Here is a 60948-nt window from a genome sequence, read left to right on the forward strand (position 1 = left end):
GGTCCGCCTCGCGTTTAACGGCGTGTAATCCGTCCAAACTGCTAGGGGAGCCCGGACTGACTGGTTCGGCTTCGGCTCTCGAGCCGGGTTTTTTCTGTCGACTGGGTTGGATGGCTCGCCTTCCCTCTTTTTTTTCTCATTCTCGCTTTCGGTTCGTTGGTTGATTTCTTCCTCTGTCCTCATGAACTTGTCCGCGAGCTTGAGGAATTCGGCCACGGTTGCGGGCTGGTTAGCTACCATGTGCCACTTAAACTCTTTGTGCGTTACTCCTCTCTCGGTCGCCTCAAGCTGCACCGCGGTATCTATAAGCATGCTTCATTGAATCGCTTGATGTAGCCCCGGATGGATTCTCCTTCCCTCTGGACTACTTTTAAGATGCTTTCCTCTGTTCTGGGGCACCGTTTGCTGGTGACAAAGTGTGCGGTGAAGACCTGCACGAACTGGGCCCAGCATTTTATCGACCCGGGGGCCAAGTTCCTGTACCAAGTGCGGTCTACCCCCTTGAAGGTGGTGGTGAAGGCCACGCACATGCACGATTCACTGGCCCTGGCGAGGTGCATTTGGGACTGGAAAGCGTCAACGTTGTCGTTGGGGTCGAAGGACCCATCATACTTGTCCAAAGGTGGGAGCTTGAAATCCCTGGGCAAGGGGACCGCTAGGAGTTCTGACGCGAGGGGGAAAAAACTGAGAGAATCGGGGCAGCTCCTACCTCGTTCGAGCTCGTCTATTCCTTGCCTCTGAGCTCTGACAGGACACAGGTGGCAGTTCGGCGACTTCACCGGCGCTTTCGTTGTTGAGTGGACCTAGTACTGGCACTGCTGGCCTCTGGGTTGCCGAGCTCGATGGGCCCGGAATGCTGGTAGTCTGCTGCCAGGGCACCGAATCGGTTTTCCGTGAGCGGGAACTCGGGCTTGGAGCGCCGAGGTGCCGATCTTGCGGGCGAGGTTCCTGACCCGCCTGCGAGCTGCGAGGCGGGGATGATTTTTCTCTCTCTTCATCCTGGGGACGAGGCCTGGCTGTTAGGGGGGTTTTGGGGTCGGGAGGCCTTTCCCTGGTGGGGGCGTCCATCCTGTGGGGAGGCCTTAACCAGCCTCAGAGCAGGGTGCCGAGGTGGAAGTGGTGGTTGGTTCAGCGGCAGTTGGGGGAACTGGTGTTGATAGTGATACTGAGAGATGTTGTGTAGTACTTGGTGCTGATGAAGCTGGTGTTGCTGGAACTGTTGCATTTGGTCTTGCATTGCCTGCATGCACTGCATCAGGTCGTCCAACCGGTTTTGGCTGGCTGCCAGGGGGACAACAGTTGGTTCAGTGAAGGTTGTCTCAATAGGGGGAGGAAAGGGGATGCTCATGGCGGGAAGGTTTACAGGCGCCACTGCTTGTGGCACATTCAAGCTGGGGATCCCATCCACCGAGAGGGGGATGGTGAACTGTCCAACGCACACCACGGGGACTTGAAGTTGTTCCCCGGTGGTGTTTGTCTCTGTGCCACGTCCGGCGTTGCTGGAAGAAGCCATGAGTGTTGGGTTTTTTTGAAGGAAAGAGGTTATGAGAGTTTGGAGGGAGGCTTTTTGAAGCGGCCACAGACGGCGCCAATTGATGGTGCGCAATCCGGCCGGTCTTAGTTGTCAACAACCTTGCCTCTGAACTGAGCAGCAGGGAACCTGAAATGGAGAAATGAGGAAGCTCCGGGGGGAACCCGGTGTAAAGGCTCCGAAGCTCAAGTTAGAATCCTTCAAAGGCGAGATAAAACCAGATAGCGCAAAGTTTAAATACCATGTTCTTGGGGGGTAGAGAGCCTTTTATAACCACCTCGCGCACTCACTCCTAGGCTTCTACCAGGTCGGGTATGATTACTTCCGTGCTTCTGCCAGTTTGGGTGTCATCACCTCTGCTGGGGCAGAACCGCCTTTGCTCTTTTTGTCGGAGCCGTCTCTGTAACTGGAGATGGTGGTGGCAGGTGGCCGTTGAAGTGTGGCTGTCAAGCGTCAGATCCCAAGTCAGTCAGGTGCGCTGCCCCTGGATACGGACTCCTTCGGTGTCAGGTATGGTGTTCTGGAGGCGAAGTGCTGGAGCGGTGTGCGAGGCGAAGTCGTGAGTTCGGATAGGGGAGTGTCCCGAACTGCCTTGAGGCGGGCCAGTTCGGGTCACTGCTTTGTGTGGCTCGGGGTTAAAGGAAGAGTTCGGGCTCTTCATAGGGAGTTCGAGCTCTTAGTAGGGAGGTCGGGCTCCTCGTAGGGAGTTCGGGCTCCTCGAAGGGAGTTTGGTCTCCTCGAGGGGAGTTCGGACTGCTGGTTTCATCCCTTTGGTGTTTGCACCCTGGGTACGTTGCTTTAAGTGCTGAGCTACTTGTTTTTTGCCACGTGGCGTGATTGCGAGGTCGGGCCAAATCTTCCTTCATCAATGTTCATTACAGATATGGCTTTTAATCTATGTTCCATTCCCATTTATTCATCTCTGAGATTTCCCTCCCATCTCAGCGACGGAGACTACGAGTTGTCTCTAGAAATGTGGGAAATCACATAGGGTGCATGGAGCCAACTGTTTCAGCTGCATAACCCCACCACCTTTCTGTGAAGGATCATATCCACTCATCATATGAGCTTTCTCTTTTGGCCTCTGTCAGACAAGGTTCAGAGCCGTTTTCAGGTAAACCTTTATGTCTAGTGAGTTCTTACCCATCATATTCGTGAACACCAAGGTACCGTGAGAGAGTTCCCATTTTCTGATGAAGCCCCTCCCACATCGGTCTATGATGCCCCTATCATCTTATGAAACACTCAGACAAGCCCAACAGCAAATGGATAGCCCATTTTCTGGTGCGTTTCCACATTACTGAAGGGCCCATCCTCATGCTAATGATGGAAGGCCTTTAGAGAGTTCATCATATGAATCTCTCTATCACATGCACTCATATTAGCTGGAGGGAACAGTAAATTACGCCCTAGTTTGATCTAGGTCAAACCCAAGTGGCTCCCACTGACTTTCATAAAGCCAGATTTCGGTGGGCCCAAATCGGCTAGGGTTCCGCACATATCCTCTCCAGGAGGTGTGGGGCCCACCACTGAGGGAGGTCATCCAATGACCAAAAGGGACACCATGGCAATGATGTGCATTCAGCAATGGTGTGCGCAAGAGCCATTGTCGAAACTGCATGGACCAAATTCTTATGGTCCATGCTCGATGCACATCACACATCCATACATCACATGCAAGGATAAATTGATCCAATCAATTAAATATCTGTAAAGCCCATTTGAAGCCCATTTTAATCCATAATATTAACCATTAATATTATCTAGGTATATGGGTTGAATTAAGGTTGATCAGTTCGGCCCATATAGCTTTATCTGCGAAGTGCGCTTTTAGTAGTTTTAACAACTTAAAACTGGGCCTTTACAGGTTGGACCGAATTAAACATTTAATTAATTATCAATCCTTAGGCCCATTAGTGGGAAAAATAGGACTGGCATTCAGCCTTGATCGAACCCTAGATTCGGTCCAACCAGTTTGGACCAATCTGGTTCGAATGGGTCTAGGGTTTGATCTTTAATTAAAGATTTAATTCAAGAATTAATCTGAAATTAATTACTGATAAAAGATCAAGCAAGAATCAGTCAGATTGGGCTATTCAGACATTCCATCCTGCAAAATAGAGGTTAGATCCCAGTTTGTAGTTTCTCAAACTACAAATCGCTGATAGCGATTTTCCCATCTATGAAATCTCCTTCCTGCGCCGCCAGCTTTGATCCAAAATAAAATAAATAGAAATCCTAATTTTCTATTAATATTACATCAGATCGAATCCTATACATTCAGTCCATAATGAATGAATAGAAACCGCAAATCGCAGGTTCACTGCGCCAATCAAGATTTCAATCTCTAGTTGTACGAATAGCCCATAAATCAAGATCCAGCACATGGACGCCCAAAAGTTGCGGATTAGGGTGGGCGAATTTCAAAAATTTCTCTCCCTTCAACTGGGCATCGTATTCCCTATTTTAGAAAAATCATATTTTTCAAATATCAATCTTGAACCATACGAATCAGATTTGAAACGAAACAGTGGGAGAGGGATATACCTGATACAGAAAAATAGTATATCTCAATGGAGGTGTTCACGCCCAAAGAAGATCACCAAAAACTGCTCCCACTGAAGATGACATAATGGATGGAGGAGCAAAATTAGCAGGGTCCGTCCCACGAACCAAATTCTTCAGCAAGAATCCAATGGAGGCAGTGAGCACAACTTCCTATTAGCCTTTCAGTAAAGACTGATATCAAGATCCAATCTTTACTACTCCTACAATGTTGGAGAACGAACTAGCAGTATGGCGGCGGCAGGAAGGGATCATGGGGAGAAGGCGCAGTCACACTGTGTATTCTTCTCTCTGTAATTCAAGATCTAGTACCTCTGGAACTTCTGGGGTGATCTTGATGGTTCGTCCCCTCCTGCTTTTATAGGCTCAAAGAGATCAGCTCCTAATCCTATTAGGAGTTTCCTAACTCAGATCATAATCTGAATTTGGACTATCTTTAAGTGATAAGGATAAAACCCTTATCTTATCTACAGATTAGATCAGCATTCTCCTGATCTTATCAGGAGGTTTCCATATCTGAATTCAGATCTGGTCTCTCTGAGTGGATAGAGTAGGACTCTATCCTATCAGGTGATTTAATCCCAGACCCGCCCCTAATTAAAACAGGCTAGTTCGAAATGGGCTTTAGGCCCAATAAGTCTATGTGCTCAAATTGATTCAAAACTGCTGCCCAGTTGGGCTTCTTTGTATGGCGTGGATCCCAAGCATTGATCTACACATCAGCCACATGGGTTTGGCCCAGACTTTGTTACAAGGCCTGGCCGAATACACTGTTGCGGATAGTGCACCCCCTGAAACCCATCACATGGGCTTCTATTGGGCCCAACACTTACATTAAGTGGTCCCTGGGCCTACCCACCTTATAAAAACCCAGGGACTGTGGGCAGATGCAAGATTAGCCCATCAGGCATTTCCCTCAAAGGCCTTACACTTAACCTCTTAGCCCATAATGATCAAACACTGCCCGACAAGAGAGGACCTCTCCCTCGGCTGCAAGGAACAGTGTTGCACTCTCTGCTTATGTGGATCCCAGGAATTAAAACCTCTTGCAAACATTTTAGAAACCGTAACATATATACTTTTATATATCTCATATAAAATATATTTTGCAAAACAAATCTCAACGATTGAAATCGGCTGCCAGCAGTCTTGGTTTCCATCAGAGAGAGTGCATCCCCGATCATTACCTTTGTCCGACAAAGGGGCTGATCCTGTCACTATGATCACCCACTCAGATGAATTCTCAGACTGTCCCAACATACCCAGGTTTTGACCCCCGCTAAGGATCTCAATGATTGGTACATCAAAGACAGCCCAATCCGACACCTAGTGAGTATCATAATTGAGTCTAGGGGTCAGGTGTAACTTTCCAATTTTGGCCATTAATCTCTAAGGTCTAGGTTAATACTGGAAATCTGGTCCGGTTCAAAGATTCAATTAATCCTACACTGCATGTGCCTTGGGTATCACCCTGGCGGCTGAGACAGGCCACCCCAACCGACTTGGTGGCACATCAGTGTCAGCCTTATTAGGATAGGTCTGCCTAGACCGACCCACTGGCTGTGAACATTCTAAACTAACACGTGTCTCATTAAGTGTCCAGTTTAAGGGTATAACACAGAAACAAACCACAAGAACATGAATCAAATATGCACTTTATTCATTTACAATAAACGTCAAAAGTACATCATTCTGATTGAAGCTAAGGGCATACAAAGACTGTCTAACACATTTAACCATTCATCACACTAAGATTTTAATTTGGGCTATCTCATTGGCCAAGATATTTATTTCTTAAATGCCCTTAATCATACCATTTAAGGACCAATCAAACCCTACCAAATGATCCAGGAAAACAGTACCTCTAGAAACCCCATTGTTAAAACCTGATTTTTTGCTCAATTTGTCATTGAATCCCTAATTTACCCCGAACACCCGACAGGACCATTCCGATCCTTTCAAAGGACCTAAAAATCCCCGAACACCATTATTTCACCGAGGAGCTCCTAAAATATCTACCCCTGAAATTTCGACCCAAGATTCCCCTCTATTTATTCTTTTATCAAAGCAATATTCCCTTTCTAGCACCCACAAACCACTACCCCTCTATCATTGGCCACTACATGCAAAACCATTGTATATACTTAAATCCATCTCCACCCTTCATTTTCTTAACCCAAAATACCCACCATTAGATTAAAATTTTGTTTATGCCTCATAAACATGAATTGGCTAAAATACCCCTCAAGCTTACCAAAATTACCAAAATTACCAAAATACCTAAAATAAATAAATAAATACCATAAATAATTACGGTATTTTTAACGATATTTTTGTTATTAATTATGGTATTTATTTAATTATTTAATTTATTTAAATAATAAAAATATTTGAAAATACTATTAATTAATTAACGGTATTTTTATATAATTAATTATTAATTCATTAATTAACAATATTTTTATTAATTATGGTATTTATTTAATTATTTAACAATATTATATGTATTTTTTATTAATTATGGTATTTAATTAAATAAATACCATAATTAATTAACAAATACTGTTAAATAATGTACTACTAATACTATTAATTAAATTAATTAATTAAATTATAAAAATATCATAAAATAATGTTAATTAATACTGATAATTAATTAAATAAATTAAATACTTCATTATGAGAGAGGGAGAAGGGAGTGGTGAGGTAGTTTCGTGAGGGAGCAAGAAAGGTTAAAATGAAGAGTGTTTGACAATTCTCAGTTGGGGTAAGGGAGAGAGATTAGGCCATGATGTGGCATGTTTCTATTCAGTGTGTAATATATATACATATATATATATACATAATGTTAATTGATATTAATAATTAATTAAACAAATTAAATACTTCATTATGAGAGAGGGAGAAGGGAGTGATGAGGTAGCTTCGTGAGGGAGCAAGAAAGGCTAAAATGAAGAGTGTTTGACAATTCTCAGTTGGGGTAAGGGAGAGAGCTCAGGCCATGATGTGGCATGTTTCTATTCAGTGTGTAACATATATATATATATATATATATATATATATATATATATATATATATATATATAATGGATAAGATCTGATTGAATTCGATTATAAATGAATCAAATTTGGATCTACCATATCCAATTTGATTTGATTTATTTGTAGGTCTATTGGGGGCCATTTGATGATGGTTAGTGATGAAGGGTGATTTGGCACGACCTAGTAAGTAGAGGTCACATGGACGCGATCTGCTCGAGGGATGACAACTCTGTGAAAAGAGCCCAGTCCGCAACAATTAGAGCTCGGGTATTCGGTCACCTCGGCCCAAAACCACCTCAGCATAAAGGCACCTCGACACCCAATTTAGTTTAGAGCCAAAGAACCGAAGTACCAGTTCGGAGCTAAAGAACCGAAGCACCACGTAATCGACTCCAGAAGCCCCCCCAACGGACTTCAAATTTCCCGGGATCATGACATCTAATAACAAGACTCATCCTCACTCCGCCCGAACCGGAGGAAAGTGATAAACTTTATCAACTAACGCATTGCTCTCCTTAAAAAATGGAACAAATCTTATCTATGCAGCCTGGAGATCCCGGAGCTTTTCCGTAAGATTCACGACTACTCCACTATATAAGGACATCGAACCTCAAGGCAAAGGTACGCGCGATTATTTGCACACTAGCACTCTAGCACTCAAGTATTCAGCTCGCATCCATAATATAGTACTGACTTAAGCATCGAAACAACCTTGTCGGGTTAGCCACCCGGGTTCTCTGATCTCTTATCATGCAGCTTGGCCCAGCTTGCCACGCGACTAGGGTCTAGATCATCTTCCAACTAGGAGTATCCAAATCGCACACCATCAATTGGCACCGTCTGTGGGAACCGATCAAAAGGTCATCCCAATTTCAGTTGTAGTTCTAGCTTTCGATCTATCTCAATGGATTCTTCCAGCAACACCGGGGAAAGCATCGAGATGAATGTCACCGGGGGGAAAGATCAGTAGTCAACCTTCCTCCAAGGCCCCACGGTGTGCATCGGCTAGTTTACCATTCCCCTTACGGCTCCAGGGGTTTTGTCAATGCCCGTACAACAGGGCACTATGCAAGTGAGCATCCCGCTTCCCCCAGTGGGCGTGACTTTCTCTGAGCCATCCGTGGTCCCCCCTGGAATCGAGCACTCCCAATTCTGTGACCTTGTTCAGTGCGTCCGGATGATGCAGATCCAAATGTAGCAGGTTCAACAACTTCATCAATAATCAACAGTACTACCTATACCAGCAGTATTAGCAATATCAGCAGCAGTCCCCTCTATTGCAATTGAACCAACTGTTAGACAGTTTTGTATGCCCTTAGCTTCAATCAGAATGATGTGCTTTATGAGTTTATTGTAAATGAATAAAGATACATATTTGATTCATGTTCCCTTGGTATGTTTCTGTGTAATACCCTTAAACTGGACACTTAATGAGACTCGTGTTAGTTTAGAATGTTCACAGCCGGTGAGTCGGTCTGGGGAGACCTATCCTGACAAGGCTGACACTGTGGTGCCACCAAGTCGGTTGGGGTGGCCTATCTCAGCTACCAGGGTGAGACCCTAGGCACATACAGTGTAGGATTAATTGAATCTTTGAACTGGACCAGATTTCCAGTATTGCCCTGGACCTTGGAGATTGATGGGCAAAACTGGAAAGTTACACCCGACCCCTAGATTCGATTATGATACTGCACTAGGTGTCGGATTGGGCTATCTTTGATGTACCAATCAGTGAGATCCTTAGCGGGGGTCAAAACCTGGGTATGTTGGGACAGTCCGAGAATTCATCTGAGTGGGTGATCATAGTGACAGGATCAGCCCCTTTGTCGGACAAAGGTAATGATCGGGGATGCACTCTCACTGATGGAAACCAAGACTGTCGGCAACCGATTTTAACCGTTGAGATTTGTTTTGCAAAATATATTTTATATAAGATATAAAAGTATATATATGGTTTCTAAAATGTTTGCAAGAAGGTTTTAATTCCCAGGATCCATATGAGTGGAGAGTGCAACACTGTTCCTTGCAGCCGAGGGAGAGGTCCTCTCTTGTCGGGCAGTGTATGATCATTATGGGCTGAGAGGTTAAGTGTAAGACCATTGAGGATAATGCCTGATGGGCTAATCTTGCATCTACCCACAGTCCCTGGGTGTTACAAGGTGGCTTGGCCCAGGGACCACTTAGTGTAAGTGTTGGGCCCATAGAGCTCATTTGATGGGTTTCAGGGGGTACACTATCTTCAACAGTGCATTCGGCCAGGCCTTGTAACAAAGGCTGGGCTGAACCCATGTGGCTGATGTGTAGATCAATGCTTGGGTCCCACGCCATACAAGGAAGCCCAACTGGGCAGCAATTTGGAAGTTTTTTTGAGTACATAACCTTAATGGGCCTTAAGCCCATTTCGAACTGGGCTGATTTGATCAGTCATTTAAAGGGGGCGAATTCTGAAGTGGGTCAGCTAAAAGGATTGAGCTTAGACCCTATCCACTCAGAGAGTCCAAGATCTAAATAAGATTTAGATCTGGAAACCTCCGAATTAGATTAGGAAACAGCTAATCTGATCTGCAGATAAGATAAGGATTATCCCTTATCACTAAGGGACTTCTAACCCAAATATGATTTGGATTAGCAACTCCTAATCTGATTAGGAGCTGATCCCTTTAAGATTATAAAAGGGGAAGGGGGCGGCAGCCTTGAAAAAAACACAATAACATCAATAGCATTCTTCTCTTTAAGAAAGAGAGATTAAGAAATTTCCTGCATACTGCGAATTCTCTTCTGCCGCCACCCTCCTGCCATTGCCATTCCTTCAGTTCGATCTCCAGTTCTTGGGAGCAATCAAGATTGGATCTTGATTTCAATCTTTTGGGAAAAGATTGATTGGAGCTGTACTCACAAGTCGTCTAGTTGATTCTTGCGAAGGGTCAAGTTCTTTTGAAGAACATTGCTGATTCTGCTCCATCTTTCACTGCGCCATCTTCAGTGGGAGCAGATTTTGGATCCTTCCTTGGGTGTGAACACCTCCATTGGGAGATAGTATTTCTCCGTATCAGGTATAATCCTCTCCCACTCCTTTTGGTTCAGATCTGGTTCAGTTTATGGTTCAAGATTGATCCTTGAAAATATGATTTTCTAAATAGGGAATACGATTCCCAGTTGAAGGGAGAGATAAATTTTTGAAATTCGCCCCTTATTCCGCAATCTTTGGGCGTCCATAGGATGGATCTCTCATCCCTTCACCAACAGCCAATTCGGCCCCGACACCCAGAGTTGCGCCAGGGCTAGAACCAGAACCAGTTTGGAACTAGCCAGAATGTCCGTCGATCCTCCCATAGGGGTGAGGGAGCCTCGCAGGTGTCGGTCCCTCCCAGGGGTCAGACTTCACCTCGTGGGAGGAGAGACGGTCAACACACCCCTCTAGTCTCACAAGGAAACTTTAGAAATAGGTCTGAGGATAATCAACTCAACAGGGCCAACCCACCGCGACACTCCCAATAGGAAAACAACAGATCGCGGGGAGATAATAACCAACCTAGAGCTCGAGGTGCGAACTCGAGGCAAGACCCCTCAGTGCCTCGTGATAGCCGGTGCGAACTCCACAACTAGGAGAACTTGGCAAGAAGGAACCATGATCCACCTCGCGACAATGTCCATAATGATGCTGAGATACCAGATCAGACCAAGGTCAGCAGCACCAAGGTTGAGCCGGTGAAGAAGCAGCAACAGTGACACCGCAAGACACATTGCTCCTTGGCCAGAAACAGTCTGCCAGCAAAGCCAAGCCAACAAGCAAAGCAAGCTAAAGAAAGGGAAGAAGTGAGATCAGTGGCAACAAAGACTGCGCCTCCCTTGCTTTTCCGGTCATCTCCTCTATCTCCCGAGCTCCTAGCAACCCCGATGCCGAAAGATTTCAAGGTACCCCCATTAGATAAGTATGACGGGTCGTTTGACTCCAATGATCACGTGGATTCTTTTCAGTCTCAGATGCACCTAGCCAGGGCTGACGAATCCTGCATGTGTGTGGCCTTCTCCACCATGTTTAGAGGGGTAGTTCGAACTTGGTACCGGAACCTCGCACTAGGCTCCATCAAAAGTTGGGTGCAGTTTTCCGACCTGTTCACTACGCATTTCATTACCAGCAAGAAATGCCCAAAGTCACAAGAAAGCCTTCTGAATGTGGTGCAAAGGGAATGAGAATCAATTAGAAGCTACATCAAGCACTTCAACGATACTTGCCTGCACATACTGGATCTTGATCCCGCGGTGCGTCTCATTGCAGCAAAGAAAGGGATCACTCACAAAGAGTTCAAGTGGCATACAGTAGCCAACAAACCAAAAGATATCACCGAGTTCCTTAAGTTCGCAAACCAGTTCATCGATACCGAGGAGGAGATTAACCAGAAGACTGACAATCTACTGGCTGAAAAGAGGGAGAGAGAGAATGAAGGGACGAGCAACGGTGGGCAGAAAAGAACGAACTATACACCATTGAATGCTAAAAGAGGAGAGATCTTAATGGCTGTTAAGGACTCATCGTTTGTCAAATGGCCTCCCAGGCTAAGGGGAGACCCGGCAACAAGAAACCCGAATGTCTACTATCACTTCCACCGAAATCATGGACACAACACAAAAAATTGCAGGAATTTCTGCGATGAGATCGAAGAACTCATCCATTGAGGGTACCTGAAGAATTACATCCTGTGAGAAGAGAGGGGGTAGGCAGACCGATAGGGGGATCGTCAGGGGGACCAAAGGAGAAATGCCCCCGAGACTAGCAGGCAGAATGAGCAACCACCTCGGCAGCTCTTAGAGGAGAGGCCAATTCACATAGTGATCAATATGATCACAGGCGGGTCCATCATTGCGGGATGTACATCAGTAGTTGGGAGGACCTCAGTCCGCGAATTGGAGAATGAAAGCGGAAACCTTCTGAAGTGACCTTGGCTTAAAGAACCGATCTACTTCATAGAGGATGACGCACGCAGGATCCAGTACCCGCATGATGATGCTTTAGTAGTGAAGCTAAGGATCAACGACTTCGATGTGAAACACATCTTAGTAGACTTAGGCAGTTTAGCAAACATGCTCTTTAAGGAGACCTTCGAAAAATTACATTTACAACAGAGCGACCTGAAACCGGCAGATACACCCTTGATAGGGTTCAATGGCGAGGAGGTTAGGCCGCTTGGTCGAGTCACAGTACCCGTGGAGGCAAGCATGTGGCTGAACATCTTACGATTTGAGCATACATTCTTGGTGGTCATGACTCCGTTCCCCTATAATGCGATAGTAGGTCGGCCTATCACGCACGTTTTGCGTGCGATAGTGTCCACTTACTACCTAGTGATGAAGTTCCCAACTGACTACAGAGTGAGGGTCGTGCGAGGTGACCAACTCGAATCCCACAAGTGTTACATGACCGCTTTGAAAGGAAAGACAAAGCTAGCAAAGGACGTCAAACTTGAGCAACCAGCGGAGTATATCGACGAGCAAGCTACTCCGAAAGAAGAAGCAGTCCAGATACCAGTCTCTGCCGCCGAACCGACCAGAACTCTTTGGATTGGTGCCTCGATCAGCGAACCACTTCGAACCCAGCTAGTAAGTTTTTTACTTGAAATTTAGATATTTTTGCTTGATCCGTAGCAGAGATGCCCGAGATTGACCCCAAAGTTATAACTCACAAGCTTAATGCCAACCCTTTAGTCAGGCCAATAAGACAAAAGAAACGCAACCTCGCCCCGGAACGTTGGAGGATAGTCGATGAAGAGGTCGGGAAGCTCCTCACGCCAGACTTCATCAGGGATGTCTATTACCCAAGCTGGGTGGCCAACCTAGTTCTGGTGAAGAAGGCCAATGGCAAGTGGCGCGTGTGCATTGACTACACCGACCTGAACAGAGCATGCCCGAAAGACTGCTTTCCATTGCCCAAGATTGATCGCCTAGTAGACGCGACCTTAGGGCACGAGTTGTTGAGTTTTCTAGACACCTATTCCAGTTACAACCATATTAGGATGGATCCTGCTAACGAAGACAAGACCGCTTTCATAACTGAGCTCGGGCTATATTGTTACAAGGTCATGCCCTTTGGATTGAAAAATGGTAGGGCAACATTCTAGTGCCTTGTAAATAAAGTTTTTGAGCCGTTGATCGGCAATAAAGTAGAATGTTATGTTGATGACATGGTCGTGAAGACCCAATTTTTGAGTTCTTTGTTGAATGATTTAAATGATGTTTTTCAAATTTTAAGAAGATATAATATGAAATTAAATTCGAATAAATGTGTCTTTGGAGTCACTTCAGGTAAATTCCTCGGCTATATAGTCAATTGATGTGGCATCGAGGCCAACCCAGAAAAAATAAAGGCAATCCTAGCTATCTGGCTAGAGGCTGACTAGCCAGATAGCTGCCCTAAGCCGCTTAATGTCTAAATCAGCAAACCAATGCCTACCCTTCTTTAAAGCTATAAAAAAAGAAAAAACTTTGAATGGACCGAAGAGTTCCAGCTCACCTTTAACGAGCTGAAAATGTACTTAAGTACCGCACTAGTTTTAACTCGACCTGAAGAAGGGGACGTGTTAAAACTATATCTCTCCGCAAGCGACGGAGTAGTTAGTTCGGTACTGATCAAAGAAGTAGATCGGGTCCAACAACTCATCTACTATGTTAGTAAAGTTTTGTAGGATGCAGAGACTAGGTATCTAAAGATTGAGATACTAGCATACACGCTGGTCCTAGCAGACCAGAAACTATGCCCATACTTCCAAGCCCACACTATCGTTGTTCTCACCAACAGACCCATACTTCCGGGCCCACACAATCTGGAAGATTAACGAAGTGGTCCATCGAGCTGAGCGAATACAATATTTGGTTCGATCCACGACCAGCAATCAAAGCCCAAGTCTTGGCAGACTTCGTAGCAGAGTGCACGTTCGACGTAGCAACCCCTGAATTGACCGAGCTCGCTCACCCGATGGAGGCGTCAACCAGTGCGGCACCGGACCCAGTCAGAGTGGTACCGAGCTGGGATGAGGAGCCCTAGATCCTCCACGTTGACGGCTCATCCAACCAGCGGGGAAGCGGTGCAGGACTAATACTGTACAGCCCAAGCAAGGTGAAGCTGAAGTATGCTCTCCATTTTGGATTTGAGGCGTCGAACAATGAGGCAGAGTATGAAGGTTGATCGTCGGGCAAAAGTTAGCAAGGGAAATGAAAGCAAAGCACCTCATCGTATGCAACGATTCACAACTAGTGGTCAACCAAGTCACTGGCAATTACGAAGTCCGCAATCCAACTATGGCAGCTTACCTGGCCAAAGTTAGAGAGGTCCTGCATAGCTTCATCTCCTTCTTTATCAGGCAAATTCCAAGGTCTGGGAATGCTGAGGCCGATGCCTTATCACGTCAAGCGAGTACGAGCAACAACACTATGCGAAATGTGTACACAGAGGACTTACCTCGGCCCAGCATTCTCGGGGGGGGGGGGGGGGGGGCAGAAGAGGTCGCTCTCGTATTGCAAGCAGAACCGAGATGGATCGGCCTGCTCACTTGTTATCTGCTCCACGGGACCCTACCTACAAAACACAATGCACCTCGGAGGGTAGAGCGCTAGTCAGCCAAGTTCGTTCTCATAGACAAACAACTGTACAGGAGATCCTTCACACTTCCCTACCTACACTGCCTACGACCCTCAGAAGTTGAGCTCGTACTTCGTGACACCCATTATGGCTTGTGTAGTGGACACTTGAGGGGCAAAGCACTCACACAGAAAGTGTTAAGGCAAGGCTATTATTGGCCCACAATGAAGGCGGATGCACTTGAGCTCATCAAGAAGTACGGCAAATGTCATAGGCATGCCAATGTCCACCACGAACCTGCTATTGATCTAAAATACCTTACCAACCCGTGGCCCTTCGCACAGTGGGGAATCGACATCCTTGGTCCTTTCCCACCAGCAACAAGGCAGAGGAGGTTCTTGGTTGTAGTAGTAGATTATTTTACAAAGTGGGTGGAAGCCGAACCCCTGGTAACCAACACAGCTCGTAACATATAGAATTTTTACTAGAGAAGCATAGTATGCCGCTTTGGACTACCCCGGGTGCTGATATCCAACAAAGGCAAGCAGTTTGAAGATATTAAGTTTCAAAACTAGTGTACCGAAGTGGGGATTCAACAAAACTTCACTTCGGTGGCACACCCCCAAGCGAACGGACAAGCAGAAGTAACTAACTGGGCGATACTTCGCGGATTGAAAGCTCGCCTAGCTCGCATAAAGGGATTGTGGGTGGACAAGCTGCCTAGTGTCCTTTGGGCCTACCGAACTACTATCAAGACCATGACGGGGGAGACTCCCTTCAACCTCACATATGGTATAGAGGCGGTGATCCCGATAGAGGTCGAGGTACCCACATTGCGAATTGAGGCCTACGATGAGGAAACAAATGACGACGAGCTCCTTACCAACCTAGACTTGGTAGAGGAGGTGAGAGACTTAGCTTACATTCGGACTACAGTCTACCAGTAGAAAGTAGCTCGATACTATAACATCCGGGTCAAGAAGCGGCAGTTCCGTGCCAGCGACCTAGTTCTTCGGAAAGTTATGGTTCCTGAGCCCGGTGTAGGCAAGCTCGGACCAAACTGGGAAGGTCCGTACCGTGTAAGGTGGGTGTTTAGGGAAGGCACATATGTGTTTGAGACTTTGGAAGGGAAGCAAGTACCTCGAGCATGGAACATCGATAACCTGAGACGGCACAACTTATGAGCCCATGACTCCAAGGTAGAATTCCTCTAAGTCTATGGGACCAACGAACTAGGCAAAAAGATGACGGGCTAGAGAGAGGACTATGAGTCACTCCCAGAAGCCTAAGGGTCACGATGTCGAGCTGATAGAAGGTCTCAGCAGTACAATAAGTCCTACTCGCGTCCTCGGTATAGGTGCAACAACTAGTCCCAGTCGCCTCTTTGGCATAGGCAAATAAGTCCTAGTCGCCTCCTCGACATAGGCACAACAACTCCCAATCGCCTCTTTGCCTTGGGCAAGTAAGTAGCCCGTGCATAGTCAGGTCGGGTATATACCCTACAATGTTTACCCACCTCAGCATACAACAATACAAGGTTATTCCTACTTGGAGTCCAGCTCGTTAGCTCGGCACTTCGGGATAACTGACACTCAGAAAAATTTTACTTAGAAAGATTTTTTGCATACATAAGACTTTTTTATGCTTCATTAACAAAAAGTTCCGAGTACATGGCAAAAAGAAAAACAAAACAACGTATGGAAAGGAAAGCAATTGCCACTATAACCGAGCTCGGAGGCCCGGGACATACACTATATATGGGAAGGGGGGGGGGGGGGTTCAAACATCAGACGGTCTTGCTTTAAGGGGTTCAGCTCGTTGGTCTCCATGTGGTCTTCCTCCATGTTGTCTCAACCTGCCTCCTCTGACGGTCTTGCTTTAAGGAGTTCGTCATCACTTTCTCCCTCAGAGGAGTTAGGTTCCTAGTCAGCCTCCTTCGCCATTTCTGGAGTAATAGAAGACATGGAGATTGATCTGAGGTCAAGCTCGGGAAACTTCTGCTGCACCAACCACTTGTAGAGCTTGAAACCCGATCGGTACGAGCCAGAACCATACTCGACCCGGAGGTCATGAAACTCGGGGGACTCCTTGAACTCTTTGATGACACGATCTCTCTCCTGAATCCTCGCCTCGTGAAACTCGGGGAACTTCTCCTCCGTTAGCAGCAAAATCAGCTCCTTCGAGCTCCGAGCTAAGTCTAGCTCGATAAATCTTCCAAGCGTTCTCTTCGGCCTCCCGAGCTCGCTTCAAGTGGATCTCAGATTGATAGACTAGCGAGTGGATAGCAGAGTTCACCTAAAAAGGAAAGCAAGCGTAAGTATCATTGACAAAAGGATAAGAAAATAGATGAAGAGGCATGTTACTTACCACCATACAATAGCTGGCTGCTCTTCCTTCGAATTGACTTGTTGGCATGTCAGCCCACTCTACAACCTCCATAGGAAACATTGTGTCTTTGCTTTTAAGGAGCCCAAGCCTCGAAGTCATTATGCTTTCATTTGCTGAGGGGGGCTGAGGCTCGAGCACTAAAGTACCTTCGGGCTCGCGGGGTGGGGTCTCCTCATCCTAATCTTCTTCCAGGTCAACAACCAGAGGATGGGGATGAACATCCTCCCCTGGGAGCTTGGCAGAGGTTGGCTCTAGCGCTGCGACTTCGGGTTCGGCAGGAATGGAAGAGGTAGCCTCCTCTTGGTGAGACCTTTTCGAGGCCTTTCTCTTCTTCCCCTTCTCAACACTCTTCAAGAGGTTAGCGGCATCGACACCCGTCATAGCTCCTACAAAAGAAAAGAAAAAGAGAATTTTTTCCATTCAGCTACGAACTAGAGTAAGTGCAAAAAGAAAAAAGAGAGAAGTAATGTGTGTGCCGAGGTAGAGGTTTACTAGGAGGACTCAGCCCAGCTCGCACAAGCTTCTCCTTGGCCAGGAAATCTTCCATCTCAAGGCCAAGGTCCCTCCAAGAATGGATGACCGCCCTGGTCTCTGCATCCAGACTGACCCCAGGGTCCTTAATGGCCACTCGCCAATGAGTCAGGAATGGCCATCCTTCGGGGTTCCGAACAAAAAAGTACCTTCTCTTCCAAGCCGATACCTTGTTCGGGTTACCGAATAGAACCTTGAACCCAGGGTGAGGTGAGATATAGCAACTCTGTCGGGTGTCACCGAACAGGCAAGAAGAATTTATCTTAATGAAACAAATCGAGCTAAAGGTATCTAGAGAGAGGTCGGTTATACTCGTGGAAGAGTGAGATCGTACGAACAATAGTTTGGATGGAGTTCAGGTGTAGCTAATCGATGGTGACGTTAAAAAGCTTAACAATTTCTACGATGAAGGGGTGGAGCGGGAAGCGCAGCCCAGCTATGAGGTGCTCCTCAAAAACCGCAAGTTCATAATGGTCATGAACCCAAGGGTACCGACCCAAAGGAATGCTGAAGATGAGAGTATCGGGGAGATGGTAACGAGCTATTAAGGACAACAATCTGTTCGAGGTCACCGTGGAAGGGCCAAAGTTGTCCGGATCCCGACCTCGAGTAGAAGACAAGACCCCCTCTCCGGAGGTCGGCCGTTCTGCTTGAGGTTCGGGTCCCTCAAACCGGGCTGGCCCGACGTCAGGTAAAGGCACTTCTCCTAAAAGGTTCAAAGAGGAGCTCTCTATTGAAGAGGTAGCCTCACCAATGGGAGCTGAGGACTGCACCTCGGCACCCCCGAGCTCACTAGAATCACTAAGTAACCTATCTATGGTAGCATTAGACATATTGGACAAAAAAAGGAAAAGAAAATGAAAAAGGGGACAACCAGTGCAAGAAGACAAACTCACCAAAGAAGGCGATAATGACCTCGGACACAAGGGGAGAAAATGGCGAGCTGAAGGACTCTGACGCGATCTCAAGAAAGCTCAGTTACACGATTTATGGTGAGGATAGTGGGCCCTTCGGGCCCTATTTATAATCCACCACATCCGGCAATCGATGGTTAAGATCTGTGCGATCTGATGGCTCCCACGAAAACCAGCTACACGCTACCCGAGGACGAAATCGGTTGAGCGCGCCCTTTGACGTCCGCAGAATTTATAAATAGTGTGATACCCGTGCATAGCTGAGACGCGATCTGGGTCATTTCCTGGTTGAGCCGAATGATTGAACAGGTCTGACCAATGGTCCGCCCTCCATGTCACCTAGACTTCGTGCCAAATCCACCTAGACTCGTTATGAACTCCCCACGCCGGGTCAGGACCCCTGGCACGAGGAGTAGGGGGCAATTGATGAATGGTGATTTGGCATGACCTAGTAAGTAGAGGTCGCGTGGATGCGATCTGCTCGAGCAATGACAACTCAGCGAAAAGAGCCCAGTCCGCAATAGTTAGAGCTCGGGTTTCGTTCACCTCGGCCCAAAACCACCTCAGCATAAAGGCACCTCGACACCCAATTTAGTTTAGAGCCAAAGAACCAAAGTACCAGTTCTGGGCTAAAGAACCGAAGTACCAGTTCGGGGCTAAAGAACCGAAGCGCCACGTTATCGACTCTAGAAGCCCCCCCCCCCCCAACGGAATTCAAATTTCCCGGGATCATGACATCTAATAACAAGGCTCATCCTCACTCTGCCCGAATCGGAGGAAAGCGATAAAATAACTTTAAAAGATAACATAGAACCATTTTAATTTTTAAGTTTTTCACTTCATTATTTCAATGAGTCAAGCTATTGAATCGTTTGATCCATGACCGAATCACTTAATCTCAATTTGGGAAGAGTATAAATACAAATATGTTTGGTGCAAAACCTTTGAATTAAGTAGGTCTTTGGCATCGGTGCTAGGAACATCACTCTGTTTTCTCATAAAAACGGTGTTGGGCATGTGGAGTTGTAAATTTTTTTGGAACCGGTGCTGTCACATAGGTGTTTTCTAAGAAAACAACACAGGTTTTGTTTTGTACCAAAGCTGGCAGCAGCGTTTTCAACATTGATCTATATTATCTAATGTCCACGATGATACCACATCATTGCACCACTGGCATCAATGCACCATTTTCACAAGAAACATTGAACTTGGCATTACTCCAGACCACACTTTCCCGATTTCCAAGACATGATCTGGAGCAATGTTTTTCTGGAAAAACGGTACCAAACAAGAGGGCATTGTTTGAAACACCACTTTCTCTAATGTGGTGCCATTTTCTCATAAAACGGCATTGATGCCAAACATCACCTAAGAGTGCAAATACAAATATGTATCCCCAATAAGTAAAGTGCATATACAAGGCTTAGAAACACCTTATATATACAAGGTTTTTCACCAAACATATTTTGTATTTACACTCTTCCCAAAGCAATTCTTTGCTGAAGGTAGCTGAATTGAATAACTTATTGTTTTGTTTTTAGTGCATAAATAATTAAATAACTAAATATTATATTTGAGAATATAATTACCAACCCAATTTCAGCTTCAGCCATTAAGGAATTCACAGTTTGCTCGATAACTTATTTATTAAAAGAGAAAGTAATAAGCCATTCAGTTCAGGCATTTTAGCTGTTATCAAATGACTCCTACGTTTGACAACATTGATAATGGCTGAAGTGATTAAGGTTGTGCTTTGGGCATGTTTTTTGAGCAAAACATGCTTTTGAAAAAGCTACTTTTTGAAATGGGCCTTTTCAAAAGCGTTATTTTAGTGTTTGACTGGGTACCTTTTTTTGGGGGTTGTTCAAAATAGCTTCTTGCAAACTTAAAAAGCTATAAAAAGTGTATCTTAGGTGGCATTTAATAATACTTTTCGGACCTCTAAAATCTAAAAGTGCTGCTTTTCAAACGTTAGAGGTGTTTGGAAGTGTATTTAATTTGAGTGTGGAAATTATTTTCAGATCTGAAATAATAAGACATGGGTTAGGCGCTAAACGCATTCAGATGTATTTCATACCTACCCAAAAGTCCAAAATACCCTTGAAAATGTTGCTAGTGTTCCTCCTCACTGTTCATCTTCCCCACTTGACGCAAAGGTAAACTAGCGGCGACTAGTGACTCCTCCAACAAACAAGCGGCGACAAGTTCTGGTCTTCTCTCTTTCATTTCTTCTTCTTCTTCTTCTTCTTCTTCTTCTTCTTCTTCTCTTCTTCTCTCCGTTGCAACTCTTCCAACGAACTAGTGGCGGCGAGTTCCGGCCCTCTCTCTCCCCCCTTCTTCTTCTTCTTCTTCTTCTTCTTCTTCTTCTTTCACCGCTGCAACTCCTCCAGCGAACTAGCGGTGGCGAATTTCGGCCTTATCTCTCTCTCTCCTTTCTTCTTCTTCTTCTTCTTCTTCTTGGTAAAATAGTAAAATTAGTGAGTATCATATGTTGAAAGTTTGATCCAATACAAACAATAGGGATGTTTACAAACAATGTCAAACCGACCAACCTGGCCTAACCCAACCCGATTTGGTAGGTTTTTCTTCACCACCAGTCGGTTTCGGGTTGTGAAGAGGGGTAAAACGAACTGAATCAAGTTACTTAGTTAGTAGTTACTGGGTAATCCCTAACTAGGTTATCTCTATCATAGTTTCTTCTTTCTAGTTACTTAGTTACTTATTTTTAACATTAACTTTCTAGTTTCTTCTTTCTAGTCTTTAAGATTATTTTCCTTTTTTGAGTAGTAAATTTTACGCCAAATAGGAAAGTTTGAATATGGCTATGAGGGGGAAAGATACAATTTTAGTCAATTTCAAAAACCATTTTGGGGTTAGCAAGCATTGCAAGAAAAATCGTTACACCTTTAGACTTGCCAAACTTGGAAGATTTCTCATTTGATATTATGATAGGAGTCTTGGAGAAATGGAGAGTGGACACGTTGGAGACTTGGCTAGTTGGCTTCTTGTAGTTTTGGAAAGAGTAAAATTGAGGTTCTCTACTCTCTAAGGTATCCTTTACGTCAAATAGGCAAATAGGATTATAGGAGTCCTAGTCCTTCCTAGACTAGAGGTGTAGGGTGGTGCATTGGTAGGTTTAAGCTTTATTGTGTGTGGTGCATTGGTAGGTTAAGTTCTATAGGTTGTGGCTGAATCATTCAACCAAATTGGGAGAGATTTTTTAGTAGCCAAACCGGCTCAAACCGACCAGGTCAGTTCTGCTTAATAACATGTCAGTTTCGGTTTACTCTTTAAGTAACCCAACCAGGTCAGGTCGTTACTATCAAACCGACCCAACCCGACCCGTGAGCAGCCCTAACAAACAACTTTATTCAGAGCCCCTAAAAAGTCAAAAAAACAACTGTCTCTTTTCAGATTTCAAATTTTAGATTTATCAAATGCCACCTTAGTATTGTTGTATTTTATTGGATAAAAATTAATAGTAAAATTTCAATTCAGAAAAATTCTCATTGAAATTTTAACTATATTGGACTCAGGTTAGAGTTAGGGTTTGGACCCATTGAAATTTTAACAAAATTTCTAACCCTACCCAACCCAACCCAACCCAAGTTACATTTCTAATCAAATGGCCCCAAAACTGCTTATGTGACCTTGTTTGAAAAGCCAAAAACACTCTTATCTTTTCATAGGATATTTATGGAAAAATGTGATTTTCCCAAATCAATTCCCATTCTACACATTAAATCCAAGCATCTCAGGGGTTGGGTTAGGTAGAATGAGATGATGTTTAAAATTTAACTTGGGCTAGGCTTGGGTTGGCCCTCTAAAACTTTGGTGCTGGACCCTGATAGGGCCTAAACCTATACATTCTACACAAGTTTGATGACACCATCTGATATCCAAAGAAACATATTATAGCAATCAAATGGTTAGAAATGGCTCTTCATCAAGTGGCCACAATGCGTGTATAAAGAAACCACAAACAATGAAATAATGTTAACAATTTTTCCTTTCAAGGCATAGTATGTTTAGTATCGTGGCATTTATTTTACTAAACGTTTTGTATTTTTTTATCTTGAAAAATGATAAAGTAGGTGATAAATGTTTATTTAGTGTTATTTGACAATTAGGCGCCATTAGATCCCACATAAGCTCAACATTAAATAAATGATTGGGTGTTAGAGAAAACATTAAAAATGATATTTCTTCCAATAGTGAATTCTCACATAAACCAAGAAAACGTTTATTTAATAAATGATTTTACTAAATAATAGTGTCTCCCCCCAACGCCCTACATGGCGATGACCATTTTCAAATAAAGGGGCATAAAACCAAACAACATGCAAGTTATAGCTATCTCTTTTTGAATTGTCATAAATTACATGTGACAGCTCATCAGTGACTAAGAAAAAGTAAAACCAGCTAATAACTTGAGCTTTTTGGGGTTTCCACCAAATTAGATGTCATTCATGTGGGTCCATTAAAAGATGCTTTCCACACAACCCCACCTACATATAATTGGGATTTGGTGAGAAATTTGGAGAGCCCAAATCGGTTGTCGATTAGTTGTTTGGAGTGCTTTCATGTCTATCAGGGGTGTAAACGGATTGAATTCGAATTGGATCAGATAATATCCAAATTTGAATCTGATTAAAAAATTCGATATCTGACGAATATTGAAAATTAATATTCAAAATTGAATTCGATTAAATATTTGAAATATTCGATTCGATTTGAATTCGACTAATTAATTATTTTAGGTAATTAATAAATATATAAAATAAATATTTTATTTATATAAATATATAAATTATTTATATAATTTAATTATTATGTATATAAATTATATAAAACATTTAAAAAAAATTATATATTACATATAAGAATTAAATAATTGGTTGAATTCGAATATTTATCGAATTAGATCAGGTCATGTCCAAATTTGACCGGTTAGATATTCAAATTATCTGAATTAGATTCGATTATGTCGAATCTTGAATTCAAAATCAGATTTTCGAATACCGTTGACACCCCTAATGTCTACTACAGCCTTTTTGAATGGTTTATTTGAAACACCTCAAAGCAGTTTAACAAACTTGGTTTAGAGTCCATTTGTGAGGGTTTCAACTTTGATTGAGTTGCATTTGGTGATCATGCAAAGAATTAACCTATTAAAATTAATTTCACTAGAAAGTCAATTTCTTAGTTGAAATAATGCATGCTTGAGCTCTTTGGGGTTTTCACCAAACTAGTTTATAGGTTCTCAGGGAGAATTGTTCTTGGGCAGGCTATATGAACATTTTACCACTATAGGAAAAATCGGCTTTAGCGACGAACATTGCAAAAAGATACCAAAAACCGTTGCTAAAGGATATAGCAACGGTTTAGCCATGGTTTTTTGTCAGTGGCGGATATTGGCGTGGCTAAAGCCTATAGCCACGGATATTATACACCGTGGCTACAAATATATGTATAACAACTGTTTTAACTGTTGCTAATAAAAAAATTTATTGCAACAGATTTATTTTGTACTGTTGTTACAAATTGCTATAGCAATTGTTTTAACCATGATTATAGAATATGGGCTATTGATGAATAAGTAGAAATAACAATGGTTTTAAGTAAAACCAACACTAAAAGTATTAATCATGTTTTTTTTTTGTATTGCCACAGTTTTTTACATTAATTGTTGCTATAAAATTATTATAGCAACGGTTAGTGTTAAAAACTGATATTGTAGAACGGTCATCACAAAATATAATCGCTTCTAAAACTGCTGTTGTATGGCACCTTTAACTAAAACCGTTGATAAAAGTTTATTTCTCATTTGATTTTTTTATGAATGCTATTACAAAAAATAATAATAATAATAATTTCACATGTTCCTGTATGATAAAACCTATACAAACTTATACAAAATATTCATAGTAATCTTTGTTCAATACACACTTCTAGTAATTTTTTTTTCATCACCAAAAGAGAAAAGAGAATTAACGAAATTATCCTCATTGTATCTGAATAGTTGATTATATGCACGTGCATCATACTCAAGACCTTCGCTTTGGATCATAAACTTCGATCTATCGTGTTCAACAAAAATGAATACATAAGGATTGATGTCAATAATTAGATATATAAATTAAATAATGTAAGATTCTTATATGCATTATACATTACCATTGATTTAACCATGCGATATGAGATTCAAGTGCATCTCCAAAAGTTACCATATTACCACATTTTCTCAACAAAACTAAATCATTAATCATTACTGATTTTAAGGATATTTCACACCATCCATGACCAAGTGCTTCATCACACACCACCTTTTTAGGATCTTCACGAACAAATATACCTCTTGCCACATCTTTCTTATCATATCCTAGGTAAAGGAGATTCATAGGTTTGAATGCCTGCACATTAAATCATTTTAGGATTATAATCATATTTTTCAAAAGAAATAATATTTATTATATTATACTAAGAATACCTCATCCAAATTTTCATTTGCACATCGAATGGATTGATTGTTACCCATACGTAAAGGAATGCATCCAACTCGTATTTCCTAACGGTTAAAAGTATAGATATTAAATATTGTTTACTTATAATAAATTAGTATTCTACCTCATGTGGGGTTATCACTACATTATAGCTACTCGTAGAGGAATGCATTTGGTGTAGAGAATTTAAAGGAACATTTTCAACATTTTGGACCTAAATTACAATAAAGTATCATTATCATATATAATCAATCCAGTTGTTATATATATAATTATTTAGTTATTGTAAGAAACAATACTTGTCTACCTAGCACAAGATTCCTTAATTCAAAAACAATTTGTAACCATATCCTTCATTTTGCCCTCTAAGTTACTGATTTTATCTTTTAATTATCAATTTTCAATCTCCATTTCAATATTTGAGACAGGTCTCCTTGGTTCAGGTCCCCATAAATCTGTTGGAGTTAAACCTAATCCCATCAAGCGCACTCGATCACGCCTTTCTAGCTTACCGATGATTTGAGCAAAAATATCATCTTGGGCGATAACACTTCTCTCTGAGGATTCTTCATTATTTTGTTGAGAGGATGCAAGCTCATCGATCTTTGACTACAATATATTAATTAAACAATATAATTTATAAAATTATATGCAAGCTCATCGATCTTTGCGAATCTGTGCTAAACTTTTTGTTCATACACAGTGGTTTACTTTCTTCAAAGCACAATTATTTTTGTTTACTTTGTTAAATGTCTAATAAAGAAAAGTAAAAAAAGCAATATATTAGTATGTTTAAATAAGAAATCATTTTTAATGAATTTAATTTGCATACCTAAAAATTTTTCAGATTGCCACATTTGAAACAAATTTACCCACTATTCTTTAACAACACGATCCATTGGAGGAGTAAGTTGTTCTGCTATTGGAACCCCAGGCTTATAAAAATCTCGATATAGAATACATTTCCATTACTTCCATATTGCATTTAGGTCCTTTAAACACCATTATTTACGATCATCTGAAACATCAAACCTATCCTGCATTGCATATGTAAGAATGAGATTTTATATATCATAATTCATCACACATATTTGGTTATTTGAAAAATGTTAAAATCCAAAATACAAATAGTGAATAAATTGAAAAGAATACCTTGATAAAACCCCAAGCACGATCTTTAGTTGTATTCAATACTTTCTTCCAACTATCCACATCGATAGGTACAATATTTCCATTACGTGCTATTGTGCCAATAAACTGAGACAACTTTCCATCTTCTGGTTGACCATACTTATTAAAAGATACATAAATACACTCATTATCATTCATTTTATACACATCTTTACGAAAAGTGGGGCCTCTTGTTTTCTTGTGTTGTGAGGACTCTATTTGTGGGGGTAATTGGTCTTCAATTTCCTCCTGAGAACGATGAGAGGGCATAGGGTCTACTTGGGGTTGAGAAGCTTGAGGGTGTTGCAAATGAGATTGCTGTGGTTGTTGTGTTTCAGTCTCTTGTTCTTCAACTTCCCTATCTAATTGAGAATTTGGGACTTGCTGCACTCGATTTGTTTGAGATCGTTTTCTTTTTGGTGCCCTAAAAATCCAAGGGAATCAAAATAAGATGGTGCAACAAAGAAAGCCCATCTATGGTGTGGCCCTCAATATTCAGTCTTTCTTGAGGTAAGCTGGAACTGTGATATTATTTGCCAATACTCGGTCTTTCTTGAGGTGTGTCCCTAAATGCTAGACTGATAAGATCAAGTAAGGAATAAATAATTTACAGGACTATATGACAAAAAACGAATGAATTCTGGGAAGATGACAAAAAGGAAGGAATAATTTACAGGACTATATGAGATTTCAAAGAATACAGATAAGAGTTGCAGTATGACTAAAGATATGCTGCAATTGAAAGGAAAGCATAAATGCATACAAGCAAAAGCTTAAATGGAATAGAATATGCAATCTAAACATTCTTAACTTACAGTCTATGTGAAAAGCAAGGTGATATCTGCAGCAGTATCTACTGGATTGAATAACTAGAGAGATAAAAGAAAGTGTAAAGGAAACAGGTATGCTGGACTAGTTGAGGTGTTGGCTCTGCTATGGCTAACTAATTAAGCATAAATGCATACAAGCAAAAGCTTAAATTGAATAGAATATGCAATCTAAACAATCTTAAGTTACAGTCTACGTGAAAAGCAAGGTGATATCTACAGCAGTATCTACTGGATTGAATAACTAAAGAGATAAAAGAAAGTGTAAAGCAAACAGGTATGCAAGACTAGTTGAGGTGTTGGCTCTGCTATGGCTAACTAATTATGTAAACCAAACCAATTCAGGTAAGGTATTTTACCAGAGTTCCCTTAAGAATATGGATATGCCCCCAAAATATCTATTATGAAATTGACCAAAGTACACTCACTTATAAAGATTGACATTGAATATATAGCAAAGAGACTTAAAGGTTTCAAACCATGCTGAAACAAGGTTATCCAGTTTAGCTCAATATTATCATTTCCCAGCCTCTGCCAAGAGGAGCTCCAGGAAGTTAACAAGTTACTTAACAGGGAAATGGAGGTTAGAGTAGGCATCAGGAAGTTTGGCCCGTCCTATTTTAGCAATGATAATCTGGACTCTGATGATGCCATGCATGTTCAGAATGCATCTTCATTCAAACCAAAAATTTATGCAGGAAACAGCACCAATAGTCACGGTTCCAGTCCACATCTTTCTTCCAATGATCTTATATCATCTTTATACAGTCAGGTTGAACATCCTTCAACTGTTGATACTACTAAAGAACCATTGGAAAATGGATTTAATTCAGCCCAAATGGGCATGAATTCACAATTAGTGAATGGGCGAGGTGATGGTATGATTTCACAATTATTGAATGTACAAGATGATGGCATGAATTCACATTTAGTGAATGAACAAGATGATTTCAACAAGAATTCCTGCAAGTTTAAAGATGCCTTCTCATAAACTAGAGTTGGAGATCAAAGTTGCAGATTTAGGATCATAGACACAGATGAAAAATTACCATGGTAAGTTATTATATACATATGAATTCATATATACATACATAATCCAGGTTGTCTACTGACCTTCCCTAAATGACTTAAAAACCTTTAACATAGTAAGTTAGTTTGCAGCTCAAAAGGATTCTCCAAATTCCTTTCCCAGTCCTTTATCTAAGGGAACAAACCAGCTCAAAAGAAATAGCCACATTTTCAAAATAAGCCTTCTTGTGTAGGCATCATATGGGTTATATAATTAAAAAATGGATAGATATTATCAACTGGACATCCCATTAGAAGGTTGGACAGTATGAATCAGCTGCAGGACCCTTCTTCAGGGCAGAAATAGGTGTAGGGAGGAAAACAACATAACTGCTTAAAAGATGGGCATCAATATAACTTTATCCATATGAATGAAAATTTAAACTATTTGGTCAGTTGGATTAAGTGGTTTATATCATTGAGCATCTCTAAACAAGTCACCTTGATTTTGTACAGCACGAAGAGGCGGCTCTATGCATTTCCAAATTCCAATAATTAATATGACCCAGAAATAAATTGATAAAAGTAATACTCACAATTTAACAATGGATATGTTATTAAAGATGTTAGACAGTTTTGTATGCCCTTAGCTTCAATCAGAATGATGTACATTATGAGTTTATTGTAAATGAATAAAAGTACATATTTGATTCATGTTCCCTTGGTATGTTTCTGTGTAATACCCTTAAACTGGACACTTAATGAGACTCGTGTTAGTTTAGAATGTTCACAGGCAGTGGGTCGGTCTAGGGTGAGACCCAAGGCACATGCAGTGTAGGATTAATTGAATCTTTGAACCAGACCAGATTTTCAGTATTGCCCTGGACCTTGGAGATTAATGGGCAAAACTGGAAAGTTACACCCGACCCCTAGACTCGATTATGATACTGCACTAGGTGTCGGATTGGGTTGTCTTTGATGTACCAATCAGTGAGATCCTTAGCGGGGGTCAAAACCTGGGTATGTTGGGACAGTCTGAGAATTCATTTGAGTGGGTGATCATAGTGACAGGTATAATCTTCTCCTATTACTTCTCCGTATCAGGTATAATCTTCTCCTATTACTTTTGGTTCAGATCTGGTTCAGTTCATGGTTCAAGATTGATCCCTGAAAATATGATTTTCTAAATAGGGAACGTGATTCCCAGTTGAAAGGGAGAGAAAAATTTTTGAAATTCGCCCATTTATTCCACAAGATTTGGGCGTCCATACGATGGATCTCTCATCCCTTCAGTGGTATCAGAGCCATGGTTCAAATCTTGAACCAATTCTTTTCAGATTTGAACCTGCACAAATGGGCAGAAGGCGTTCTACCCAATTTGCGTAGATAAGGGTTTTTGGGAAATTGTTCCCAAAATTATGGGCGAATAATCTAAAATTAATTTTTATATAAATCTGATTATTATTTAGAATTGTTCTTTATAATTTTCTTGATTTATGGGCTGTTCGTACAAGAGAAGATCGAAATCTTGATTTGCGTAGGGAACCTGTGATTTTGCAGTTTTTGGATTACTTTATTACATTTGGTCTGTCAAATAATTTTTTTTATTTTTAGACTGAATGTATAGGTATTCGATCTAATGTAATTATTAATAGAAATTAGGATTTCTATTTATTTTAATTTGGATCAAAGATGGCGACGCAGAAAAGGATAACTCACAGAGGAGGAGATTTCGCAGATGGGAGAATCACTATCTGCGATTTGCAGTTTGTGAAACCGCAACCTGTGATCTAACATTTGTTTTGCAGGAAGGATTGTGCGAACAGCCCTGGTAGACTGATTCTTGATTGTTCTTTTATCAGAATTTAATTTCAGATTATTTTCTTGAATTAAAGATTTAATTGAAGATCAAACCCTAGACCCATTCGAACCAAGATTGGTTCAAATTGTTTGGACCGAATCTAGGGTTTAATCAAGGCTGAAAGTCAGCCCTATTTTTCCCACTAATGGGCCTGAGGATTGATGTTTAATTAAATGGTTAATTCGGCCCAACCTGTAAAGGCCCAGTTTTAAATAATTAAAACTGCTAAAAGCCCACTTAACTCTTAAAGCTATATGGGTCGAACCTTTCAACCCTAATTTGGCCCATATACCTAGATAATATTAATGGTTAATATTATGGATTTAAAATGGGCTTCAAATGGACTTTACAGATAATTAATTGATTGGATCAATTTATCCTTGCATGTGATGTATGGATGTGTGATGTGCTACGTACATGGGCCATAAGTGCTTGGCCCATGCTCAATCGACAGTGGCTCTTGCGCACACCATGGCTGAATGCACATCAATGCCATGGTGTCTCTTTTGGTCATTGGATGACCTCCCTCAGTGGTGGGCCCCACACCTCATGGAGAGGTTACATGCGGAACCCTAGACGATTTAGGCCCACCGAAATCTGGCTTTATGAAAGTCAGTGTGAGCCACTTTGGTTTGACCTAAATCAAACTAGGGTATAATTAACTGTTCCCTCCTGCTAATATGAGTGCATGTGATAGGGAGATTCATATGAAGTGGATGGCTTACGTGATGAGATAACAGCTGGAATTTCGAAGATCACATCCCTAGAAGGAGGCGTTCAAGACTTGGTAAGACGTTTTGATCTGTTGCTTCAGCAACAGACCTTGTCAGCTCCTTGTCTACAACTGACAATGCTCCTCCTGTATCCGCATCAAGTCGTGCGGCTGACAAAGGGAAGAGCGCAGCTTTCCCGACGTCTCCTTCAATGTCAGCCCCAGAACATACTCCTGATTCACTTCCTCGGAAGTTGGAGTTGCCTATTTTTGATGGGAAAAATCCAGACGGCTGTCTTTTTCGCGCGCTATTTTGAGATTAATGACTTGCTTCCGGCGAAACGTCTGCGGGTGGCAATGGTCTATTTAGAGGGTGATGCATTGGCGTGGTATTATTGGGAGGATGGTCGCGACCTTTTCGTAGTTGGGCTGAATTCAAGGAACTCCTCCTTGAACGTTTTCGATCAACTCAGGAGGGAAACTTGTAGGAGCAGCTTCTATCATTACGTCAATCCACTACTGTTAAGGAATACCGTTGCCAATTCGAGGTGCTCTCCGCCCCCTTACATGACCTACCAGAATCAGTCCTTGAAGCTGCCTTTGTTAATGGGTTGCGCCCAGATATACAGGTCGAACTCCGACAGATGGAACCCGTTGAGCTAATCAGAAAAATGGTTGTAGCCTAGAAAATTGAGGAGAAGAATCAGGCCTTATGGGCTTATCAATTAGGTTCATTCCCTCATGGGCCCACAACGTCCCTCTCTGGAACCCACTTTAACTCACGGGTTTCGCAAGTGACTACTTCTGCTGTCACTCGACCTACACGAGCCGCAATCCCTCCTTCATCAGCCCCTATTATTAAGGCCCCACCTCCTGCTTTCAAAAAGATGACCGACAAAGAGATGCAACAGAAACGAGCGAAGGGTCTATGCTTCCGTTGCGACGAGAAATACAACCCGGGACACCGTTGTGCTCAAAAATCACTTCAGGTTTTATGGGTTCAAGATGATGTGGAGGAAATCACTTCTGATGCATCTATTTTGGACTGCACTTCCGGGGACACTAAAATTGCTCCGGCTCCAAAATCAGCCACTCTTTGTGCTTTGTCTCTTGTTGGGTTGTGTGCGGAAAATTCCCTTAAGGTGCATGGACGCATTTTGTCACGCGAGGTGGTCATATTGGTAGACTTGGGTGCATCTCACAACTTTATCTCCGAAACTTTAGTCGAAGAATTGAAATTACCCCGCACCCCGACACACGAATTCGGAGTTTAGATGGGAAATGGTGATGAGGTAAGAACCTCCGGAGTCTGCTGACAGGTTTGCCTAAACTTACCCGAATTGGATGTCATCACTGATTCTTTCCTTTAAAGTTGGGCTCTACGAATGTCATTCTTGGTTTTCCTTGGTTAGCATCCCTCGGGGACTTAGTGATGAATTGGGGCAACATGTCTATGAAGCTCAATTTGGGAGGTGTCCGGGTGAAGTTGCAGGGCGGTCCTTCTCTCTGTTCTTCTCGGGTATCTTTGCATGCTATGATGCGTAACTTACAACATGAGGGACAAGGGGTTTTGTTAGAATTAAAACAATTGCAGATAGTGGATTCTCCGTTGAACTCTGTCTTGCCTACATCCCCGCCAATTTCTGCGTTACTAGATGAGTACAAAGATGTTTTTGACATGCCTTCGGGCTTACCCCCTACACGGGCTACGGAGCATGCTATTATCTTGGAGGAGGGCACTTCTCCTATCTCTGTCCGTCCTTACAGATATCCTCAATTCCAGAAAGATGAAATTGGACGTCTTATCTCTGAGATGCTGGTTGTGGGTATTATTAAGCCGAGTACAAGCCCCTACTCGAGCCCGGTCCATTTAGTCAAGAAGAAAGACGGAAGTTGGCGTTTTTTGTGCGGATTACAGAGCCCTTAAACATGCTACGGTTCCAGATAAGTTCCCCATTCCGGTCATCGAAGAACTTCTCGATGAGCTCCATGGTGCTTCTATTTTCAGCAAAATTGATCTTAAATCGGGCTACCACCAGATTTGGGTCCGTAGTGAGGACATTCCCAAGACTGCATTTCGCACCCACGAGGGCCATTACGAATTCCTTGTCATGCCCTTCGGTCTCACCAATGCGCCATCGACCTTCCAGTCATTAATGAATAGTCATTAATGAATAGTCATTAATGAATACTGTATTCCATGATTTCCTTTGTCGCTTTATGCTGGTATTTTTTTATGATATTCTGGTTTATAGTGCTTCCGAAGCTGCCCATTTGGATCACCTTCGACAGGTCTTCTCTGTGTTGCGTGCCCACCGTCTCTTTGCCAACTCAAAGAAATGTATCTTTGCTCAGCCTAGCATTGAGTACCTGGGTCATATTATTAGCGTGGCTGGTGTTACTGCCAATCCTTCTAAAATCCAGGCCATGGTTGACTGGCCTCAACCATCTTCACTTAAAGCTCTTCCTAGTTTTCTGGGACTTACAGGCTATTATTGTCGTTTTGTGCATAACTATAGTAAAATAGCATGGCCATTGACACAACAGCTTAAAAAGGATGCTTTCTCATGGAATGCGGAGGCTGAGAATGCATTTCAGGAGTTGACACAGGCTATGACGACTGTACCGGTGTTGGCCCTTCTAGATTTTTCCCAGCCCTTCTTGATCGAGACAGATGCATCCGGTGTAGGTCTCGGGGCGATATTAATACAGAATAATCGGCCTATAGCTTTTTATAGCCACAAGCTTAGCCCGTCCGCACAATCAAAATCTGTCTACGAGCGGGAATTAATGGCCATTGTCTTTGCTATTAAAAAATGCCGCCCCTATCTTCTTGGAGGACGCTTTATTGTTCGGACCGACCAGCGGAGTCTCAAGTATCTATTGGAGCAACGGATTGTCGAAGGTGAGCATCATAAGTGGCTTCTTAAGCTTATGAATTATGACTTTGAGATTCAGTACAAACCGGGTGTCAATAATACCATGGCTGACGCCCTATCCAAAGTTCCTGCTGAAATGCACTTAAACTCTCTTACAATACCTATTTTTCTTGATTTTGATGACCTTAAGGAGCAAGCATACCATACAGCAGGATCCGGATGCCTATCCCGCCTATTCTTTAGTTGGAGAACACCTACGTTATCATGGTAAATTGGTTCTGTCGGCTTCTTCCCCATTTATTCCCCTCTTACTTGAGGAATTTCATTTGGGAGTTGTGGGAGGACACACGAGTATTTGCCGGACATATAGGCGCATAGCAGCTGAATTTTACTGGCGGGGGGGGGGATAAAGCGTTCTGTCCAGGAGTTTGTGCAGGCCTGCGATGTGCGTACCTGAACAAATCTAGGAGGACATTGCTATGGACTTTATTGAGGCTCTTCCTAAATCAAAGGGGTTTGATACAATTATGGTGGTGGTCGATCGTCTCTCCAAGTATGCCCATTTTATCCCTCTGTCATCCTTTCTCAGCTCTCACGGTTGTTCAGGCCTTCCTGCACAACATAGTCCGTTTACATGGCATTCCCCGCTTGATTGTATCTGATCGTGATAAAGTCTTTATGAGCTTCTTTTGGCGCGAGCTTTTTACCTTGCAGGGTTCAGAATTGCGTCGTATTTTGGCTTACCATCCTCAGACAGATGGACAATCGAAGGTGGTTAATTGCTGTTCGGAGACTTATTTGAGGTGCTTTGCGGCTGATTCCCCCTACCACTGGTCTTCTTGGATATCGTGGGCAGAATACAGCTATAATACCTCTTTTCACACTGCTGCTGGCATGACACCTTTCAAGGTGGTTTATGGGCGTGATCCTCCTCCATTAATCCGCTATGAGCTTGGCTCTACGGCTAATGCTGATGTTGAAGCTGTTCTCCTTCAACGAGATGCTATACTTAGGGAGTTGCGTGCTCATCTACACCGGGCACAACAAAAGATGAAAGACTCGGCTGATGTGAACCGCCGTGATGTTAATTTTGAGGTTGGGGATTCGGTGTATGTACGAGTGCGACCTTATCGCCAGCAATCTCTAGCTCGTCGAGCCAATGAAAAGCTTGCCCCTCGATTTTATTGACCATTTGCTATTGTGGAAAGAATTGGCACTGTCGCTTATAAACTTCAACTTCCTCCAGAGGCAAGGATTCACCCTGTTTTTCATGTCTCGCAACTCAAGAAGGCAATTGGCAATCATATCTCTTCTCCCGTGATTCCTTCCACTCTGTCAGCTGATATAGAAATGCTGGTGGAACCTGCGGGCGTTCGGGGGGTGCGTCCATCCACTATGCCTAGAGTTACTAGTTCGGAAGTGCTTATCCATTGGCAGGACCTGCCTGATTTTGAAGATTCATGGGAGCCTTTTGACTTACTTCGCGACCAATTTCCTCATTTCAACCTTGAGGACAAGGTTAGACTTTGGGCAGCGGGTAATGATAGGCCCCCAATTAATTTTACATATGCCAGGAAGGGGAAAGGTCAGCTTGCGGAAATAATTGAACATGGGGGAATTTATGGCTGGAGGGAATAAGGAGAGTTTTTGTGGAATTTATAGCTTGTCAGTTAAGAATAGGAAGAGTGTAGGGCATTTAGCATTTATAGCTTGTTAGTTGGAAATAAGAAGAGTGGGGCATTTATAATTCGGCCAGCTGGGCATTTATTATGGAAGGCAGTTATGTTGTAAGATGTGTATAAGAAGGGGCTTTGGGGGATGGAGGAGACAGACTTTTGCTGAGTAAAGAATTCTGTGAATACTTGGGAGAGCCGGCGGTCTCTCGAAGAACCGACCCACTGTAAGTGATCTTCTTTTCTTCTGAATAACTACCAGTTCCCTGTTGACATTCTAGTCGTGTGGATTCTGCTGTGAGTCTGCAAATTGCGTGTCAAGTTTCTGGGTCTTATCAGAGCAATATTTTTGGTTTCTAGACTGAACATCTCATCTAGGATTCTATGAGGTTTCCTAGAACAGCTAACTGTGTTGCAGATTTATTGGCCAGACATAAGGTTGATAGTAATGCTGCATTTTTCTGTGTTTTAAGGGTGGAAATAAGAGTTTTAGCTGTAAAAGGGCAAAAAATGTAACTGAAACCTATAGAATATATATTTAAAAATTTTCCACCTCTTTTACAGAGACACAAAGGAGACTTGAGTAAAAACAAATTTATTAGAACAAGAAGAAGAATTAAGAAGATAATGGTATTGAGAGAACACTGACCAAAAACTAAAAGTGCCTCTCTCTATTAGACTATAAATACAAGCAGAAACTCTGCACATCATCTTTTTTTTATCCACAATTGTTAATTTTATTAATGTAAATCAAAGTTATACAGTGTGCTTTAGTAAAGTACCATCATCCTAATTCCTAAATGTTCTAGAAATTTCTTCCCAAATTATACAACATGCATCAGTCTACACGTCCTCTATTATAATATCCAATATGGACTAGAAATCTCTTTCTCTAAAAGTGGCTGTTCTATGCCGTCTCATCCTCCTAATGAAATCCTTCCTGCAGATCCATGTAGAAACCAACAATGGTGTAGTAAATTTCACATTTCACTGCCATTAGTCTTTACTGTTAAACCAGAAATATGTAAAGACCTCCCCTCTTTTATAAGTTCTGACACTTTTTCTTATATTCCTATGCTCTAGACTCTTCCTAATGCAATATCACTTCAGTCATCACTTTTCAAGTTTAGTAACATGTTCATTCAATTACGGATGAAATAAGATTTCTAGTGCACATGTTCATTCATGGAGCCCAGAAATGCACATATTCATTCATCCAAGTGCAGAAGCACAAGGGTGAAGTAAGATTTCTAGCAATGTTAGTGTAAAAAAAAAAAGAAAAGAAAAGAAAAAACAGTACCAGATAACAGAGCATGCTTTTGATGCCTTGATGCCCTTTTCTCATGCATGAAATAGAGTTCAAGCTTGGATAATTGGTAACTATGGTTCATGTCATCACTTCTCTTCAGGTTCTCCAATCAAGGATACATCAACAAGAGTATATTTATTATTTGTAATACAAAGAATAAATTGAATTCTATGGAAGAAAGGCTGAAGACAAATAAATAGATGATGCTGAAGAATCACATTTGTTTGTCAACAATAAATGTCAATAAATGGATTAAGTAAAATGAAGTAAATAACTGTTTGCTAGAATTAACACATTTGCTTTTCAATAACAAATTTCAACAAAAAGATTAAGTAATACTAGGTAAATATTTGTTTGCTAGAACTCGAATATATTTAACCCTGTAATTTAGAAGACTTTAGACAGCTTAGATGCTTTAGCTATTAGGTTATATGCTGCCAAGGATTTTTTTATCAGTAAAACAGAAGAATCTTTTATTGAGATAGAAAGAAGAATTTACATTAGTATTCAGTTGTTATATGCTACCACTGCTATTAGGTTATAAGGCCCTAATTCAATCCCTTCTTGCACAATCGCCCTACTACATAACAGGTCTTAATTACTAGATCAAATGTACAACCAGCTTTTTTTAAGAAGTTTAAAACCAGAGGTACTTCATCCAAAATCCGGGTAAGTAAATTCAGACACACAGAACCTTGTAACTCCCCCTCCCCCCCAACACACACACAACCAAGAACACAAAAAAGAAACATACATCAACACACAGTACTACGAAATAAATAAACAAAGCACAAAAAAGAATTAAAAAAAAAAAGATCTCCACAGCGATAGCAATGAACAACATACACTTATAACTTTATAAGAAACAATAACAAACATAGAAAGGAATACCTAATAAGATCACCACTCAATGTTCAACTACCTAGAAGAAGTGGGGTACCAAGAGCCATACCAACTGACTTGTTCAAATGTGCACAAGAATGAATTTGATTTTTTAGAGTGTTATCCCTCACCCAGAGGCCTTCCCAGAAATTGATTTTATTATTAGAACATAAGTCATACCTAATAGTAATATATCTCAGGAACAACGGTAACAGACCTGCAATGGGATTTCCAAAGAGAATCTAAAGTAGTTCTTGTAGACAGTTCAGGGTCCCAGCCATTAGAATCCCTTCCATGATTCTCCTTATAACCAAATGCCACAGTTTATCCACGTCAATGGGATATCTCCAAAGTCACTTTCCCAAAAGTGCCAAGTTCTTTAATCTCAAATTCCCCAAACCCAGACATCCATCCTTCTTTCTTCTACAAACCAAATCCCAATTGACAAGATGGTCATTTGTATGTGATTGTATTTTGTAAGTGAAGTTTGAAAGACTAGCTTCGTTAGTTCAGTAACTGTATTTATTTAAGGAGTGTCTTCTAAGTGTCTTTAACTATACAAGTAAATAGTAATTCCTAGATTAAAATAATTCTTGTTCAGGAAGAGATATTGAACTCTCCTACAAGTTGAAATATCTTGCTGTTCAGGTAAATGTGTCTGGTCTGTTTTGATGTTAGTTTTGTTTGTGCATTTTACTGCAGTATGAAATTTCCATTTTTTGATTGCATGACTTAACTAGTATGGCTTCTGGGTTGCAGTATACCCCTGCAATTGATATTTGGAGCATAGGCTGCATATTCGCTGAGGTATTAACAGGGAAGCCTCTATTTCCTAGTAAAAATATTGTTCATCAGTTGGATTTGATGATAGATTTGCTTGGAACACCTTCCATGGATACCATCTCACAGGTATGGCATGACTTTTATTTCATCAAATGAATTTCATATTTGAATCATATCAATGAAGTATAGCGTAGCTTTTGCACTGTACTCAGGTCCGCAATGAGAAGGCAAGGAGATACTTAACCAGCATGAGGAAAAAACAGCCTGTGCCATTTGCGCAGATGTTTCCAAATGCAGATCCTTTAGCACTCAAACTGTTGGAATGATTGTTAGCATTTGATCCAAAAGACGACCTACTGCCAAATAGGTTTGTATCATGGGATGGTTACAGGGACTCCATCAGTTAGAATATTGCACAAATTATAGGAGCTTTTGTTTGTTTCATACATAGGATATCCGTGAAAGAAAGGCTAGTTGTTAGCTTCAGTAATTAGATCTTATAGTCAAATGTTTTATACTTTTTATTTTGTCTGGGTTAGAACCATTCTGCTGAAGCATGACATCTCTTCACATGCATCTTAGTATCTCACATATTAGTTTCATGAACATCGACCTCAACAATGCATATGGAAACACCAGTCATATAATGGAGCTGGGGCTTATTTGATGTAGGCCATATCTTAGTAATTCTGCTTTTGAGTCATTTGAGTGAAAGTGTTTCCACTATGGCACTGCTTGTTGTGTGGGTCTTCCAGTCATTAGCTGATCATTACTTTAAAGGCCTGACAAAAGTTGAGAGGCTCTGAAATGGGCTAGGCCCTCTGAATAAATTGTTCAAACTAGAGAAATAAGGGTTAGAATTTAGTTGGAAGAGAATTGATTCAGAGCTTGGCTTGGATGGGTTTCAACGACTAATAGACAACACCTTAAACACAAAAGAGGCACACGAACACTAATAAAGCAGAGCTGATCTGTCAATTTGTCCTTTCATATTAGGGTTAATTACACTGCAACCCAATGCAGAATTCTGAATCACAGCTCTCCATATCCACTAGTAGCCCCCCCTATAAACTGCATCCTACCCGTGGATTTGGCATCAATCCACAGTCAGGATTCATCCCCCAGTACGGTGGGGCTAAAAAATTCTGACCTGGACTAATCAGTCATTCTCCTTTCATATTATTTGGTTGATATGTTGCACACCTTACTAATAAAGCAGAGTTGATCTATACACCTTAACTAATAAATAAGAATCCAACAAATGGGAAAGACCATGATATACAAAGCCAAGCTAATTAGAAAAAAAAAAAACTAATAAATGGATAAGAAACAACTTACAAATAGATAGCGAAGAATAAACAAATTAAACAACGAAGTTGTTACTTACATCCTTTTCCAAAGCAACGTAGATGTCACAAAGCCCACACAAAATGCCTTATGAATATAATCAATCATATAAATTCACAACAATCAATATAAGTAAATAATATTAATGGTAGGATTAAAAATTGTAGTATCAGAAATGAAATCATTTAAAGGAACGTAGATATCTTAATATCTCTAAATACCGATGAATTCCAGCCATTCTAGGTCTGACTTAAATTTGTTGAATATAGTTATGCTTGAAAAAGTTTGAAGGCTTGTGCCTTTAAAGCCCTAAAAGCACAAAACCCAGTTTTGAGGTTCTATAATTTTTTGAGACTTAAAAGTGTTGATACTTACATAAGTATCAAGTCCTATCGCAGACCATACACTTACAAATGGCCCAAAAGTAATGTGTAGGGCCTGTAGGCCTACCCCCCTAGCCTACAATTATCATATTAATAGAGTAGCAGCCCTATAAAACATTATATTTAGAGGACATGTTAGACAAATGACTATTGTGTGGCTGGAAATTAAATGACCATGAATTTGACACATGAAATTTATGGTGGTCTCCCAAAATTTAAAAGTAAAAAAAAAAAAATTGCATAAATCATCTCACACTTCTATGAACATGGTTCTTCAAGGGATCTGTTGGAGAGATTTGAATCACCCACTTGGCCACCTAATGCAAGTGTGTATTTGTTTCAATTTACTTTTGAAGGTGGGGGTAGAGGAATGGGAGTAGGGAAGCTATGTTCATATTGGTTATAAATGGTTCTTCAAGGGATCCGTTAGAGAGATTGCTGGTGCTCAGGTCAACAGCCCCTTTGTGAGTTGTATCCTTACCTTTATGAAATTGCTTCCAACAAGGAAGGAACTATCTTTGAGCTCAATCAAGGGGCTGGAGAAATCTGAACAAATGGGAGGTTCCCCATTTATCGGATCTGTTGGGAAGGTTGCATGAGGCAGAGCTCAATCCAAGGGTTAAAGATGTTTGGTGGTGTGTTGGAGAGAAGAATGGGATTTTTTCAACCAAATCCTAATTTCATGCTTTGGTAGGTCCCTTTGTAAAAGGAAGGTGGGGCTTCGTGCTGGACAATGGGTGTTGCCTTTGTGGTGCGCATTTAAAATCAGTTCACTACCTTTCCTTTTGCTTCATTGTCCTTTCACCCATCAGATTTGGAGATGGGATTTAAAGGGGATGCCAAAACTTGCTGCTACTATTTGGAATGGACTTTGATTGTAATGGACTTTCCATTTGTTTGTCCATGAGTGTCCTAGAAACAAAGGTGGTGCTAGACATGGATGTCATCAAGGGTGTCAATTGACCGGTTTTGGATTGGACCCCATCCAGTCCAAAATCAATTTGGATGGATTGGACCAATCCGGTCCAAAATATTTATTAGATTGGATTGGAACTGGCCCGTCCATAACAAATATTGGATTGGGTTAGATTAAGCCAATATCTGGTCCATTGATATAAGATAAGAAATATATGTGTCAATGGACCAGGTTTGGGTTGAAATCAATTTAAATCAAAACGAATTTGAACAGATTGGACAGTCCAAACATTGAATTGGACCGATTCAAATTGGTCCAAAACATTCATTGGATTGGATTGGACCTGGTCCATTTATAATGGACTCACATTAGACTGGATCGGATTGGACCAAATCCAGCCCAATTGACACCCCTAGATGCCATCTATTGGACAGAATAATTCCCACTAATCCAGCATTCTAAAATTTTCTGTTTGATTTTTAACATGCTAAGAAAAAAAGTTCTATTCTATATAAAACCAATTAACCTAGACAAGTGGCTGCCTAATAAAATTGAATGAAAAGCACACAAAGAAAAATTAGTAAAATTGGGACACAAAGAAAATTGAATGAAAAGTTTTATTTTATATAAAACCAATTAACCTAGACAAGTGGTTGCCTACTAAAATTGAATGAAAAGCACACTGATGAAGGGGAATTTGGCCCGACCTCGTAACAGGGAGACACGTGGGCGTGACTCAACATAAGTGACAACGCAACATGATCAGATCGGCACGTGGACGTGACTCGACACAAGTAACAGATCAGTTTGCTACAAAGCAACCTCGGGAACCTTAATACCCCGAACTGAAGTCACCTCGATATCGAATCGCGACCAGGATAACGATATCAAATCCGCTATAGATCGAACCCGGACAAATGGACCACCTCGGTCAAGACTACCTCGGGACAAGTATACCTCGGTGCAAGGTCACACCAGGACCACCTCGGTCCCAAGGCACTTCGGTATTCATATCAGATCAGATCTAAAGAGCACGAGCTCGGGAAGCTCGCCACTAGTTGGCTCGCCACCAGGCAGCCCGACACCTTACAGGCAGCTCGCTACCTAGTCAGGCCGACTTCCGCGAGGAGCTCACCACCGTACTCCGCATTTTACAGGATTATGACTTATAACGGCTATATTAGCTCACCCACCCACTCCCTGGTTCAGACGGGTGCGGGCAATCTTACCGGTTGGTGGCATTTTACCCACCTAACACGCAAGCAAATCCCATCACAGCGAAGATCCAGCAACTGCTCCACCTACCCACGGGGACTCCAGTATATAAAGACTTCACCCCCCAGAGGTGAAGGTATGCTTTTATGCGTAATCTTTGCTCTCTAGCTCTCAAACTCATTATTATCATCTTCAACCTCTCTACTACTGCTACTGTGTGCTAACTTAGCCGTCGGAGTGTCCCCGCCGGGTAATCCACCCCAAGATCTCTGACTCCTCTCTTGCAGGTTACCCCAATTCTCGTCGTTGTTGGCATCCAGATCGTCTCCAACAAGGAGCAGCCGGATTATGCCACATCATTTGGCACCGTCTGTGGGAAATCGCTACTAAAAGCCCTTTTTCCGAAACCTCAAGTTCAAAATCAAACTCATGGCTTCCTCCAGCAACGCCAGACAGCATAACGAAGCGAACGTTTCTAGGGGCAACCTCAGTTCCCGTCCGCCTGCATAGGTCAGATCACCATACTGCTTATGCGGCTAGGGCCCCAGCGCTGACGATCCCCCAAGCAACTACACAAGTGAACACACCGCTCCCTCCTGTAGTCGATGCGACAATCATTGAACCCTCTATGGTTCTGTGGGATACGCTACAAAAGGCTAAGTTCTCATCTCCTGAACGACGAAGTTCTCTTCGTCCAAAAAGCTAAGTTCTCACTTTTTAGAAACTAAAGCTCTCGCTTTATAGTTTCCATTTTCTATGAACTCAAAGACTATGCAGGAAGCTAACAGACTAAGTAGCTCTACCGACTTTACTAACAATTCAGATAAAACCTCGTCAGTCCTCTTCGCTAGGTCCCCTCTACAAAGATGAGCTCTTCGTGGCTTCCGCGGGAGTTGACGGCCAACAGACTACATGGACGCCCTTGCTGGTCGAGCCTTCCAAGGCTCCCGTGCGAGCTAGCAACCTAAAGTTAGTAGTGCTGCCCCCGTTGGTCGAGCTCCCAGTAGCTTCTTGTAGGAGTGGGTGACTGGCATCATGAGGCAGATGTAGCCAGTCATAGCTCTAAGGCACCCACCTGGCGGCCTGCGCGCGGTCTGGTGGACTGGCCCAGGCGCGAACTGGTGAACTGATAAAAAACTTCCTCACCACCTAAGACCCAGTCGCCTCTTCGGCATGGGCAAGATCAAGGAGAGTAAGTCGCTCCCAACGCCTAAGGGCAAAAGCACCGAATTGGCAGAGACCTCGGCACCTAGTCAGCTCGACACCTCACAGGCAGCTCGACACCTCACAGGCAGCTCGGCACCTGGTCAGCCCGGCACCTCACAGGTAGCACGGCACCTAGTCAGCCCAACACCTCACTGACAGCTCGACACCTAGTCAGCCCGGCACCTCACAGGCAGCTCAGCACTTAGTCAGCCCGACACCTCACAGGCAACTCGGCACTTGGTCATCCCAGCACCTCACAGGCAGCTCGGCACTTCATAAGACCCTGTCGCCTCTTCGGCATGGGCAAAGTCTAGGAGTGGACTAACGAGTCACTCCCAAAGCCTAAGGGCCACAATACTACATAAGACCTAGTCGCCTCTTCGGCATGGGCAAAGTCCAGGAGAGTGGACTACAAGTCACTCCCAAAGCCTAAGGGCTAAAGTACCGAACTAGCGGGGACCTCGGCACCACATGAGACCTGGTGGCCTCGCTAGCATAGGCTAGTTGCTTCGAATACCTGAGGCATAGACAGCTCGGGCATAAGCCCTATGATATCTAGCCCACTACGGCACATAAGAGTAGGTCGGACTCGTAAGGGACAACCGGCATCCGAATAAGTAGCTTGTGCGCGGACAGGACGGGTATATGCCCCGCAATGTCGCTCACCTCGGTGTACGTTAAGTAGAGTTACCCCTACTAAGCCTTCGCAGATAGTTCGGGGTAACAAACACTTAGAAAATTTTCTATTACAATTATCCTTACTTATTGTCCAGATCGGTAGCTCGACAATTTGGGTAATCTGCACATTTGTTGCCTAGATCAGAAGTTACCTATACTTGGAATATTTTTTGCACAAGGATTTCTCAGAAATATTTGTATTTCACTCATGAAAGATGCAGGTACGTAGATTTTGTTCTGACCCGAGCTCAGTGGCTTCGGGGTGTACATCCATGATTCAAAAGCAAGAGAAAAAAGAAGAAAGAGCCAGAATCATGTAGAAGGACTGCCAACCACATCCGAAGGGTCCACTACTTCGACCTCGTCATCTCTCTCCCCCTCTAACGAGTTGGGCTCCTCGTTCGCTGCCTTGGCCACTCCGGGGGCTAAGCCCGACATCGTGATGGTGTTAGACAGTTTTTGTATGCCCTTAGCTTCAATCAGAATGATGTACATTATGAGTTTATTGTAAATGAATAAAGTACATATTTGATTCATGTTCATGTGGTGTGTTTCTGTGTAATACCCTTAAACTGGACACTTAATGAGACTCGTGTTAGTTTAGAATGTTCACAGGCAGTGGGTCGGTCTAGGGAGACCTATCCTGATAAGGCTGACACTGATATGCCACCAAGTCGGTTGGGGTGGCCTGTCTCAGCCGCCAGGGTGAGACCCAAGGCACATGCAGTGTAGGATTAATTGAATCTTTGAACCAGACCAGATTTCCAATATTGCCCTGGACCTTGGAGATTAATGGGCAAAACTGGAAAGTTACACCCGACCCCTAGACTCGATTATGATACTGCACTAGGTGTCGGATTGGGTTGTCTTTGATGTACCAATCAGTGAGATCCTTAGCGGGGGTCAAAACCTGGGTATGTTGGGACAGTCTGAGAATTCATCTGAGTGGGTGATCATAGTGATAGGATCAACCCCTTTGTCGGACAAAGGTAATGATCAGGGATGCACTCTCTCTGATAGAAACCAAGACTGCCGGCAGCCGATTTCAATCGTTGAGATTTGTTTTGCAAAATATATTTTATATGAGATATAAAAGTATATATATTATGGTTTCCAAAATGTTTGCGAAAGGTTTTAATTCCCGGGATCCATATAAGAAGAGAGTGCAACACTGTTCCTTGCAGCCAAGGGAGAGGTCCTCTCTTGTCGGGCAGTGTTTGATCATTATGGGCTGAGAGGTTAAGTGTAAGACCATTGAGGGTAATACCTGATGGGTTAATCTTGCATCTGCCCACAGTCCCTGGGTGTTACAAGGTGGCTTGGCCCAGGGACCACTTAGGGTAAGTGTTGGGCCCATAGAACCCATGTGATGGGTTTCAGGGGGTGCACTGTCCATAACGGTGTATTCGGCCAGGCCTTGTAATAAAGGCTGGGTCGAACCCATGTCGCTGATGTGTAGATCAATGTTTGGGTCCCATGCCATACAAGGAACCCCAACTGGGCAGCAGTTAGGAAGGCTAAGTGAGCACATAACCTTAATGGGCCTAAAGCCCATTTTGAACTGAGCTAATTTAATCAGTTAAATAAGGGGCGAATTCTGGGAATGGATTAGCAGATAGGATAGGGTCTTAACTCTATCCACTCAGAGAGCCCAGATCTAAATGTGATTCAGATCTGGAAACCTCCTAATGAGATTAGGAGAAGGCTGATCTAATCTACAGATAAGATAAGGGTTTACCCTTATCACCTAAAGGGATGTCTGATCCAAATATGATTTGGATCAGCAACACCTAATGGGATTAGGAGCTGATCCCTTTAAGGTTACAAAAGGAGGGGGCGGCAGCCTTTAGAAGACAGATATTCACATCCTCTTCAAAGCTGAAATCACAGAAGGAAGAATTAAGCAACCCTGCGAAATTCTTTCTTGCCGCCTCCTTCCTGTTGCCGCCTCACCTGCCAGTTCGATCTCCAGTTCAGTGGGAGAAATCAAGATTCGATCTTGACATCAGTTCCTTGTGAAGGGACTGATAGGAAGTTGTACTCACGTGCCTTCCTGCTACTTCTTGTGAAGGATTAGGTTCTTAGAGAGAATACTGCTGATTTTACTCCATCCTACACTACGCCATCTTCAGTGGGAGCAGTCTTTGGATCCTTCCTTGGGCGTGAACACCTTCGTTGGGGGATATTATTTCCCCGTATCAGTTATAATCCTCTCCTACTGCTTTTGTTCAAATCTGGTTCAATTTATGGTTCAAGATTGATCCTTGAAAATATGATTTTCTAAAATAGGGAATGCGATTCCCAGTTGAAGGGAGAGAATTTTTTTGAAATTTGCCCACCTTATTCCGCAAGATTTGGGCATCCATACGATGGATCTCTCATCCCTTCAGATGGCACCGAGGTCGAGATCGGGGAACTTTTGCCGAACCAGATACCTACACAACTTGAACCTAGAGTGGTAGGAGCTTGAACCATATTTGACCTAGAGAGCACGGAACTCCGAGGACTCCTTGAAGCGCTCAACGGCCTGGTTCCTTTCTTCTGTCCGCGCCTCCTGGATGGCGGTCTCAAAGATCTCGGTAGGCTCTCGAACCATGGCCTCAAGATTTTTTATTTCTCGTCGAAGCCGTGCCTTCTCCTCGGTCATCGTTGAGATCAGCTCCTTCTGCTTCGCATCCTCCTCGATCATCGTTGAGATCAACTCCTTTTGCTTTGCGATCTCCTCGGTCAGCTTGGAGATTTGTCCCTCCTAATCCAAGATCAGCTGCTTCTGGCACTCGGCTCCCTTCTTGGCCCGAAGTACCACGCCTCGAGCTAGGTCCAGCTCACAATGGAGTTTCCATACCTCCGCCTTGGCGTTCCAAGCCTCCGTCAAGCGGATCACGGACTGGCAGGCCATTGCGTGAAGAGCATAATTGACCTATCAAAAGAAAATTGAGGTAAGTAAAAAAAAAAAAAAAGGAGCGGAAATGAAGGCAGAATACTTACCACCATGCAGTGGTTGGAAGCAAATCCCAAGAGCCGGGCCAAAGACATATCAGCCCATCGCGCGACCTCATCCAAAAATATGGCATCCTTACTCTTGTGCACCGCGATCATGTGATCCATGATGCTCTCTTTCTCGCTCGCAGGGGCGCTCTCTGGCTTGGCAACTGATCCCCCTGATGCAGTCGAGTTCCCCGGTTCCTGAGGACGAGTATCCTCCTCGTGGCCCTCATCCACGACCACCTCGGGGCCCACTGTTCGGGCCTCTTCCCTAGGGGGCTCAGTGGAGACCGTCTCCACGGCCAGGACCTTAGTTGCTCCAGAGGTTGAAGGCCCGACTTCCAAGCGAAGTCTCTTCGCAGCCTTCCATTTCTTCCCCCTTTGGGAGCTTCTTAGGAGGCTCTCCACGTCGACCTCTAGCATTGTAATTGCAAAAATGGGACAGTTAGTTAAAAACTTAAAGAGCACTCTAAAATAAAAGAACTAAGGAGAAAACCTACCAGGAGGGCTCAAACCAACTCGCACAAGCTTCTCCTCGGCCAAGAAATCCTTCATCTCGAGGCCGAGGTTCCTCCACGAGTTGATGACTACCCTAGTTGCCGCATCCAAGCTCACCCTGGGATCCTTGATAGCTACCCTCCAGTGGGTTGGAAAAGACCACCCTTCAGGGTTACGGACTATGAATTACCTCCTTTTCCAGGAGGGAACCTTGTTTGGACAGCCGAATAGGATCTTGAACCCAGGCCGAGGAGAAATGTAATAGCTCTGTCTGGCATCCCCACACAGATAGGCTAAGTTCCTCTTAATGGCACAGATCGAGCTAAAAATGTCTAAGGACAGGGGACGGTTGTACTGGTGGAATCGAGTTCAGATGAAGTTGGTCGATAGTGATGTTGAAAAACTTGATTACTTCTACAATAAAGGGGTGGAGAGGGAAGCACAGCCCAGCAGCGAGCTACTCCTCAAAGACTACGAGCTCATGGTGATCATGAGCCCAAGGGTATTGACCTAGGGGAAGGCTAAAAACCAAGCTATCGGGAAGACGATAGCGAGCTACAAGGTACATTAGCCTATCGGAAGTTAGGGTGTAAGGACCGAAGTCATCTGGATCCCGAGCCCGGGAAGAAGACGAGGCCTCCAACCTAGAAGACGGACCCTCTTCCTGAACCTCGGTCTCCCCGAGCCGAGATGGCTCAACTTCGGGAGCAGAAGCTTCCCCTAAAAGATGAAGAGGTAAATCACTCTGCGGGAAGCTGACCTCCCCAGCAGGGGCCACGGATTGCCCCACCGCACCCTCAGCCTCGCTATAACTACCTAAAAGTCTGTCTACACTAGAACTGGACATGATTAAAAAGGAAGAATAGGAAAACACGGACTCACCAAAAAGAAGGCTGACCTCGGAAAACAAAGAGAAAAGCGAACTGGAGGGTCCCGACGCGACCTCATAATAGACTTGTGAATTTGTGGCGAGAAAAATGAGTCTCGGGACCCCCTATTTATAGCCACTGTACCAGAGAAGCAACGGTCGAGATTGAAGCAATCTAACGGCTCCTAAGAGAACCGGTTGCACGACCCTCGAGGTCGAAAACAGTTTAGCCCATTTTTTGGCGTCTGTAGAGTTGATAGATCGCATGACGTCCGCACGTGAACCACACGCAACCTATCTGACAGAGCAGCCTGGACTTCGAACCAAATCCACTTGTCACATCGTGAAACTCCCCGAACCAGGTCAAGACACCTAGCTCGAGGAGTAGGGGGCAATTGATGAAGGGGAATTTGGCCCGACCTCGTAACAGGGAGACACGTGGGCGTGACTCGGCATAAGTGACAACTCAACATGATCAGATCGGCACGTGGACGTGACTCGACACAAGTAACAGATCAATTCGCTACAAAGCAACCTCGGGTACCCTGATACCCCAAACTGAAGTCACCTCGGTATCAGATCGCGACCAGGATAACGATATCAAATCCGCTATAGATCGAACCCAGACAGATGAACCACCTCGGTCAAGACTACCTCGGGACAAGTATACCTCAGCACAAGGTCACACCAGGACCACCTCGGTCCCAAGGCACTTCGGTATTCATATCAGATCAGATCTAAAGAGCACGAGCTCAGAAAGCTCGCCACTAGTTGACTCGCCACTAGTTGACTCGCAGCCCGGCACCTTACAGGCAGCTCACTACCTAGTCAGGCCAACTTCCGCGAGGAGCTGACCATCGTACTCCGCATTTTATTGGATTATGACTTATAACGGCTATATTAGCTCACCCACTCCCCGGTTCAGACGGGAGCAGGCTGTTAGACAGTTTTGTATGCCCTTAGCTTCAATCATTTTGATGTACTTTTGTTATTTAGTGGAAATAAATAAAGTGCATGTTTGATTCATGTTGTTTGGTTTAATTCTGTGTAAAACCCTAAAACTGGACATTTGTAGAGACTCATGTTAGTTTTAAATGTTCACAGCCGTTGGATAAGTCTGGGGAGATTTATCCTGCCAAGGCTGATACTGGTGTGCCACCAAGTGTTGGGATGGCCTGTCTCAGCCATCAGGGTAAGACCCGAGGCACATACAGCATGGGATTACTTGAATCCTTGAACCGGACCAGATTTCCAGTCTTGCCCTGGACCTTGGAGATAGATGGGCAAAACTGGAAAGTTACACCTGACCCCTAGACTCGATTATGACACTTCACTGGGTGCTGGATCAGGCTGCCTTTGATATGCCAATCAGTGAGATCCTTAGTGGGGATCAAAACCTGGGTATGTTGGGGCAGTTTGAGAATTCATCTGAGTGGGTGGTCATAGTGACAGAATCGGCCACTTTGTCGGACAAAGGGTAATGATCGGGAATGCACTCTCTCTGATGGAAACCAAACTGCCGGCAGTTGATTTCAATCGTTGGAATTTTGTTTTTGCAAAATTAATATATTTACATATATATGTACGGTTTCAAAATGTTTGCAAATGGTTTTAATTCCCGGGATCCATGTGAGAGGAGAGTGCGGCACTGTTCCTTGCAGCCGAGGGAGAGGTCCTCTCTTGTCGGGCAGTGCTTGATCATTAAGGGCTGAGAGGTTAAGTGTAAGACCATTTAGGATAATACCTGATGGGCTAATCTTGCACCTGCCCACAGTCCCTGGGTTTTTATAAGATGGCTTGGCCCAGGGACCACTTAATGTAAGTGTTGGGCCCATAGGGTTCATACGATGGACTCAAGGGGTTCATTGAGATTTTCAGTGAATTTGGCTGGGCCTTGTATTAAAGGCTGGGCCGAACCCATGTGGCTGGTGTGTAGATCAATGCTTGGGTCCCACGCCATACAAAGAAGCCCAACTGGGCAGCAGATTGGAAACTAATTAAACACTGAATACTTAATGGGCCAAAAGCCCATTTCGAAGTGGGCTGATATGATCACCCATCAATGGGGCGAATTTGAGATTGCAGTTAGCAAAAAGGATTGGGCTCTTAGCCTTATCCACTCTTAGAGACCAAATTCAAATCAGATTTGAATCTGGTAACCTCCTGATAAGATCAGGAGTAAGCTAACTCTATCTGGGAAAGGGATTAAGATTATCCCCTATCCAAATACTGATTTGGATTGGGATAACTCCTAATTAGGAGATTTCTTAATCAAGAAGAAAAGAGAGGAGATTTTCGAATGACCCAAGAGAGGGAAATCAGATTTCGATCCAAGAGGTTCTGGTAAGCAAGAAAGGTTCCTGCGAATTGAGATTAGATCTCATTCTCTCCAGAAAAGAAAATAGTTCAGCCTTTTCGTTTCTGGAAATCTCCTCCTGCCGCCGCCATCTGCATTGTTGCAAGATTTGATCTTTGCAGAAAAGAAAGTCAAGAAACCAGTTCTTGACATCAGTCTTGCAAGAAAGACTGAAAGAATTCAGTGTTTAGTACATCCAGGGGATTCTTGTGAAGGATCCAGTGTGTAGGACGCACCCTGCTGGTTCTGTTCCATCCACAGCTGTGTCATCTTCAGCAGGGACAGATCTTGGAGCATTCTTTGGGCGTGAACACCAACTTTGGGAGATACTGCTTCTCCGGATCAGGTATAATCCTCCCATTTATCTTTTGGTACAGATCTGGTTTGATTAGGGTTCAAGTAGATCCTTGAATATTGTATTCTAAATTCAGGGAATATGATTCCCAGTTGGGAGAAGGTAGGAAATTTTTGAAATTCGCCCCACCCATTCCGCAACCTTTATGGCGTCCATTAGATGGATAAGGTTGTGGACTAAGGTTGTGGACTAATGGGAATGGAACATAGATTAGAATACAAGCAGAAACATTAGTCCTTTATGGCATCCATTTGATGAGTGGATATGATCCGTCACAGAAAGGTGGTGGGGTTATGCAGCTGAAACAGTTGGCTTCACGCACCCCATGTGATTTCCCACATTTCCAGAGACATTTCGTCGTCTCCGTCACTGAGATAGGAGGGAAATCTCAGAGATGAACAAATGGGAATGGAACATAGATTAAAAGTCATATCTATGTAGGTAAACATGAATCAAACTAAGGTTGTGGACTAATGATTTTGCTGTTTTTATCAGAAAATGGCAAACGGTCAATTTGCAAAGCTTCTAGACGATAACAAGCTTAAGGGCCCAAACTATGCCGACTGGTACAGAAATCTTATGCTGGTCCTAACTTCTGAAAAGTTAGACAAGGTAGTGAAAAATCTTGCCCCGGAACGTCCGGGTGATAGGGCTTCTGAGGCCCGTAGGAGGGACTACCAAGATTGGGAGGATAAGAACTCCCTAGCCCGCTGCTTTGTCATTGCCTCATTAGACAACTCAATACAGAGGCAGTTCGATCAGATCGAACTTGCCAAGGACATATTGGACAGTCTAAGGACAATGTATGAGGAGCAGAACCGTTCTACTCGACAGAAGGTCCTGAAATTGTTCATGACCGCGCAGATGACCAAAGGGCAGAAAGTTCATGACCATTGTCTTCGGATGATGGGGTACATCAACGAACTTGAAGCTCTTGGATCCGGGCTAGATCTTGGCACGCAAGTGGATGCCATCCTAAATTCTTTGCCCTCTTCCTTCAATGCGTTCACTATGAACTACAATATGAATAAGCTGAATGTCAGCGTCCAGGAACTCAGCAATATGTTGCAGAGGGCCGAGGATTTACTCAAGAAGGATGAGCCTGTGGTTATGCTTGCTGAAGCTAACAAATCGGGCAAGAGAAAGAGAAAGGCAAAGAAGCCCCAGAAGAAGACTACCAAACCCAAGAAGCAGAAGAAGAACAAGGCATCTGATGTCTGTCACTTCTGCAAGCAGACCGGCCACTGGAAGAGGAACTGTCCTACCTACCTGGAATCTAAGAAAGGTAATATCGAAACTTGTGTCATAGAAACTAATATGTTAGTTACTTCTGTGTCCTGGTGTGTTGACTCCGGGGCTTCAACTCATGCGTGTAATTCACTGCAGGGGTTCAAAGTTAGCAGAAGGCTGAGTGAAGGTGAAGTGACACTGTTCTTGGGAACAACTGCAAGTGTTGCAGCTGCGGCAATAGGAACCGTAGAATTAGTTTTTAAAGAAGGAGTCCTTGTACTTAAAGATTGTCTTTATGTACAGAACTTGAGAAGGAATTTAATTTCTGTTTCAAAATTGTGTGCTGATGGATATACTGTTTACTTTAGTAATATGATTACTGTTAAACGGAATAATAAATTCATCGCATGCGGGGAGCTAGAGAACGGTCTCTATGTTCTGCATCCTTCTTTGGAAACTAACTTAACCGAAACTACGTCGGTCGAAAATCCCAAGAAAAGGACTCGTGATACAGTAAATCTCACGTGCCTCTGGCATTACCGACTTGGCCACATCGGTGTCGACCGAATCACAAGACTGGTAAAGGATGGTCCTTTGGATTTTCTAACCGTAGAAAATCTTCCCACTTGTGAACCTTGCCTCCAAGGTAAGATGACTAAGCGGCCATTTGACGGTAAGCCTGAAAGATGTGCAGGCACACTTGACCTAATACATACTGATGTATGTGGTCCCCTGAGTGTTAGGACACGGAATCAACACGTGTACTTCATCACCTTTACAGATGATTTTTCACGATATGGTTACGTGTACCTAATGAGACATAAGTCTGAATCATTTGAAAAGTTCAAAGAGTTCAGACAGGAAGTCGAGAAACAGTTAGGGAGAGAAATTAAGGCCCTTTGATCAGATCGAGGTGGCGAGTATCTCTCTGACGAATTCAGGGACTACTTAAAGGCCAATGGGATAGTGTCACAACTAGCTCCTCCTGCTACACCTCAACTCAACGGTGTTTCAGAGAGGAGAAATAGGACCTTATTAGACATGGTCCGGTCACTTCTCGTACGCTCAGAATTACCCACATCCTTTTGGGGATACGCATTAGAGACTGCTATCTACGTGCTGAATAGGGTTCCAACCAAATCAGTTCCGAAAACTCCATATGAGCTTTGGACCAGAAGGAAGCCAAGTGTGAGACACTTGAAGATTTGGGGTTGTCCTGCACACGTTAAAAGAACAAGTGCGGACAAGTTGGAATCTAAAACCAGCCATTGCCTGTTTATAGGCTACCCAAAGGATTCGGTGGGTTATCTATTCTATGACCCAAGTGAGCAGAAAGTGTTCTGCAGTCGAAACGCCCGATTCTTAGAATCCGATTACATCCTGGACACCCATCGTCAGGAAATAGTTCTTGATGAGGAGAGCTCAGGAGCAGTGGGAGATGACCCACAAGTTCCAGGTAATGACCAACCTAGAAGGTCCACCCGGGTATCTAGACCACCAGTCCGATATGGTTATGACCAGGATAGTTACCTGGTGGAAGCCTTGACTAGTGAAGAGGATCCCGTGTCTTACGCGGAAGCTATGTTAGACATAGACTCCCAGAAGTGGGTGGAGGCCATGAGAGCCGAGATGGACTCAATGGAGACCAATGGAGTCTGGACTCTAGTGGATCCGCCCTCCGGGGTAAAAGCAATTGGTTGCAAATGGATCTACAAGAGGAAGAAGGGCCCCGATGGCAGGATTGAGACCTTTAAAGCTTGTTTGGTGGCGAAAGGGTATACTCAGAAAGAAGGCATCGACTATGAGGAAACCTTTTCACCGGTGGCCATGCTTAAATCCATTAGGATCCTACTAGCTGTAGCAGCGTACCATGATTATGAGATTTGGCAAATGGATGTCAAAACAGCGTTCCTGAATGGAGATCTTAGTGAAGATATCTACATGCAGCAGCCGCAAGGCTTCATTGCTGCTGGTCAGGAACACATGGTATGTAAACTTAATAGATCCATATATGGACTTAAGCAGGCTTCTAGGAGTTGGAACATCCGTTTTGATTCTGCAGTCAAAACGTTTGACTTTGAGCAGAATCCGGATGAGCCCTGTGTTTACAGGAAATCCAGTGGGGATAAGATCACCTTTTTAGTCTTGTATGTGGACGATATCCTACTCATTGGGAATGATGTAGGAATGTTGACTTCGGTCAAGGTATGGCTATCACAGCAGTTCTCCATGAAAGATCTTGGAGAAGCTTCATACATACTGGGTCTTCGACTCTATAGGGATAGATCGAAGCGGATAATTGGATTATCCCAGGCTGCTTACATTGACAAAATTGTCAAAAGATACAGCATGGAAAACTCCAAAAAAAGGAAACGTTCCTTTCAGGCACGGAGTCACTCTCTCCAAGAAGATGTCTCCCAAGACTTCTGAGGAGATTGAGAGCATGAGAGACGTTCCCTATGCCTCAGCTGTGGGGAGCATCATGTATGCCATGTTGTGCACTCGCCCGGACATAGCTCAGGCGGTGAGTGTGGTAAGCAGATTCCAGGCAAACCCAGGACAGGAGCATTGGACTGCTGTGAAGAACATACTCAAATACCTTCGAAGGACGAAAGAGTTTTGTCTGGTATTCGATGGTAGTTCACTGCAAGTTCTAGGGTATACCGATGCCGATTTCCAGTCGGATCCAGATGATAGAAAGTCTACATCTGGGTATGTTTTCACGATAGGATCGTGTGCTGTTTGCTGGAAAAGCAGCAAACAGGGGTCCACTGCAGACTCCACAACCGAGGCCGAGTACATTGCCGCAAGTGAAGCTGCCAAGGAAGCCGTGTGGATGAAGAAATTCATACACGAATTGGGAGCGATTCCATCCAGCACATCACCCATCCCGTTGTTGTGTGACAACAATGGAGCGATCGCCCAGGCTAAAGAGCCTCGGGCCCACTTGAAGTCAAAGCACATCGAGAGGAAGTACCATGTACTGCGGGAGATCGTTGGTAGAGGGGACGTCCTAATTCAAAAGGTAGCATCAGCGGATAATGTGGCAGACCCATTGACCAAGCCACTGACACAGAAGGTGTTTGAGAAACACGTGGAAAGTATGGGACTCCGGCTTGTACCAGATTGGACCTCAGTGCAAGTGGGAGCTGTTAGACAGTTTTGTATGCCCTTAGCTTCAATCATTTTGATGTACTTTTGTTATTTAGTGGAAATAAATAAAGTGCATGTTTGATTCATGTTGTTTGGTTTAATTCTGTGTAAAACCCTAAAACTGGACATTTGTAGAGACTCATGTTAGTTTTAAATGTTCACAGCCGTTGGATAAGTCTGGGGAGATTTATCCTGCCAAGGCTGATACTGGTGTGCCACCAAGTGTTGGGATGGCCTGTCTCAGCCATCAGGGTAAGACCCGAGGCACATACAGCATGGGATTACTTGAATCATTGAACCGGACCAGATTTCCAGTCTTGCCCTGGACCTTGGAGATAGATGGGCAAAACTGGAAAGTTACACCTGACCCCTAGACTCGATTATGACACTTCACTGGGTGCTGGATCAGGCTGCCTTTGATATGCCAATCAGTGAGATCCTTAGTGGGGATCAAAACCTGGGTATGTTGGGGCAGTTTGAGAATTCATCTGAGTGGGTGGTCATAGTGACAGAATCGGCCACTTTGTCGGACAAAGGGTAATGATCGGGAATGCACTCTCTCTGATGGAAACCAAACTGCCGGCAGTTGATTTCAATCGTTGGAATTTTGTTTTTGCAAAATTAATATATTTACATATATATGTACGGTTTCAAAATGTTTGCAAATGGTTTTAATTCCCGGGATCCATGTGAGAGGAGAGTGCGGCACTGTTCCTTGCAGCCGAGGGAGAGGTCCTCTCTTGTCGGGCAGTGCTTGATCATTAAGGGCTGAGAGGTTAAGTGTAAGACCATTTAGGATAATACCTGATGGGCTAATCTTGCACCTGCCCACAGTCCCTGGGTTTTTATAAGATGGCTTGGCCCAGGGACCACTTAATGTAAGTGTTGGGCCCATAGGGTTCATACGATGGACTCAAGGGGTTCATTGAGATTTTCAGTGAATTTGGCTGGGCCTTGTATTAAAGGCTGGGCCGAACCCATGTGGCTGGTGTGTAGATCAATGCTTGGGTCCCACGCCATACAAAGAAGCCCAACTGGGCAGCAGATTGGAAACTAATTAAACACTGAATACTTAATGGGCCAAAAGCCCATTTCGAAGTGGGCTGATATGATCACCCATCAATGGGGCGAATTTGAGATTGCAGTTAGCAAAAAGGATTGGGCTCTTAGCCTTATCCACTCTTAGAGACCAAATTCAAATCAGATTTGAATCTGGTAACCTCCTGATAAGATCAGGAGTAAGCTAACTCTATCTGGGAAAGGGATTAAGATTATCCCCTATCCAAATACTGATTTGGATTGGGATAACTCCTAATTAGGAGATTTCTTAATCAAGAAGAAAAGAGAGGAGATTTTCGAATGACCCAAGAGAGGGAAATCAGATTTCGATCCAAGAGGTTCTGGTAAGCAAGAAAGGTTCCTGCGAATTGAGATTAGATCTCATTCTCTCCAGAAAAGAAAATAGTTCAGCCTTTTCGTTTCTGGAAATCTCCTCCTGCCGCCGCCATCTGCATTGTTGCAAGATTTGATCTTTGCAGAAAAGAAAGTCAAGAAACCAGTTCTTGACATCAGTCTTGCAAGAAAGACTGAAAGAATTCAGTGTTTAGTACATCCAGGGGATTCTTGTGAAGGATCCAGTGTGTAGGACGCACCCTGCTGGTTCTGTTCCATCCACAGCTGTGTCATCTTCAGCAGGGACAGATCTTGGAGCATTCTTTGGGCGTGAACACCAACTTTGGGAGATACTGCTTCTCCGGATCAGGTATAATCCTCCCATTTATCTTTTGGTACAGATCTGGTTTGATTAGGGTTCAAGTAGATCCTTGAATATTGTATTCTAAATTCGGGGAATATGATTCCCAGTTGGGAGAAGGTAGGAAATTTTTGAAATTCGCCCCACCCATTCCGCAACCTTTATGGCGTCCATTAGATGGATCCTACCATTCTTTCACAGGCAATCTTACCGACTGGTGGCATTTTACCCACCTAACACGCAAGCAGATCCCATCACAACGAGGACCCAAGAACTGCTCCACCTATCCACGGGGACTCCAGTATATAAAGACTTCACCCCCAGTGGCGAAGGTATGTGTGTATGCGTAATCTTTGCTCTCTAACTCTCTAACTCTCTGATATCATCTTCAAGCTCTCTACCATTCCTACTAAGTGCTAACTTAGCCATCGGAGTGTCCCCGTCGGGTAAGCCACCCCGGGACTGACTCATCTCTTGCAGGTTACCCTAGTTCTCGTCGTTGCTGGCAGCCAGATTCTCTCCAGCAGGGAGCAGCCGGGTTACACCACATCACACACAAACATAGGTGGTGCTAGACATGGATGTCATGTATTGGACAGAACGGTTCCCACTAATCCAAACATTCTAAAATTTTTTGTTTGATTTTTAAAATGCTAAGAAATAAAGTTTTATTAATTTTATATAAAACCAATTAACCTAGACAATTGGCTGCCTACTAAAATTGGGATTCACCACTGAAATAGTAATCTATTCATCACATGAATGCAAACACCCAATTTATTTGATCATACGATTTGGCACTGAAATAATAATAATCTAGACAAGTGGCTGCCTACAAAAATTCAGAATTGAAAGAGTCAAAACAAGTAAACTCAGTTGACATTTTCTTGCAAATAGAAAACAAAATAGGGATTTTATTAGGGTGTATCGATCAGAAAAGACAATCCCAATACCAAATCATAAATCGTATAAACCCATCATTAAGATACAAATTAATGGGTAAAGAAAAAGAATGAGGAAGTTGATGAGCTGCTACCTTGGTCTTGGTTTCGATGCGGAACAGACCCTAGTGGACAGAACACCAGCAAGCCACTCACCGGCAAAAGGGTTGAAGAAGTGGAAGCCGGGAGGTGCCAATCTCTCGAAATGACCTTGGGAGTTTCTCTTAGCTGCCCAGCAATGGATGTTGTTGATGATGAATCCTTTTTCTAGAGAGAGTGAGAATAAGTTCGACCAAAGAGAATGAGTTCGACTAAAGAGGATGAGAGAGAGAGAGAAGATGAGAGCTGAAGAGACGCAACCCTGGGAGTTTCTCTTAGCTGCCCAGTTGTAGATGATGAATCCTTTTTCCAGAGAGAGAAGGAGTTCGACTGAGGATGTGAGAGAGAAGATGAGAGCTGAAGAGACGCAGGAGCAAGAATGCGCGCAAGCAAAAAGTTGGTAGGTTCTCTGACTCGTCGAAGTAGAGACCTGGGATCAAATCCCGCTCCACCAAGAGTTGGGGCGGTTAAGGGAAAGGGGATGTGGTACCCCTGTTGTGTAGCCTAAGAAGCGAAAAAAACAAAAAAGTTTTAGAACCCGCGCAAAATAAATTTCTTTAATATTTTCTTAATAAAAAATGAAGGTGTATTGCAACGGTTAAATTAAAAACCATCTGAATATAAGCCACGGTCAGGAAATTGTGGCCAGGTTGAATACAAAAAATGGGAATATTGCCGCGGATGGTATATTTCGTTGTTATATATAGTATTTTTAGTTATGGTTTTTGGTTCATTGCTGAAAAATCATGGCTAAAAATGGTTTTTCTTGTAGTGTACACTGTTTTATGTTCAGGTTGAGCCCATTGAAATTTCAGTGAAAGCCTAACCTAGGATGGCCCATGAATAAATCTACTCTCAATTCTTTGAGAGGAAAATGAGATGGGGCCTGGACCTTTTAAACTTTGCACATTTCTTAATTTTCTGATATTTGGAGGAAAATTTATAAGGCTCAATTTAGAAAGAGTACAAATACAACAAATATGTATGATACAAATACATACAAAATAACAGAAAATACAAAGTTTTTTGCTCTACATTTTTGTATTTGTACTCCTTCCAAATGGAGACTAAAGAACAAAATGTTGTATTTTATATTATTTTGTATGTATTTATACTCTTTTAAAATTGGTGATTTTTTCATATATGTAGCATCAATAATTAAAAACTATTAAAAGCTTGGTATAAACTGTTTGGAAAATTGAATAAGAAATATTTAAAATATACCGTTTGGAAAAAGGTTGGTATAAACCATTTGGAAAAAGTTTCATGGCAAAGCCATCATTCCGGTTAAGGCATGCAGCGGCTTCAGGCTTTACAAGGTGGGCCCAACTCGGACAAAGTATGTAGAAGTTGATGGTGTGCGATCTGGATACTCCTAGCTAGAAGATAACCTGAACCCTAGTTGCGTGGCGAGCCAGACCAAGCTGCAAGATAAAGGACCAGAGAACCCAGGCTGGCTAACCCGGCGAGGTCGCTCTGATGCTTAAGTCAGTACTGTATTATGGATGCGAGTTGAATACTTGACTACTAGAGTGCTAGTGAGCAAATAATTGTGCATACCTTTTTGTGTCATTTGGGTTGGTGCCTTATATAGGCTTTGTTAGGCATGGGTTTCACGCACCACATCCGAGATTTCCAGGAGGTCGCCTAACCGGTTTGAGATCCCCGGAGGTAACCGCTACGCACATTGACCATCCTCCGAAACACTCGGTACATGAGCCAACTTCCGAGAAACTTGGGAGTGTCCAGATATGCATATCGAATTTGTCGACGAGCACAACTCGTAGGTTGCCTCCTGGACCTCAGTCAAGTTGGCAAGCCCTCGAGGGAGGTCGCTCCTCGCGTTGAGGTTACATCGGCTAGTGACGAGGTGCTACAGGTTGGCCCTAGGTGAGGTGCTCCTAGCCGACCTAATTTGTGGTCGAAGTCGCTAGGTCAAAGCAAAGATGAACCGCGATATGAGACTCCAACTCATCGCTTAAGTGGTATCCATGTGTCATCTAGTTGTTCTAAAATTCCATGTGTCACGATGTGACTGGTGTATCAAGTGTATCGATATTTTGAACCTGGGTTGAAGGTGCAAGCAATCATTGACAAGAGAAGAAGGGAGCTAGGTGATGTTTGTTGCCCATACACTTATTACTTATTGCGTAATTTATTATGTTTTGTGTTGTTGGCTTAAGTAATTCATTGTACATGTACTTATTGTGTAATGCATTAACAAGTCTATTAGGGTTTTCCAATCAGGACAATATGAGTATCAAACACTAGGAGCTAACTTGGTTGAAAATGTCACGAATATGGATGTAATGTCATGCACATGTAAGGTTTGGGATATAAGTGGCCTACCTTGTGCTCATGCACTTGCAATGCTTACTTTTACAAGGGGTAGTGTGGAGGACCTATGTGCAAGGCCTTCCACAAGGCAACCTATGCAAAGGTGTATAGTCATTTTATTCATTCTCTCCCGGGGCAAAAATACTGGAAACAAGTGCAACACCACCTAGTTAGACCTCCCATAGTGAGGAGGAGACCAGGTCGACCCTCAACTAGAAGAAGAAAAGAAGAGGATGAAGCAGTCCCATTGTACCATGCCTCACTAGAACATAAGATAGTCAAGTGTTCAATTTGTTGTATATTAGGATACAACAGAAGGAATTGCAGAGCCCCTCCTCCGAATATGAACAGAGAGACTTTCCACCCAATAGAGGGGCTATATCTACACAAGTTGTTATTAATTCATATATGCCCCATCAAACCCCAACAACTTATGAAGTTGGGTCATAATTAGGATCAGAAGTTGGTAGTACAAGT

At 43.0% G+C, this 60948-nt stretch overlaps 1 protein-coding gene across 1 annotated transcript; it reads right to left on the minus strand.

Annotated features, from left to right (window-relative positions):
- Positions 1-25718: 25718 nt before the first annotated feature.
- LOC109114119 (uncharacterized) lies at positions 25719-59707 on the minus strand. Its single transcript, XM_019196261.2, has 4 exons — positions 59695-59707; positions 58131-58491; positions 26200-26641; positions 25719-26084 (listed from the first exon to the last, which is right to left on the minus strand). The coding sequence occupies exons 1-4, from the start codon at positions 59705-59707 to the stop codon at positions 26052-26054; spliced, it is 849 nt and encodes a 282-aa protein (XP_019051806.2). The 3' UTR covers positions 25719-26051.
- Between the last annotated feature and the right edge of the window lie 1241 nt (positions 59708-60948).

This window comes from Nelumbo nucifera, chromosome 1, assembly GCF_055504915.1.
Source record: "Nelumbo nucifera cultivar China Antique chromosome 1, China Antique-T2T, whole genome shotgun sequence".
Lineage (NCBI taxonomy): Eukaryota > Viridiplantae > Streptophyta > Magnoliopsida > Proteales > Nelumbonaceae > Nelumbo > Nelumbo nucifera.

What these genes read in the sequence shown, in the direction of transcription:
- LOC109114119 (XM_019196261.2), bottom strand. An exon ending in GCATCGAAACCAAGACCAAG is followed by an intron (nt 26,642 to 58,130) that starts GTAGCAGCTCAT and finishes TTGGATTTTTAG; the next exon opens with GGCACCAAAAAGAAAACGAT. An exon ending in GTGCTTGGGGTTTTATCAAG is followed by an intron (nt 26,085 to 26,199) that starts GTATTCTTTTCA and finishes TATGCAATGCAG; the next exon opens with GATAGGTTTGATGTTTCAGA.